Consider the following 71316-nt stretch of genomic DNA (forward strand, 5'->3'; position numbering starts at 1 on the left):
AGTTTTCCAAAGTTGCTGGTGTATTGAGTGCAACACTTTCACAGCAACATCTTTTAGGATTTGAAATAGCTCAGCTGGAATTCCATCATCTCCACTAGCTTTGTTTGTTTTGATGCTTCCTAAGGCCCATTGACTTTATACTCCAGGGTGTCTGGCTCTAGGTGAGTAATCACACCATCGCTGCCCATCTTGGTGTCTCAGCTCTGGCTGACTTCTGACCCCTGCCCACTCCTCCTTCCCCCTTCCCTCATGTTCTCTGAAGCCTCAGGTGCGGGTGGCGGCCATGGTAGCTGCTTCCTACCTGGATGACCTGGATGGGGCAGGGGCCCAGGAGATGGTGCAGCTGCTGGGAGGGCAAGGGAGGTTGAGAAAGGGGCATCACAGAACCCATGCTGCCTTCCAGGCTCACGTGTCTCAGGCAGAGGCCGCTGGAGCAAGCGCAGGTGAAAGTGAGATGACCTTGCCCCTTTAAAGCCCTAATGTTGCCTCCACTGCCCTCAGCTCTACATGGTTTTTTGGTATGTAACCTCCCCCTTCCATAGGCCTGCTCTTCCCGCCATCTGTCATTGTGTCTTGTGCGGGATGAATTTCTGTCTGAGGACGACTGGGACAAAGTCACAGTTATTCTTTACCCATAGGGAAAGTCAAGTGGCCAGTCCATTGGCTACCTACCAACTGTGTATATGGCATTTTGTTAAATTTTCTTGCTTTATGACCTGATAAAACAGCATATAACTCAGCAAATTGGCTACTTTAAACGTCCCCAGTATTTTTCATCATTTTAATAGTGACCATATTATATGCCACTGCTTTTCAACAGCAAATGAACTCTATATATTTAAGTGATCCATCAGTATCACCATGCACACTGTTTTTCTTGTGCTGTTAAAGAGACAAAGGGCTTTCCCCAATTACAGGTGACTCAGTTACCTCAGGGCAATTATCCTCTTTCTCAAGGCCTTTGGTAGGAATTTTAAATTTTCTTCATGTAAGGCAGCAAACCCATGTGTCCCAGGTTTGGCTAGATCCTGAATATATCATATGGTTTCCATTTTATTATGCTGGACTCCTGGGCTTGTTCAGTCCTGTGGCTTTAGGGGGAAACTTTGTATGCATCTCATGATTGTTACCTGTCTCAGTGTTACAATGTGATCTATAGTCAACTGTTTCATATCAAAGTCCAGTAACAAGCCAATAACTGTTTCCCAAAGGCAGCGTGAATTCTCTGTGTGACTGTGCTCAGTTGTGCCCAACTCTTTACTACCCTTTGGATTGTAGCCTTCTAGGCTCTGTGCATGGGATTTTTTCAGGCAAGAATATGGGAGTGGGTTGCCATTTTCTCCTCAAGGGAATCTTCCCTACCTAGGAATCGGAACTCAGGTCTCATATATCTTCTATGTTGAAGGCAGACTTTTTTACTGCTGGTTGTAGTTCAGTCAGTCAGTCATGTTCAACTTTTGGCAACCCTATAGACTGCAGCATGCCAGGCTTCCCTGTCCTTCACCATCTCCTGAAGTTTGTTTAAACTCATGTCTATTGTGTCGTTGATGCCACCCAACAATCTCATCCTCTGTCATCCCCTTCTCCTCCTGCCTTCAATCTTTCCCAACATCAGGGTTTTCCCAGTGAGTCAGCTCTTTGCATCAGGGGGACATTGTATTGGAGCTTTAGCCTCAGCATCAGTCCTTCCAATGAATATTCAGGGTCAATTTCCTTTAGGATTGACTGATTTGATCTCCTTGCTGTCTGAGGACTCTCAAGAGCCTTCTCCAACACCACAGTTCAAGAGTATCAGTTGTTCAGTGCTCAGCCTTCTGCATAGTTAAACTCTCACATCCATACATGACTCCCGGAAAAACTGTAGCTTTGACTATATGGACCTTTGTCAGCTAAGTGATGTCTCTGTTTTTTAATATGTTGTCTAGGTCCATTATAGCTTTTTTCCCAAGGAGCAAATGTCTTTTAATTTCATGACTACAGTCACCATCTGCAGTGATTTTGGAGCCCAAGAAAATAAAGTCTTTCACTGCTTCCATTTCTCCCCCCCATCTATTTGCCATGAAATGATGGGACTGGATGCTATCATTTTAGTTTTTTGAAAGTTGAGTTTAAGCCAGCTTTTTCACTCTCTTCTTTCTCCCTCATCAGGAGGCTTTTTAGTTCCTCTTCACTTTCTGCCATAAGGGTGTCATCTGGATATCTGATGACACTTATTGATATTTCTCCCAGCAATCTTGATTCCAGCTTGAACTTCATCCAGCCAGCATTTCACATGATGTATTCTGCATATAAGTGAAATAAGCAGGGTGACAATATACAGCGTTAACGTACTCCTTTCTCAGTTTGGAACCAGTCTGCTTTTCCATGTGCAGTTCTAACTGTTTTTTCTTGACCTGCATACAGATTTTTCAAGAGGCAGGTAAGGTGGTCTGATATTCCCATCACTTTAAGAATTTTCCACAGTTGTGTTCCTCACAGGCAAAGGCTTTAGCATAATCAGTGAAGCAGAAGTAGATGTTTTTCTGGAATTCCCTTGATTTCTCAAGAATTTAGTGGATGTTGGCAATTTGATCTCTGGTTCCTCTGCCTTTCTAAATCCAGCTTGTACATCTGGAAGTTCTCTGTTCACGTACTTTTGAAGGCTAGCTTGAAGGATTTTGAGCATTACCTTGATAAGCCTGTGAAGAGTGCAATTGTGTGGTTGATTGAGCATTCTTTGGCATTGCCCTTCTTTGGAATTGGAATGAAAACTGACCTTTTCTGGTCCTGTGGCCACTGTTGAGTTTTCCAAAGTTGCTGGCGTATTGACTGCAGCACTTTAACAGCATCATCTTTTAGGATGTGTGCCACTGAGTCACCATAATAGTAAATTCTCCCGTCCTCTGGAAAGGAAGCCCAAAGACACTCTTTCCCTTGCAGTTATTGCTGTAAGCTCCAATTAGCATACAATTCACTTACAGACAAATGTAATTCAGTGTCACCAGGTGGTAGTGGCCATAAATCTAAAGCAAGCTGTATTGCACTATTAGCAACATTGAAAGTCTATTCTTGATTGTCAGCCCAGTGAAATTCATACTTTTTTTCTAATTACTTTGCACAATGGACTTAATATTTGGCTCAAGTGTGTAATATGTTCTTGCCAGAAACCAAATAGCCCTAAAAAATTTTGAGCCTCCCTTTTCTTTCTGGGATTTTAAAATTCCACTATCTTTTGTTTAACCTTAGGTAGAATCTTTCTATGTCCTTTAGCCCATTGTATACCCAAATACTTTACAATTTGGACAGGTCCCTGATTTTTGGAGGGATTAATCTCCCATCACAATCATCCCAGTATCTCCCCTCAACTTCCACTTTGGCTATTGACAGATGGACTTTCTTTTTGTTTACCTTACTGAGGCACTTGTGATATTTAGCTTGCGCAAACTTTGCAGTGGCTTTTTCAGGTATCAGCTGGAAAGTGGAGACTTGGTTAGCTAAAATATAATTTCGCTATTGTAACACAAAAAATCATCTTTGCAACTTGCTTAATTCTTTTTCCAGTTTTCACTTCTCTTCAAGTGATTATGATTTGGGTTCATGCATCGTGTGGGAGGCAGAGTGGAGAATCCAGCCTCTGCAAACCAATGAGGTTCACTCTTGTTCTTTCTCAGTTGGCAGGATCTAACAAATATTCAATAAATTCTAAAGGTTCAGCCTGCATTAATTCGAGGTCCCAGTTCTCAGACAATTCAGTGGATCTACCCCATGCAGTAGTTAACAAGCATTAAAGCAAGACTTCCCATCTGGAAATAACAACTTAATTAGTCTTAACCTATTTCTGTTTAAAGAGTGGCATTTGGTTTCATGAATCCTGATCACAGCACTAATTGCTGATTTCCCGAAAGTTTTCTTCCATTTTAGGTTGATAGAATCTAGTAACAAAAGAAATCAATTGTTACACACAAATAAACAGTTTTAACTTGTTATAAATTATTTGACTTGTTTTGATATACAATTTTCAAAAGAAAAGAAATAGAAACAATAGAGAGACCTGAATAGCGCTTGGAGGGCCCAAATGACAGCAATCTGGGGTCCCAATTGGTAAAGGGTCCAAGCAATGTGTCCACCCCATGAGTGAGATTTCAAATTGCAGTTTTGGGGGTTCCAGCTTATAATTTCAGCCCGCAAACTGATATTATCATCAGGTGGTGTGGAATAATGCAACTCTGGTTTTCCTTCAACTTTTACAACGCTGTTTCACCTTGTGAGTCAAGGTTTTCCAGACCCTGAGAGGCTGGCCAGGCCTCCAGGGGCCCAGGAAATACCAGGAAATTGCTTCTCTTATCTAAGGTGCTACTTGACATACTGGTAGTAATTTGTGTACCTGCAAGTAGGCATGTAATCCAGGCCTGATTCAGGCAAAGTTAGATTTGTCAGAGGCAGCTCCTCTACTTCTGAAACCTAAACAAGACTACCTCCCCAATTTAACTTCCCTAACAGCATCACATTTCTTCCAGTATTGAAAGTGTGCAATTATAATAGTGCTCTAGCCTAGATCTTTGATGCAGGTTGACATCATAGAGGCCCCTGATCTGTACCATCTGTCCCACTACCTAAAGCCACTCAAATGTCGGTAGACTGCTCTTGAAGTCTTCACTTTAATTTTTGAGTCTTTTCCTCCTAGTCATCTCCTCTCCAATGGAGGACAACAATGCACATCTTGTGTCTAGGGAGACCACATGAGATAAGGAATGTCTAGCATGGCCCCCACCATCTACTTTCATCATATTATTAGCTGTGTTTTCTCTCCAAGTTGGAAAGAGTCTCCCCATGCTTAGATAGGTTGTATGGTTCAGTTTGGCTTTCAGCCAAGCCCCAAAGAGATGATTACAGTAGAATTCTCTGTATTATGAGAATTTTCCAAGTCTACTCCCTACAGATGCTGATGGAGGCAAAGATTTTATCAAGAGGACATATTTCTTATCAGACCATAGTGGCTTAAAAGAGAATATTAGAGCAGATTAGAGCATATATAACTAGGTAATCTTCAGCACCACTGCAAGCTCAGAACTTGATCTTCCCTCAGTGCTTGGACCCAGGAAAGAACCATGAAGTGGTGGTGGCCCTCTCAGACTGCATAGTCATGTAAGTAAGGGGCTGTCAATTGGCATCATTTCTCCTTCTGGGACTTTTCTTGTCGTCCTTTTATTCTTTCACCCAGCAGGGTTAGAAGGAAATGTAACCATTTCTTGATAGTCTTAAAGTTCAACTCTCCCTTATTGATAAGTCCTTTCCCATGGGCACTGTGGGGCCCAAGGGTCTTGGGGTAGGCCTGAAGGTTTGCATATCTCTTGGGGTTCCAGTTACATCATGACTTCTGTGAAAATGGAACTTCTTGGAATTATTCAGTGCACGACATGTGCAACTGTGTGTTGTGTCCAGTGAAATAGCATTTCTTTTGTTTTTGGTTTTAGGTCTTCTCTCTGCTCTCTCTTCACAGCTGTCTGTATGTATCTGTGTTTTCACTTCTGCATCTCTCTCTTTCAACCCTCCACATTTTGGATGTCTCTGTGCATGCAGAATGCTCAGAGGTTTTTTCCTTTTTAAAAAGTTATTCCTTGCTTCTCTACTGTCAAACTTTCTTAATTCATTCCACATCTCCTGGCTTCCTGTCTGAGCACTCTCTTCAGCTTGACCCTGGGAGAAAGATCAGGAATACTACTTCTGGGCTGTTTTACATCTAACAAGCATCGCGACCACAGCCAAGTCACAAACTCCCTGCATTTGAGATTCCTCCCTCGTAAAAAGAGGATAATGATCCTGCTTCTACCTCCTTGCCTGTTTCTTTCTGTTTTTTTTTTTTTTAAGTATTTTTGGTCATTAATTTATTTAGATTTTTCTCTCAAAGAGCAAATCAGTGGTAAATCAATAGTCTAGAATTTCAATTTCAGGTACCTTTCTTCACTTTTTATTAAAAATTGTGAGATATTTGGTTACTGAGTGAAGAGGGTTCTTGTTTCACTCTGTTTTTCTCCATTTATTTCAAATCTTGGCTAAAACTGTTCTTAAGAGTTACCCTAAGATCTAGGGTGGGTTACATTCCCCTCTTCCGTGTTTTCATATCACTTATAATACTGTGCAGTTTTTAAGGGATCTTGATACCATGCCAGGCGTTGCTTATTTAGATCCAACAGAGATAAAATATTTCTTAACTGAAGAAATTGATGCTTAGATAATTTGTGATTCTTGAAAATTCTATGGATATATTTAGCCACATATTTTCATCTAAGTCATTTTCTTTTTTTTAAAATTTAAATTTATTTATTTCAGTTGGAGGCTAATTACGATATTGTATTTGTTTTGCCATACATCAGCATGAATCCACCATGGGTGTACACATGTTCCCCATCCTGAACCCACCTCCCACCTCCCTCCCCATACCATCCCTCTGGGTCATCCCAGTGCACCAGCCCCAAGCATCCTGTATCCTGCATCAAACCTGGACTGGCGATTAGTTTCTTATATGACATTATACATGTTTCAATGCCTTTCTCCCAAATCATCCCACCCTCTCCCTCTCCCACAGAGTCCAAAAGACTGTTCTATACATCTGTGTCTCTTTTGCTGTCTCACATACAGGGTTATCATTACCATATTTCTAGATTCCATATATATGCATTAGTATTCTGTATTGGTATTTTTCTTTCTGGCTTACTTCACTCTGTATAATAGGCTGCAGTTTCATCCACCTCATTAGAACTGATTCACATGTATTCTTTTTAATGGCTGAGTAGTACTCCATTGTGTATATGTACCACAACTTTCTTATCCATTCATCTGCTGATGGGCATCTAGGTTGCTTTCATGTCCTGGCTATCATAAACAGTGCTGTGATGAACACTGGGGTACACGTGTCTCTTTCATTTCTGGTTTCCTCGGTGTGTATGCCCAGCAGTGGGATTGCTGGGTCATAAAACAGTTTTATTTCCAGGTTTTTAAGGAATCTCCACACTGTTCTCCATAGTGGCTGTACTAGTTTGCATTCCCACCAACAGTGTAAGAGGGTTCCCTTTTCTCCATACCCTCTCCAGCATTTATTGCTTGTAGACTTTTGTTTTAAATTAATTAACATTTTTTATTTTACTTTACAATACTGTATTGGTTTTGCCATACATTGACATGAATCCACCACGGGTGTACATGAGTTTCCAATCCTGAACCCCCCTCCCACCTCTCTTCCCATATCATCTTTCTGGGTCATCCCTGTGCACCAGCCCCCAGAATCCTGTATCCTGGATTGAACCCACACTGGAGAATCATTTCTTACATGATAGTATACATGCTTCAGTGCCATTCTCCCAAATCATCCCACCCTCTCCCTCATGCACAGAGTCCAACAGTCTGTTCTATACATCTGTGTCTCTTTTGCTGTCTCGCATAAAAGGTTATCATTACCATCTTTCTAGATTCCATATATATGTGTTAGTATACTGTATTGGTGTTTTTCTTTCTGGCTTACTTCACTCTGTATAATCGGCTCCAGTTGGATTGCAGCCATTCTGACTGGCATGAAATGGTACCTCATTGTGGTTTTGATTTGCATTTCTCTGATCATGAGTGATGTTGAGCATCTTTTCATGTGTTTGTTAGCCATCTGTATATCTTCTTTGGAGAAATGTCTATTTAGTTCTTTGGCCCATTTTTTGATTGGGTCATTTATTTTCCTGGAATTGAGCTGCAGGAGTTGCTTGTATATTTTTGAGATTAGTTGTTTGTCAGTTGCTTCTTTTGCTATTATTTTCTCCCATGCTGAAAGCAGTCTTTTCACCTTGCTTATAATTTCCTTTGTTGTGCAGAAGCTTTTAATTTTAATTAGGTCCCATTTGTTTATTTTTGCTTTTATTTCCAGTATTCTGGGAGGTGGGTTATGGAGGATTCTGCTGTGATTTATGTCGGAGAGTGTTTTGCCTATGTTCTCCTCTAGAAGTTTTATAGTTTCTGGTCTTAAGTTTAGATTTTTAATCATTTTGAGTTTATTTTTGTGAATGATGTTAGAAAGTGTTCTAGTTTCATTCTTTTACAAGTTGTTGACCATTTTTTCCCAGCACCACTAGTTACAGAGATTGTCTTTAATCTATTGTATATTCTTGCCTCCTTTGTCAAAGATAAGGTGTCCATAGGTGTGTGGATTTATCTCTGGGCTTTCTATTTTGTTCCATTGATCTATATTTCCGTCTTTCTGTCAGTACCATACTGTCTTAATGACTGTGGCTTTGTAGTGGAGCCTGAAGTCAGGCAAGTTGATGCCACCAGTTCCATTCTTCTTTCTCAAGATTGCGTTGGCTATTCGAGGTTGTTTGTATTTCCATACAAATTGTGAAATTATTTGTTCTAGCTCTGTGAAAAATACCATTGGTAGCTTGATAGGGATTGCATTGAATGTATAGTTTGCTTTGGGTAGTATACTCATTTTCACTATATTGATTCTTCCGATCCATGAAGATGGTATATTTCTCCATCTATTAGTGTCCTCTTTGATTTCTTTCATCAGCATTTTCTAGTTTTCTATATATAGGTCTTTAGTTTCTTTAGGTAGATATATTCCTAAGTATTTTATTATTTTTGTTGCAATGGTGAATGGAATTGTTTCCTTAATTTTTCTTTCTATTTTCTCATTATTAGTGTATAGGAATGCAAGGGATTTCTGTGTGTTGATTTTATATTCTGCAACTTTACTATATTCATTGATTAGCTCTAGTAATCTTTTGGTGGAGTCTTTAGGGTTTTATATGTATAGGAGCATGTCATCTGCAAACAGTGAGAGTTTCACTTCTTCTTTTCCAATCTGGATTCCTTTTATTTCTTTTTCTGCTCTGATTGCTGTGGCCACAACTCCCAAAACTATGTTGAATAGTAGTGGTGAAAGTGGGCACCCTTGTCTTGTCCCTGACTTTAGGGGAAATGCTTTCAATTTTTCACCATTGAGGATAATGTTTGCTGTGGGTTTGTCATATATAGCTTTTATTATGTTGAGATATATTCCTTCTATTCCTGCTTTCTGGAGAGTTTTGATCATACATGGATGTCGAATTTTTTCAAAGGCCTTCTCTGCATCTATTGAGATAATCATATGGCTTTCATTTTTCAATTTGTTAATGTGGTGTATTACACTGATTGATTTGCAGATATTGAAGAATCCTTGCATCCCTGGGATAAAGCCCACTTCGTCATGGTGTATGGTCTTTTTAATGTGTTGTTGGATTCTGATTCCTAGAATTTTGTTAAGAATTTTGCATCTATGTCCATCAGTGATATTGGCCTGCAGTTTTCTTTTTTTGTGGGATCTTTGTCAGGTGTTGGTATTAGGGTGATGGTGGCCTCATGGAATGAGTTTGGAAGTTTCCCTTCCTCTGCAATTTTCTGGAAGAGTTTGAGTAGGATAGGTGTTAGCTCTTCTCTAAATTTTTGGTAGAATTCAGCTGTGAAGCCATCTGGTCCTAAGCTTTTGTTTGCTGGAAGATTTATGATTACAGTTTCAATTTCTGTGCTTGTGATGGGTCTGTTAAGATTTTCTATTTCTTCCTGTTTCAGTTTTGGAAAGTTGTACTTTTCTAAGAACTTGTCCATTTCTTCCACGTTGTCCATTTTATTGGCATATAAATGCTGATAGTAGTCTCTTATGATCCTTTGTATTTCTGTGCTGTCTGTTGTGATTTTTCCATTTTCAATTCTAATTTTATTGATTTGATTTTTCTCTCTTTGTTTCTTGATGAGTCTGACTAATGGTTTTTCAATTTTATTTATCCTTTCAAAGAACCAGCTTTTGGCTTTGTTGATTTTTGCTATGGTTTCTTTTGTTTCTTTTGCATTTATTTCTGCCCTAATTTTTAAGATTTCTTTCCTTCTACTAACTCTGTGGTTCTTCATTTCTTCATTTTCTAGTTGCTTTAGGTGTACAGTTAGGTTATTTATTTGACTTTTTTCTTGTTTCTTGAGGTATGCCTGTATTGCTATGAACTTTCCCCTTCAGTTCAGTCACTCAGTTGTGTCCGACTCTTTGCTCTTCTCAGCACGCCAGGCCTCCCTGTCCATCACCAACTCCCAGAGTTCACTCAAACTCATGTCCATTGAGTCGGTGATGCCATCCAGCCATCTCATCCTTTGTCATCCCCTTCTCCTCCTGCCCCTAATCCCTCTCAGCATCAGAGTCTTTTCCAGTGAGTCAACTCTTTGCATGAGGTGGCCAAAGTACTGGAGTTTCAGCTTTAGCATCATTCCCTCCAAAGAAATCCCAGGATTGATCTCCTTCAGAATGGACTGGTTGGATCTCCTTGCAGTCCAAGGAACTCTCAAGAGTCTTTTCCAACACCACAGTTCAAAATCATCAATTCTTCAGGGCTCAGCTTTCTTCACAGTCCAACTCTCACATCCATACATGACCACAGGAAAAACCATAGCCTTGACTAGACAGACCTTAGTTGGCAAAGTAATATCTCTGCTTTTCAATATGCTATCTAGGTTGATCATAACTTTTCTTCCAAGGAGTAAGTGTCTTTTAATTTCATGGCTGCAGTCACCATCTGCAGTGATTTTGGAGCCCAGAAAATAAACTCTGACACTGTTTCCACTGTTTCCCCATCTATTTCCCATGAAGTGATAGGACAAGATGCTATGATCTTCGTTTTCTGAATGTTGAGCTTTAAGCCAACTTTTTCACTCTCCTCTTTCACTTTCATCAAGAGGCTTTTAGTTCCTCTTCACTTTCTGCCATAAGAGTGGTACCATCTGCATATCTGAGGTTATTGATATTTCTCCCAGCAATCTTGATTCCAGCTTGTGTTTCTTCCAGCCCAGCATTTCTCATGATGTACTCTGCATAGAAGTTAAATAGGCAGGGTGACAATATACAGCCTTGACGTACTCCTTTTCCTATTTGGAACCAGTCTGTTGTTCCATGTCCAGTTCTAACTGTTGCTTCCTGACCTGCATATACGTTTCTCAAGAGGGAGGTCAGGTAGTCTGGTATTCCCATCTCTTTCAGAATTTTCCACAGTTTATTGTGATCCACACAGTCAAAGGCTTTCGCATAGTCAATAAAGCAGAAATAGATGTCTTTCTGGAACTCTCTTGCTTTTTCGATGATCCAACAGATGGTGGCAATTTGATCTCTGGTTCCTCTGCCTTTTCTAAAACCAGCTTGAACATCTAGAAGTTCATGGTTCATGTACTGCTGAAGCCTCTCTTGGAGAATTTTGAGTATTACTTTACTAGCGTGTGAGATTAGTGCAATTGTGCAGTAGTTTGAGCATTCTTTGGCACTGCCTTTCTTTGGGATTGGAATGAAAACTGACCTTTTCCAGTCCTGTGGCCACTGCAGAATTTTCCAAATTTGCTGGCATATTGAGTGCAGCACTTTCACAGCATCATCTTTCAGGATTTGAAATAGCCCAACTGGAATTCCATCACCTCCACTAGCTTTGTTCATAGTGATGCTTCCTAAGGCCCACTTGACTTCACATTCCAGGATGTCTGGCTCTAGGTGAGTGATCACACCATCATAATTATCTCGGTCGTGAAGATCTTTTTTGTATAGTTCTTGTGTGTATTCTTGCCACCTCTTCTTAATATCTTCTGCTTCTGTTAGGTCCATACCATTTCTGTCCTTTATCAAGCCCATCTTTGCATGAAATCTTCCCTTGGTGTCTCTGATTTTCTTGAAGAGATCTCTAGTCTTTCCCATTCTGTTGTTTACCTCTATTTCTTTGCATTGATCGCTGAGGAAGGTTTTCTTATCCCTTCTTTCCTTCTACTAACCCTGGGGTTCTTCATTTCTTCCTTTTCTAGTTGCTTTAGGTGTAGAGTTAGGTTATTTATTTGACTTTTTTCTTGTTTCTTGAGGTATGCCTGTATTGCTATGAACTTTCCTCTTAGCACTGCTTTTACAGTGTCCCACAGGTTTTGGGTTGTCGTGTTTTCATTTTCATTCATTTCTATGCATATTTTGATTTCTCTTGATTTCTTCTGTGATTTGTTGATTATTCAGCAGCATGTTGTTCAGCCTCCATATGTTGGAATTTTTAATAGTTTTTTTTTTCTCTCCTGTAATTGAGATCTAATCTTACTGCATTGTAGTCAGAAAAGATGCTTGGAATGATTTCAGTTTTTTTGAATTTACCAAGGCTAGATTTATGGGCCAGGATATGATCTATCCTGGAGAAAGTTCCATGTGTGCTTGAGAAAAAGATGAAATTCATTGTTTTGAGGTGAAATGTGCTATAGATATCAGTTAGGTCTAACTGGTCTGTTGTATTATTTAAAGTTTGTGTTTCCTTGTTACTTTTCTGTTTAGTTGATCTATCCATAGCTGTGAGTGGGGCATTAAAGTTTCCCACTATTATTGTGTTATTGTTAATTTCCCCTTTCATACTTGTTAGCATTTGTCTTACATATTGTGGTGCTCCTATGTTGGGTGAATATATATTTATAATTGTTATATCTTCTTCTTGGACTGATCCTTTGACCATCATGTTGTGTCCTTCGTTGTCTCTTTTCACAGCCTTTGTTTTAAAGTCTATTTTATCTGATATGAGTATTGCTTCTCTGCTTTCTTTGGTCTCTATTTGCATGGAATATCTTTTCCCAGCCCTTCCCTTTCAGTTTGTATGTGTCCCCTGTTGTGAGGTGGGTCTTTTGAAGACAACATATATAGGGGTCTTGTTTTAGTATCCATTCATCCAGTCTTTGTCTTTTGGTTGGGGTATTCAACCCATTTATGTTTAAGGTAATTATTGATAAGTATGATCCCATTGCTATTTACTTTATTGTTTTGGGTTCAAGTTTATACACCCTTTTTGTGTTTCCTGTCTAGAGAATATCCTTTAACATTTATTGGAGAGCTGGTTTGGTGGTGCTGAATTCTCTCAGCTGTTGCCTGTCTGCAAAGCTTTTGATTTTTCCTTCACATTTGAATGAGATCCTTGCTGGGTACTGTAATCTGGGCTGTAGGTTATTTTCTGTCATCACTTTCTTTCATGTCTTGCCATGGGCCTGAAGAGTTTCTATTGAAAGATCAGTTGTTATTTGTTGTTTTTCCCTTGCTGCTTTTAATATTTGTTCTTTGTGTTTGATCTTTGTTAATTTGATTAATATGTGTCTTGGGATGTTTCTCCTTGGGTTTATCCTGTTTGGGCTCTCTGGGTTTCTTGGACTTGGGTGATTATTTCCTTCCCAATTTTAGGGAATTTTTCAACTATTATCTCCTCAAGTATTTTCTCATGGTCTTTCTTTTTGTTTTCTTCTTCTGGGACTCCTATGATTTGAATGTTGGAACGTTTAATATTGTCCTGGAGGTCTCTGAGATTGTCCTCATTTCTTTTAATTCGTTTTTCTTTTTTCCTCTCTGATTCATTTATTTCTACCATTCTGTCTTCTACTTCACCAATTCTATCTTCTGCCTCCGTTATTCTACTATTTGTGGCCTCCAGAGTGTTTTTGATCTCATTTATTGCATTATTCATTATATATTGACTCTTTTTTATTTCTTCTGTATCCTTGTTAAACCTTGGTTGCATCTTCTCAGTCCTTGTCTCCAGGTTATTTATCTGTGATTCCATTTTGTTTTCAAGATTTTGGATCATTTTCACTATCATTATTCAGAATTCTTTATTGTGTAGATTCCCTATTGCTTCCTCTTTTGTTTGGTTTGGTGGGCATTTATCCTGTTCCTTTACCTGCTGGATATTCCTCTGTCTCTTCATCTTGTTTATATTGCTGAGTTTGGGGTGGCCTTTCTGTATTCTGGCAGTTTGTGGAGTTCTCCTTATTGTGGAGTTTCCTCACTGTGGGTGGGGTTGTTCATGTGGCTTGTCAAGGTTTCTTGGTTAGGGAAGCTTGTGTCAGTGTTCTGGTGGGTGGAGCCGGATTTCTTCTCTCTGGAGTGCAATGAAGTGTGCAGTAATGAGTTATGAGATGTCAACGGTTTTGGAGTAACCTTGGGCAGCCTGTATATTGAAGCTCATGGCTGTATTCCTGTGTTGCTGGAGAATTTGCATGGTATGTCTTGCTCTGGAACTTGTTGGCCCTTGGGTGGTGCTTGGTTTCAGTGTAGGTATGGAGGTATTTGATGAGCTCCTGTCGATTAACGTTCCCTGGAGTCAGGAATTCTCTGGTGTTCTCAGGATTAGGACTTAAGCCTCCTGCTTCTGGTTTTCAGTCTTACTTTTACAGTAGTCTCAAGACTTTTCCTTCTATACAGCACCATTGATAAAATATCTAGGTTAAAGATGAAAAGTTTCTCCACAGTGAGGGACACCCAGACAGGTTCACAGAGTTACATGGAGAAGAGAAGAGGGAGGAGGGAGTTAGAGGTGACCCGAATGAGATGAGCTGGGATCAAAAGAGGAGAGATCAGGGTAGCCAGTAATCCCCTCCTTATGTGTGCTCCACAGCCTGGACTGCTCAAAGATGTTCACGGAGTTATACAGAGAAAAGAAGAGAAGAGGGAGGAAAGAGACAGAGGTGGCCAGGAGGATAAAAAGGGGGAATCAAAAAGAGAGAAACATATCCAGCCAGTAATCAGTTCCCTAAGTGTTCTCCACCATCCGGAACACACTGGTGATTCACAGAGTTCGGTAGAAAAGAGAAGGGAGAGGGAGGAGTGAGAGGCGACCTGGTGGAGATAAAGGAGAGTCCAAAGAGGGAGAGAGCAGTCAAGTCAGTAATCTCGCTCCCAAGTAAAAATGGGTACTGAAGATTGGGTTCTTAAAGGTACAAAATTGATAACAAATACCAAAAAGCAAAGATTAAAAATCTAGAGTAGAGATTGGATTTTCAAAAATACAATACTAAAGAAAAGAAGAAGGAAAAAACAAAACAAGACAAAGTCACAAAAATTATATATATAAAAATATATATATGAAGTTTGCTTTAAAACAATAGGTTCTTTTTTTTTTTGTTTTTGCAAAGTAATAGTAAGTTATAAAAATGAAAATTAAATGAGTAATAGTAATTTAAAAATTAAAAAAAAAGAATGATCGTAAAAATAGTAAAAATATATCTAGGACTTTCTCTGGTGTTGTTGTGGGCAGTGTGGGGTCAGTTCATTTTCAGATAGTTCCTTGGTCTGGCTTATATTTCTCAAGATCGAAATGCCCCTTCCTATGTAGTTGGTGTTAACTACAGGGTTTTATTCTATTGCACCTGTCACTTCCAAGGTGGTTCCCTCTGTTTTTAGCTTCTTCTGTTCGCTGGTCTCTTCAGTGTCTGATTTCTGCCCTAACACAAGGGGGGTGGTGGTGGACACTTTTTTTTAGGCTCACTTGTTCAGTCGTGCTGTGGGGAGGGAGGGACACTGCAAACAAATGACACTAGCGTGTGCTCGTAGTGTCTCAGCCACAGTGGGCCTGCCCTCGCTCATGGCGGGTGTGCCTTCCCTGCCCACACTGCTCAGGCTGTAGGTTGCTCTGCCAGGAACCGTCTGAGGCTGGCCCTGGGCTGCATGCACCTCCCAGGTCTAAGCTGCTCAGCTTCAGGCACTCGGGTAGGGCTCAGAGGCGCAGACTTGGCTGGACCTGCATTTTGTGCCCTTCCCAGATCTGAGCAGCTCAGGTGATGAGGTGTTTGGTGAGCATGGTCACTGTGACTGATCGCCTCCCCTGTCCCCGCCACTCGGTTTTCTGAGTATACAGTCGGGACACCTTCTCAGGCGGATGTTGACCATCCAGAACCCCAAGAAGTCTTAGTTAGCAATGAAGCCTGCTTGCAGTTTGGTATATAATGTCTCTCTGGGGCTGTGATTGCCCCCTTCCGGCTCTAGCTGCCTGTCCCAGAGGGGGATGGTCTGCAGCCGGCTAGTTCTGTTCAGTCCTTTGTTCTGTATGCGGGCCTGGCAGTGTCCTAGGTTAGGACTTTTCACGTGGTAGCTATCCCACAGTCTGGTTTGCTAGCCCAAGTTAGTTAGCTCAGATTGCCCTCGGGGCATTCAGGCCCTGTCCTTACTCTAAGCATTGCAGCCCGTGCTTCCCTGCCCCACCCCCACTTGCCAGTGGCAGGTGCAGGCATCTGCACTGCTTCTCCGCTGGGGGAGTTACCGTTGGGCATGTAATCTGTGGGTTTTAATTATTTATTTATTTTTCCTCCCGGTTATGTTGCCCTCTGTGGTTCCAAGGATCGCCGTAGACTCGGCAGTGAAAGTGTTTCCTGGTGTTTGGAAACTTCTCTCTTTTTAAGACTCCCTTCATGGGATGGAGCTCCATCCCTACCTCTTTTGTCTCTTTTTTGGTCTTTTATATTTTTTCCTACCTCCTTTAGAAGACAATGGGCTGCTTTTCTGGGTGCCTGATGTCCTCTGCCGGCTTTCAGAAGTTGTTTTGTGGACTTTATTCAGCGTTTAAATGTTCTTTTGATGAATTTGTGGGGGAGAAAGTGGTCTCCCCATCCTATTCCTCCACCATCTTAGCACCGCCCCTGCTGAGTTTCTTTGAGAAAGATATGGTGGGATGCCCACAGCCATTACCATTACCATATTTGAGACTTCTTTTATATCAAGTATGTTGTATTCATCACTTCACTAAATATCTAAAATATTTTATATGGGGGGTGGGGGTTATTACATTCCATCTTTTTTCTATGGAAGAAACTGAGATTGCAAATGGCTTATCTAAGATGACCTCAACAGAACCTATATTTAAATCTAGGTCTTTACCATGGTATTTACATGGTCTCATGATAAGATGACACTTACAAAAATGCTTTAAAAAATACAGTGCCATTCCAATGCCAGGGATTACAGTCATACCATAACATGAACAGCTGATCGTTGCCGCTTCCTTGTTTCCTTTTCCCAATGCTTGGTGAAAGAATCCCTCTAACAAAGATGAAGACCATATGAGAAACCCTCAGGGAAAAGTTGCTGAAAAATTTCTCCGAGGAACAAACACACTTACATCCTGTCCCAGAATACTGCTGATGACCAGAAACCCTCTTCTCAACCCCTGAGGAACTACATGGATGTGAGAGTGTTGAGAGGATGGTGTTCTTCCCTAGAACTGCGATTCTTCTGGACTTTTAGGGTGGATTGTTGGAGCTGGGGCTCCTTCAGGAGGCAGAAACACTGGGGAACAAGGATTCCACTCCCAGAGGAGGAGACACTCTCATCCTCACCTCTTGGTCTGTGATGACTGGGCCCAGCACTGACCAGGTGGCAGGTAAACATCCATATCTGTGCCAAAGATGTATCACTAGTTTGAGAGAAACTGTAATTTCTGAACTAAGAGAACCCCTCAGTTATAGATGAAGGGTGAGGAATGCCTGATTAAAAAATAAAGCCAACTACAAATCCAGTTTGAAAACCAGGCAGATGAAGTTCAGACTCTGCAGATCCAAGAATGATACCAGTAAAAGTTGCCAAGCCCCTATTGCGTGTGATGCCATAAAAGTCTAACACTATATTTACTGTTTATTGATTTGAAAGAAGATCTTGACTCTTCTTCAAGAATGAACAGGTCAGCCAGAGCAATAGTCAAAGAGTAAATACTTGTCAAGTGGAAGGGCCACCTGTGTGGTTTTGATAGGAGTCTTGAGTTTAGGGGATGTAGCCTGGAGTAATCTAGGCATGCCACCTGGGGAAGGAGGTGCTCAGTCTGCTCCTGGAAGAAGAGCCTGGAGAGCTACTCAAATGAAGGCACCAGGACTTCCCTGGTGGTCCAGGGGTGAAGATTCTACACTTCCAATAAAGGAAGGCAGGGTTCCATTCTTAGTCAGAAAAGTAAAATCCCATATGCCAGGCAGCCCAGAAAAAAATAAAAAAATTAAATCAGGCACCAGTCTGAGCAGTGACTGTGAGGTGGGACAGTTGGAAAGTGATTTCAGGGGACATGGGACACACAGAGGGAGGCAATACTCTGGGAATCAGGGGTCAACATGGCAGTCAGATCTGTCCTAACCTCTCTCCCATGCCCCTGTAGTTGGCCTACATCAGCAACATCAACATTGGAACACCCCCTCAGGAGTTCCGGGTCATATTCAACACAGGCTCATCTGACTTGTGGGTACCCTGCATCTACTGCCTAAGTCTTGAGTGATAAGAGTGCCAGCCCCCTTGACCACCTTTTATTTCCCCTCCCATACCCTTTTTCATCCTTGGCACCTGGCTGACAGTGTTCTTTTGTGTCTGCAGATGAACGCAGTAGCTTTGACCCTCACTTGTCCACTGCCTTTATACGCATGGGTCAGCCCTTCAGTGTCAACTACAGTACTTGGTTGATCAAGAAATTTCTTGGCTATGGCATTGCTCAGGTAATGTAGAAACCAGAGGCTGAGTCAGGGCTGGCCATGGAGTGACAACTGCTTACTAAACAGATGCTGGACCAGTTGGCAGAGCCCATCGCTCTCAAAATTCCCTAGTGATTAGCCATCTGCCCGTCAGGGCCCCCTGGGGAGACAGAGTCCCTGCTGACACACGAACCCCCAGAACAGCTAATCCAGAGAGTGGCTGGGAGTGTGGACTTGCTGCTCCTTTGTCTGTGAGCAGCTCCAGGTTCATTTTGCTAGGACAGGGATGGGGGAAAGGGCACCCACTTTTACAGTTTCAGAAAGCTCCAGGCTCTTTCATGACAATAGCTTGTTTAATTCAGCGACAAATCCATGCAGTATGTACAATGATTAGCTCCGTAATAGCTAATCATAGCTCCACAGACAATGAAACTGAGGTGCAGAGAGCAAGGGCCTTGCCAAGGTCACATATCTGGTAAGTGGACCTAGGCTGGCCAATCAGGGCTCCAAGTAGGTGTAGGTTATTTGGGGAGAGAATAAAACTGATATGGAGTCCTTGAGGGGCAGCCAAGGGCTTCAGGTATCCAGGCAGGGAAAGCAGGGGGTACAGATGTGGGAGGGGCCTGACAAATGTGTTATCACTTGTGGACCTTTAAGAATCTAATACAAACCATGGCCTGCCATCCCAAAGTGCCTTAGTATTTTCCGTCCCCCTCACTCTTTCTTTTTCTCTCTTTCTTTCTCAAACACACTCCCTGCCCACCCCTGCACCACACACACCCCAAAGCATGTTTCTCAGACAGAACTTTCTTAAGAACCCTGCCAGTGACATTGTAGGAGTCTGTCTTCCTGGGCAGATGCAGAATTCGCAGTGCATTGCCTTGATGTCAGTCCATTTCTGTCAATAGATCATGGTGATGCCAAAGAGAAGACTACTCTGCTCATTGTACATTTTGTCCTCAGGTGGGAGCCATTTGGTCCTGTCCTGATTCTCGGTTGCTGCACCCATACAGAAGGCATGAGGCCAATCTGACTCACTCAGATGGTGTTTGTCAGAGAGCAGGTGTTGTTAAAATACATAGTCCCACACAAATGGAACCCAAATTCCAATCCCAGCTTGGTCTAACTATCTGAGGTCAATGCAGGGCACGGCTAGGCCTCAGTTATTCTCTGCAGTGGTAATGACAGCTGCACCCCAGCCCAGTCCCAGCCCCACTTCCTAAACCTTTATGGGGGAACACTCTACTCTCCCACAGATCGAGTACCTTGTTGGTGTGACCCAGCCACTCAGCCCAAGCTATGAAGAGTACCGGTTCAAAAATGTACCCTTTGATGGCATCCTGGGCTTGGGCTACCCAAACCTCTCTGTTGGAGGGACTACTCCCACCTTTGACAACCTGAAGAAACAAGGAGTCATTTCTCAGCCTGTCTTTGCCTTCTGCTTTAGCAGGAAAGTCTGAGCTGGACCAGCCCTCGCTCCAAATCAGCTGTATGAAGCTTTCAGTTCCATGAAAAATTATAAACCACCTGATCCAGAAGTTTCCTTTATTCTAGCCCAGGGTAACTGTGGCACCAGGGCCCCACTCAACACTGCCACTGGTTTTTTATAAGTAAAGTTTTATTGGAACCATGCTCATGGGCTCCAAGGGATTGGCTTGGTCAGGAAGGAGGAAAGAAGATGGAAAGCAATAGAAGGTGTCAGGTAACAGGTTGGAGGAAAAAGCAACAGGATTTGCTGATAGATTTGATATGGAAGAAAGGACAAGGATGTCGGGAATATTTCCTTCCTCTCTGACATTTCACCAGGAGACCAGGACCAGCTAAACAATTTGCAGGAGCCAGTGAAAAATGAAACTGCTGGACATTTTGTTCAACAAGCATTGAAAATTTCAAGACAGGGATGGTAGAGGCATGGGGCCCTGTTGAGTATGGGCCCCATGGATAGCATAGACACAGGCCCATGAAGCCAAACCTGGGTGAGCTTGAATCCATGCCCATAATGCCCTTGGGCCAGGACTTTTTGGAAAAATGATAGTCTAGACAAAGGGGAAGCCAGACCCCTCCAGCATGGTGACCTCTGAGGGTATCTCTAAGTACTCAGGTCACTGGAAAGAACCAGATATTCTCACACAGCTGGGTGGTCAGAGTCTGGCCAGGCTGCCTGGTTTCAAACCTCTTCTCTGCCACTAATTAGCTGGCGAGTGACCTGGGTCATGTACTGAATCCTCCAGTTCCTCAATTTCCACATCTGTAAAATGGGGAGAGTAGTAGTGCCTTTGATGGGTGAATAAGCACAGCTCTCAGACATTGCCTGGCATTATTCTCCTCCAACAAACCCCCTCTTCCTTCTCTTGTCAGCTGGGGGGAGAATGGCAGCCTGGTGATGTTTGGCAGGGTGAACCACACCTACCACAAAGGGGACCCTAACTGGGTACCAGTATTTTGAACCCACTGCTGGCAGATCGCCGTGGGCCAGTAAGCTGCTCCCTCTGAGGGCCACCCCAAGTGATTCTCCCACCAGGGCACATGGACACATGCAGATACACACAAATGCATGCCTAGATACCCAGTCACACACACAGACACATACTCTACCCACAAGACACAGGTAAAAAGACAAACACACACTCACACAAATACCCACACAAACAAACACACAGACACAGACAGAGACTGGCAGACGCTCAGACACACATAAAAAGACACATACAAACACAAGCAGTCAGACCCATAAACACACAGATACACACACCACCCATGGGTTCATAATCACCCGGGGCTTCCTGAGGAGGTCTCTGACCAGGGTCCTGAGAGGTCTGTGCAGCTAGGGGAGGGTTGCCCCACTGAGTGTGAGGTGGGAGCACACACACTAACCTCTAGTGTGAGGTTAGAGGACCCTACAGTGTGGTGAACAGAGTTTCAGGGAGAATTCCACCAGCCTGAACAGTTATGATAAGATGACCAGCTGTCCAGGGCTACCGGGGAAGAAGGCGGTTCTCGGTACACAGAAGAGCCAGTTCAAACACAGAGAAAGTCCTGAACAAACTAGTAAAACTGGTTTCTTGGTTTCCTTAAGGAGAAGCTACCCAGCAATGGAGAGAGGGTAGCTGCAGTCTTGAGATCTGAAGACAGCTCATACAAAGAGATATTTGCCCTACCCACAGCCACCTACCTATAAGGGGACACAGTGGATCAGGAGCTGTGACAGAGAGAATCAAGAAGCTGGAATCCAGGAGTTGCCTGAGAACAGGGGCAATATTTGATGGGATTCTGTGTGATACCCTCAGAAAAAAAAGCTTACCTCTCCTTAGGAGTCCCCTGGGCTAGCTTGGGCATCCCCTGGGCGGGGCCTCAGGATCCGAGCTGCGTGAGAGGGCAGTGCTGGGAGACACCCTCTCCCGGGGCAGCCTGTGTCTCCCCCACCACCACTCTGAGCATCTACTGCCCCAGGGAACCTCCATCTTCACTGTGTGTGCTGACCCATTATTGGTCAGACACCAGATGCAGGTATCTAGATGTTCTCCATACATTTTTTCACTGATGGATTCATTTATTCACAAACATACATTGTGCATCTGCTGTGTGCTGGACACTTCAGGAAGACAGTGAGGATGCAACTTGCCCTCACATCTAGTAAGGCAGACATACATGAGACAACTCAGACACCCAGTGAATTACCACATTAGTACATGCTAGACGTGAGAAAGATTCTATAGTGAGCAAGAGAGAAGGAGCCTGATCTAGTCTGGGGGGGACGACTTCCCTGAAAATGTAACAATTAAACTGAGACCTGAAAGTTGAGGGGAAATTAGCTAGACAAAGAGGGTGGGAGTCTTCCTTGAAGGGCATCCAGCATGTGCCCAGGCCCTGAGGCAGGAAAGAGCCTGGTGCATTCAAGAATTGAAAACAAGTCAAGGAAGGTGACTTGAACAGAGCCAAGAGAAAGCTGAAGGGCTGTTCAACAGGCAGTCAGGGAGGGGACAGTCATGGGGAGATTTCAGGGTGATCCTTGTGCCCGTTCTGTCCATTTTCTCTCAGCATCTCCATGCATGTGATAGTTACTGCTTGTAAACACGGCTGCCAGGCCCTTGTGGACACCGGGACCTTGTCTCTGTGTGGCCTGAGAAGTATGGTCACCAACATCCACAGTCTCATCGGAGCCAATCTCTTGCAGGATGACAAGGTGTAGGGTCACTCTGGAGCTCTCTTCACAAGGATCACCCGGGCCAACCTTTTCCCCTCTTTCTCTAATGTCTTTGGTTCCATGTAAAGCCATCATGACTCTGCTTCCTCTCACCTTCACCATCAATGGCATTGACTACCTTGTACCCACTCAAGCCTACATTCAGAAGGTGAAGGGCCAACCCTGAGGGCTGTTTTTCAAATCTAGGACTTGCAGGAACCCTTGGGCTACTGCTGGGTGGAGGGGTCCCCCGACAGGCCAGGTCACCCTGTTGTAGATGCTGCTGAGCCCCTGTGTCTGGGTCACTGCCTCCCACAAAACCAACCACTTGAGTGTAAAGGACAGTCTGGATACCCATCATCCTGAAATAAATATAAAGACACCAGCCCAATATTGTCCTGGTGAGGGGCACAAGGAGATGTGAGCCCTAAGGGCCTCAGCCCTCAAAAAGCTTCAGTTCATCCAGAGCCCTCAGATGCATGAACATGGAAAGTCAGCTCTATCAATCCCTGAAATACATCAAGTGACAAGCAGGATGGCTGGGGATAGTCCCAGTGTGCTGTGCCACCATAACAACGAGTAGTTTCCCATCCCATCTCAAAAATGTCCAGGTTGTGATGATAAATTAAATGGTTGCCTTAGTCCAGGGCTGCAACTTCCCTTTGCTAAGCCCCAGTTCCCCCTCTGTGCGTTGGGGTTCCGACCCCTCTGTGGGGAGACTGGATGCTAAGATTAATAAAGGGCACACAGTGATTGCACAGCCCTGACACAGGGTGGAGGCTTCATGTCAGCCCCCTATGGGAGCCCAGAGCAGGCTGATGGGCCAAAGAAGGCTTTGAGGAAGAGAGGGAATTGCCATAATTCTAACCCCGCAGACTCATGGCACTATGAGGAGGCCTGCTTGGGTCCAGGCAAATCTACACTGGATTCCATGCAATGGCACCCCCGTGGGCTGTGCGGAGAAGTGCCTGGGGTAGATTAGGGATGATGAGGTGAGGGCTTTAGGCTGAGGGTGGGGACAGGCACCAGGGTAAGTCAGGCAACCTAGCCTCTAGTGGCCAGAGAGTGTGAGGGTAAGTCAGGAAGTATTCTTAGAGGGCTTGGCTGGAAGTCTTAAAGAAAAGTGTAGAGGGAACAGGAAGAAGTGAAGGCGTTCTCTGCAGAGAAAAGAGAGAGCTGAGATCAGAAGGCAAAATACAGCAGAGTGTGAAGGGAAATATAGACCATTATTGTTCATTTCTTTTTAAAAATACATTGAAGTATAGTTGATTTACAAAGTGAAAGTGAAATTCACTCAATTTTGTCCGATTCTTTGTGACCCATGGACTATACAGTCCATGGAATTCTCTAGGTCAGAATACTGGAGTGGGTACCTGTTCCCTTCTTCAGGGGATCTCCCCAACCCAGGGACCGAACCCAGGTCTCCTGCATTGCAGGAGGATTCTTTACCACCTGAGCCACAAGGGAAGCCCAAGAATATTGGAGTAGCCTATGCCTTCTCCAGAAGATCTTCCCAATCCAGGACTCGAACCAGGGTCTCCTGCATTGCAGGTGGATTCTTTTACCAACTGAGTTATCAGGGAGACAACGTTGTGTTAAATTCTGCTGTTCAGCAAAGTGACTCAGTTACACACACACACACACGCACACACACACACACGTGTGTATGTGTTTCATATTTTTTCCATTACAGTTTATCATGGGATATTAAATATAATTTCCTGTATATATAGTAGGACTTTATATATCCTCTCTATATTAGTTTGTATCTGATTACCCCAAATACCCAATCCTTCTCTTCCCCAACTCCATCCGTCATAAGAACCACACATCTTGGCCCTTTCTGTTCTTGCATGGGCCCCCACTTCCCCATCTGTTCTGAGATGCACCCGATTTTTACCAAAGAAGGGAAATTTAAAAAAAAAAAACAACTGAGAAAAAAATAAACTGAGAACCTGTTAACTCTGAATAAGGAGGGAGAGGCAGGTAAGGTTCAGGCTGACTGGAGTGTATTCTGTTTTCCCCAGAGTTGGCAGGACTGTTGCTATAGCAGATTTCAAGTGAACACAGACATCATAGATGAGCTGGACACCTGGGTTCAGGGTGATGTCTTCCTGAGGCTGTATTTCTCAGTTTTTGATCAAGAAAATGACAGGATTGGCCTGGCTCTTACAGTGTAAATGCTGTGTCTGCCTCAGGAATCAATCAGGCCCACACCAAATATACACTCACTCACACCAAGGGAATGCGCACCCAGGGATACTGGTGAACTGTTTGGTTCTCTGCAAAGCCCTGTTCTAGATAAAGAATAAACAATTTCACTCTCAAAGGTACTAGCACAAATGAGTTTCTCTCTTTGGGTCTGGGAGATGCAGCAAAATTGGGAAGGATCTAGGATCAGTCAATCTGAACCGCACTCAGAGAAGCCCAACTCCAACTGGTCTCAAGGAAAGGGGAAACTTATTGGAAGGATACCGGGAATCTGGTACACAGAAATGAGCTGCTGCTGCTGCTAAGTCGCTTCAGTTGTGTCCCAGAGACAGCACCCACAGGGCTCCCCCATCCCTGGGATTCTCCAGGCAAGAATACTGGAGTGGGTTGCCATTTCCTTCTCCAACGCATGAAAGTGAAAAGTGAAAGTGAAGTCGCTCAGTCGTTTCCGACTCTTAGTGACCCCATGGACAGCAGCCCACCAGGCTCCTCCGTCCATTGGGTTTTCCAGGCAAGAGTACTGGAGTGGGGTGCCATTGCCTTCTCCACACAGAAATGAGAGCAGATCTAAAGATCTCAGTGATTGTACCCAAGAAATCAGAAGCTGTCAGCTCATTATTTCTCTCCCTTCTCCTTTTCCTTCAGTCATCTTGGATTCTCTTAGTCTCATGGTTTTCTTCTCTCTTCCCTACAGAAGGATTCTGAAGCTGCCTGCCTCAGGGTTTTATATCTCTAAGGCATCTAACTAGGAAGGAAAAAACCTAAGAAAACATCAGTTTACCAGGGAGGGCTCTGATTGGTCCCACTCAGATCATCTTTCCAGCCCTGGACCAATCATCCTGGCAGGGGCATGGGCTCCTATGATTAACTTTACTGGTCATGTGGCCCTGGCCCCACAGCAAACGTGATTGACAATTTCTTCCAGAACCACATAACAGGAACTAAGGAGAGGCAGCACCAAGGAAGTGTCAGGAGGATGCTCTAGACCATGAAAAGTTTATGACTGCCTGCCCACTCCACCACTTCCTCATTAACACAGCACAGTTTGCAATAGCTAGGACATGGAAGCAACCTAGATGTCCATCGGCAGACAGATGGGTGAGAAAGTTGTGGTACATATACACAATGGAATATTACTCAGCTATTAAAAAGAACACATTTGAATCCATTCTAATGAAGTGGATGAAACTGGAGCGTATTATAGACAGTGAAGTAAGTCCGAAAGAAAAACACCAAATACAGTATATTAATGCATATATATGGAATTTAGAAAGATGGTAATGATGACCCTATATGCGAGACAGCAAAAGAGACACAGATATGAAGAAGAGACTTTGGGACTCCGTGGGAGAAGGCAAGGGTGGAATGATTTGAGAGAACAGTATTGAAATATGTATATCTCCATATGTGAAATAGATGACCAGTCCAAGTTCAATGCATGAAGCAGGACACTCAAAGCCGGTGTACTGCGACAACCCAGAGGGATAGGATGGGATGGGGAGGGAGGTGGGAGCAGGGTTCGGGATGCGGGACACATATACACCCATGGCTGATTCATGTCAATGTATGGCAAATACCACCACAATACTGTAAAGTAATTAGCCTCCAATTAAATAAATTAGTTTAAAAAATACATATTCTATACTTCCTATCTTAGAGGATCTTTGGCAGTGGCCTTCTGCTACAGGTGCTTCTGGGTAAGGCCACTGAAGCTGTGTTGGTTCTGTTTTGTCCCCACATCTCAGTCACCAATACTGCCCTAACATCTGCAGTGTAGTTTGCAGCCCCACTTCCCAACTGTTGGGCCCCTGCGGGTCCCCGATTCTCCCCCTCCAACAGGCCCCATTACAGACCTTCCCTTGGCATCCAATGCTGCATGTAACAGGGGACCCAGGGTGCAAAGAGCCTTCAGCCTTTCTGAGCTTCCTCCTGGGGCAGAGCTACAAACCAGTTGGTTCCAGCTGCCATGGTTTGGCACTTTGGGAGTGGAAGCATCACTTCTTCCCTACTGGAGACTCTATGCAGAGGCCTAGGATGAGATATCGGGAGAAGGCAATGGCACCCCACTCCAGTACTCTTGCCTGGAAAATCCCATGGATGGAGGAGCCTGGTAGGCTGCAATCCATGGGGTCGCTAAGAGTTGGGCACGACTGAGCCACTTCACTTTCACTTTTCACTTTCATGCATTGGAGAAGGAAATGGCAACCCACTCCAGTATTCTTGCCTGGAGAATCCCAGGGATGGGGGACCCTGGTGGGCTGCCATCTATGGGGTCGTACAGAGTCGGACACGACTGAAGCGACTAAACAACAGCAGCAGCAGCAGGATGAGATATTAGGGGTCAGAGTCAGAGGGAGACCCAGACAAGAGCCAATACAGGGAAGAATAAGTAAGGTGGAAAACACACCCCAACACCATGCGTACTATGGGCCTTTGCTCAGGCAAGATAATCTTCAGGGAAAGCCATGTCTCCCTTCATTTCTTGCTCAACTTTCCATTCAGTGCAAATTTACTGAGCACCTACTATGTGCCAGGTGCTATGATGGACCCCAGGAATAGAGGGCTGGTTTAGGAACCCACCACCAAGTCATGAAGGCAGGTGAAGAAACAACCCACAAAGGAGAGGGCCAGAGAGAAAAAAACAGCAGGGTGTGAGTGGCAGTCCAGATGAGTGACGGGCTTCCTCTTCAGGGAGCCAGAGAAAGGCTGGCGAATAGTGGGAAGTCTTGCCACCCCACCCTGAAATACATCCCTAAACCCCACAGTGATCACGTGTGTGCAGATTGGCCATATGTCCGTGGTTACATGTGCTTGGCCCTTTGAGATGGCACTTGATTATAATCAGCTTGAAAGGAGTGAATGAGTACTGGCTGTGGAGCTGATAAGGTGGGGAAAGATGAGAACAGAATCATTTTTTTTTTTTAACAGTAAATATGAAGTGACCTAAATGGAGACTCAAATGAACAGTTTATCAAACTCATCTTCCAGGTGGTCTTCCTGGAACCATAAATGTTCCTGTTGGTGAGAAACCACCAATAAGAGTAAGAATAGCTTTGGTTAATTACATATGCTATCTCACTGCCTACCCATGGTCCCTGGCAAAGCAGGACCCCCACTGTAGTGGTGAAAGAAGTCTCTTCTGATCTTCTGGCTCCAGCACTGATGACAGGTACATAGTAGGTCCTCATGAAATACATGGTGAATAAATGAATAGATGAATGAGGAGATGATTCCACTAGAATACACAGCTGCGTCCATGTCAGGAGACACAAGCTGTCAGAAGGATCTGCAAACATGAATAAGCAAAGGCGTAGTCCTCAGAGTCTCTTACAAAAGGGAAAATCTGGGACATCCCAAGGCCCACTCAACTTAAAGTGTCCATAGACAGGTCAACATGCAACCAAGTGCCTTAAAAATGCATTTAATGTTATCAGAAATCCTTCCAGTAGGACATGGAGAGAAAAGAATAGAATACAAAACAGCATGATCCCAGGCATGCAGAGCACATGGAAGACAGTGCAGTGTCTTTGCCGGGCATGTACACCCTGGAGCAGTTCTGCCTGGGTTCAGTCAAAGGACAGGAGTCAGAAAGTCGGGGGCAGGTGACAGCAAGGCCACCATGGGAGCCACTGCAGATAAGAGACAGGGTGGGGAGGGCTAGGGCGGGGGGAGACAGCGGTACAGCATCCACACACAGGTAGGGAGACAAGAACTCCTTTCAGGAGGGTCGGTGATACCTCCCACTCTAAGGAGATCAGACTACATGGAAAGTAGGAAAGGGGTAGCTGCTAATCTGTGTTCCCTCCTCCCGGAGGAGAAAACGTATCACTCTTTCCTCACTTGGGATTCAGTGGAAGATAACGAGGCCCACAGGCAACTATACTACCCGCAGTGGGTGGAGGCCAGACCAGTGCCTTTGGTCACCACTCCCCAAGGGGAGGCTGCAGAATGTTCCAGTGGGGAGGAGATGCTGGTGAGGGTTCAGCTCAGGGCAGCCCTCCAGATCTGACCTCCATGGTGGAAAAAGCAAGGTATTGACAGCTCTTGCTCAACGAGGATCTATCCTGGGACTGTTCTGCCGAAAAACAAATACTTTCTACTGATATCAGATCCTGTAAAAAGTGAAGGCAAAACCTATACAGTATTGCAAAGTAAAATAAAGTAAAAATAAAAATAAAAATAAATAAAAAGGTTTAAAAAAAAGTGAACCCAGGGGGAAAAGCAAAAGTAAAGACTGAAAGCAAAAGGCAGTATGTTCTAAGCATGAGGCTGCTCAGATCAGAGTAAGGTGTGTAGCCCTAGAGTTGGCTGGTGGAGCCTCTCCTGCCTTGCTTCTGCATAAACAATTAGTGCCAGCTCTCCGTGCTGGGAGCAGAGCAGAAACACAGAATTTGGGGACTGAGGTCCTGGGTTTGCACTGTGGATCCTAAGGTCTTTAGCTGTGTGACCTTGATTATGTCCCTTAACCTCTGTTTCCTCATCTGGAAAATGGATACCATGATGATAATCCCACCTTGGGGATCATGTGTGTGACTGGGATGAGCAAGCAGCCATGAGAGGTATTTGCAAGCTTCTGAACCTGAATAAATCTTAATTATTCTACCTCCTGGTGGCAATCTGATGATTAGAGGTGAATTCTGACTTCCCCAGCACTCAATATTGAGTGAAGAAAATGACTGCTCTTTCTGAACCATAACAGAGAACTCTGACTGAGCCAATGCTTCTGTTTTCCTGGCTCCAATTACTCGCCTCCTCAGCTTTACCAGCCAACCTTTCCTTGCCAGCTCCTTCGAGCCTGAAAACACACTATGAAGAGAGTTGTAAAGGCCTTTGGTTTCTTCTCAGTTTTCCACATTTTCCTAGGGTAGCAAGAAGCTGTTACCATGACAACTTGCACAGTTCAATCTCTGCTTGTTATATGGAACTGGCCCCATTCTGCCCCTCATTTCGAAAACACCCGCAGTTGCCTTAGAAACCTTTTCATTAAGACTGCTACTTAATGGGGATATGTGTGCTGAGCTGATGTAATTTTTAAACAGAGCACAGCCAAAGCACAGTCCTTAGCATGTTGGCCATAGCTGTGAACCATTACCCGCCGCCACCACCATCCCCTTCACCACATATCCGGACAATGGTTACCAGGGGACTATTAGTGGTCCTGTTCAGCCATTGGTTGAAGCCACACTGGGCCCTTTCCACAAGCATCCCACTGTCAGTGAGCCCATTCAGTAAAAGGTCTAGGGAATGGTGGTTCTCAGTCAGAGAGTGAGGTAGTAGGGGGATCCTGGCTTGCTCTCCGGGGACCTCCAGGTCACCTGCCCTCAAGCCAGCAGGTAATTTGGGGGGGCCAGAGAACAGGCTGGGAGCTGTGTCTTGCAGGGCTCCAGAGCCCTCACCAAGGACACCCACAGGGTTTGGCCCAGGCCTTGAGGCAGTGGAGAACCTGTCCCCCGTCACCGCCTCTGGGAATTAATGGCAGTGGCAGTCTGTACAGAGAGCAGTCAGTGGGACCTGGTCCCTGTCATTTGGGCCACCCGAAGAGCCTGAGGCCCAAGTGGGTCTGGGATACTGACCTAGAGGGGGCCGCCAACTGAGATTTGCCTCTTCAGCCATGATCTTGATCTCAGAGCGGGATCATTGTGCTTTGAGACCTTGCCCTTTCTTGTTAGAATAGAGAATAACATTTGCTTGGTGGGGATTTACAGGAACAATGGGAACATCATTACCTGACCATGACCTAACCTCAAGAACGAAGGATCTAACACCAAGATTTTGCAACAACTAACCATGCCCCTCCATCACTTTTCCCAGAAAAGGGGTTTGTTGATAGATTTCAGGGAGCTGGGAGTGTTTCAGACATTAGCCCCCCATCTTCTTGCTGGGCCCTGTAATAACCCTCTGCCAGCTACATCTGACCTTACAAACCTCTGGGTCTTGCAGATACAGGGTCCTATGCAACAATGTGGCCACAGTTAAAGAGAAACCAGGGCAGAGCCTCCTCAAATGTACTCATGACTCAGGCAGGAATCTACAGAAGCCATCACCACACAGGTGAGAGTGGGCAGAGCTGTATTAGCACTGAAGTGAACTCTGGACTCTTTCCCTCATAGTGCAGAGTGTCTACCAGGAGCTAGGCTCTCCAGCAGCTGCCCACCTGGTTTTAACTGACTGACCCTCTTGGGCTCTCTTCCGCATTCCCAGTAATCTCCAGAGAACATAGTCAGTCAGAGCTCTTACACCCTGCTGAAAACTGGGAGGGGAGTTAAGAGGAGAATGGATACATGTATATGTATGAGAGTCCCTTAGCTGTCTGCCTGAGGCTATCACACATGGTTAATTGGCTACGCTTATGCGCTAAGTTGCTCAGTCCAGTCTGACTCTTTGTGAGACCATGGACTGTAGTCCACCAGGCTCCTCTGACTGAGCAAGAACAATGGAGTGGGTTGCCATACCCTCCCCCAGGGGATCTTCCCAACCCAGTGACTGAACCCAGGTCTCCCACATTGCAGGGAGATTCTTTACCATCTAAGCCATCAGGGAAGCCCAAGAATACTGGAGTGGGTAGTCTATCCCTTCTCTAGGAAAACTTCCTGACCCAGGAATTGAACCAGGGTCTCCTGCATTGCAGGTGAATTCTTTACCAGCTGAGCTACTGTACTCTAATACAAAATAAAACTAAAAAAACAAACAAAAAAAGAAACATGATGAAACGTGATATTCAGAGTACAAGTTATTCAAATTTTGATGTCTCTGCGTATATTCTTAGGGATAGGACTGCCAGGCTTAAAGAGATGGGAATACCAGACCACCTGACCTGCCTCCTGAGAAATCTGCATGCAGGTCAAGATGCAACAGTTAGAATTGGACATGGAACAACAGACTGGTTCCAAATCATGAAAGGAGTACATCAAGGCTGTATATTGTCACCTTGCTTATTTAATTTACATGCAGAGTATATTATGTGAAATGTCGGAATGGATGGAGTGCAAGCTGAAATCAAGATTGCTGGGAGAAATATCAATAACCTCAGATATGCAGATGACACCACCTTTATGGCAGAAAGCAAAGAAGAGCTAAAGATCCTCTTGATGAAAGTGAAAGAGGAGAGTGAAAAAGTTGGCTTAAAACTCAACATTCAGAAAACAAAGATCATGGCATCCAGTCCCATCACTTCATGACAAATAGATGGGGAAAAAATGGAAACAGTGACAGACTTTATTTGGGGGTGCTCCAAAATCATGGCAGATGATGACTGCAGCCATGAAATTAAAAGACGCTTGCTTCTTGGAAGAAAAGTTATGAGCAAACTAGATAGCATATTAAAAAACAGAGACATTACTTTGCCAACAAAGGTCCGTCTAGCCAAAGCTATGGTTTTTCCAGTAATCATGTATGGACGTGAGAGTTGGACTCTAAAGGAAGCTGAGCGGCGAAGACTTGATGTTTTTTTTTTTTTTAATTTTATTTTTTTACTTTACAGTACTGTATTGGTTTTGCCATACATTGACATGAATCCACCACAGGTGTACATGAGTTCCCCACCCTGAACCCCCCTCCCACCACCCTCCCATATCATCTCTCTGGGTCATCCCAGTGCACCAGCCCCAAGCATCCTGTATCCTGTATCGAACCTAGACTAGTGATTCATTTCTTACATGATAGTATACATGTTTCAATGCCATTCTCCCAAATCATCCCACCCTCTCCCTCTCCCACAGAGTCCAAAAGTCTGTTCTTTACATCTGTGTCTCTTTTGCTGTCTCGTATATAGGTGGTTTTGAATTGTGATGTTGGAGGAGACTCTTGAGAGTCCCTTGGACTGCAAGGAGATCCAACCAGTCCATCCTAAAGGAAACCAGTCCTGAATATTCATTGGAAGGACTGATGCTGAAGCTGAAACTTCAATACTCTGGCCACCTGATGCGAAGAACTGACTCATTTGAAAAGACCCTGATGCTGGAAAGATTGAAGGCGGGAGGAGAAGGAGCTGACAGAGGATGAGCTGGTTGGATAGCATCACTGACTCGATTGACATGAACTTGAGTAAACTCCGGGTGTTGGTGATAGACAGGGCAGCCTGGTGTGCTGCAGTCCATGGGGTCGCAAAGAGTCAGACACAACTGAGTGACTGAACTGAACTGATCTGAGGACTGCCAGATCATGTGGCGGCTCTATTTTTAACTTTAAAAGTCACTTCCACATTGGTCCTTATAATGGCTGTTACCAGTTACATATCACCAGTAGCAAATGGCGGTCCTTTTTTTTTTTAATCCAGCTTCAGCATTTCTTGAATGTAGACTTTTTGATAACAGTCTTTTTAGCTCATCACACAAATGTTACTATCATGATTCCAAATATTGTTTTGGATATTGAAAGACAATACCACAAACTTTTTGATATCTTCAAAAGTGTTTCATATTTGTTTTTTGAAAGTGAACTTTAATTATGAGAAATGCTTAAAAATAATTTGAAATCTGTTTTAGTAATGATGGGAATAAGCAAACTGATAAGTAAACTTTTGTTTCAAAATAGTTGTGACTGTGGAGTAGCGGTAAAGAATCCATCTGCCAATGTAGGAGACTCAAGGGACGCACCATGTCCGTTCCCTGGGTCAGGAAGATCCTCTGGAGTAGGAAATGGCAACCCACTTCAGTATTTTTTCCTGGAAAAGTCTACGGACAAAGGAGCCTGGTGGGCTAGAGGACTTGGGGTCACAAAAGTTGGGCATGACTGAGCACACATACACACTAACACATATACACACTTGGAAAATGGTAATTCTATCCTTAATTTTTTGAGGAATAGTCATACTGTTTTCCATAGCAACTGTATGCTTCACATTTGTACCAGTAATATAAATAAGGGCTCAAATTCCTCCACATCTTTGCCAATGATTCACAATTTTTTTTTAACAATAGTTATTCTAGTGGATAGGAAGTGCTGTCTCAGTTTTGATTCACATTTCCCTAATGACTATTGATGTTGAGTGTCCTCATGTGCTTATTGGTGATTGGTGTATCTTCTTTAAAGAGATGTCTGCTCAAGTCCTTTGCCCATTTTAATTGGGTTATCTTTTCACTGTTGAGTTATAGGAGTTCTTCAAGTATTCTGTATATCAATTCATTAGCACTAATTTTTAAAAGTTGGATTGACTATACAAATATGAGACAGAATGGATTTCAGAGCAAAGTATCTTACTAGGGATTAAAAAGGTCATTTTATGATGTGCTGTGCTTAGTCACTCAGTCGTGTCCAACTCTTTGCAACTCTATGGTTCCTCTGTCCTTGGGGATTCTCCAGGCAAGAATACTGGAGTGGGTAGCCATTCCCTTCTCCAGGGGATCTTCCCAACCCAGGGATTGCACTCAGGTCTCCCGCATTGCAGGTGGATTCTTTCCTGACTGAGGCACCAGGGGAGTCCCACTTTATGACAAAGAGGTCAATTCATCAAAACACAACACCTGGAAATGTTGTATGGAACAGTAAATTTGAACAATTCAAGTCATTCAAAGTGCATTCTCTATTTACAATGAAATTAAATTGCAATTCAACGTTTACTGGACAGAAAGGAATAAAGTAGTAGCATAATGCTGATTTTTGGTATTTTACTACCTGTAATTCTGCTTAAGAGGGAGCAGATAAAATAGCAGTACTTATGTGTCTTCGTTGCTAGACATACCCGACCTGGGTTATTTGTTTGATTTTCATGGTTCAGCATCCCCTCACTGCTCCTATCTGGCCATCCTTAGCCAAAGGGTCTGCATTTATCAGTCCCAGATAAATCACTCCAAACAAGAAGTGTAAGTGCTGCTGCTGCTAAGTCGCTGTGTCAGACTCTGTGTGACCCCATAGATGGCAGCCCACCATGTAAGTGCTAAGTGTCCATTTTAAGTGCTAAGTCTTTAACATAAACCAGTAAAACTTTGTTTCTTAATAATTTCTACTCCTTACTCTTCAGCTTCCCCTGGCTCCAGTTCTACTCTTTTAAATATCACTTGCACCTATGTTCCCAGAAATACAGTCCTCAATTATACCCAACGTCATTCCTATTCAGAGTGGCCCTGATACATGCATGGAGAGAGAAAGAGAAGAGAGTTCCTCACTCTCTTTACAGGTACATTCACTCCACATACATAGGCTGAATACCTGTACAGCAAGTTGGCTACATACAAACCTTGGCAGGTATGTTCTCCAGGCAAGGCCCAAGCAAGGTCAGAAGGCAGTCAGAGGCCTGCTCCCATACTTCTGAAATCTGAGCAAAACTACCTCCATTTTATTTTCCCTAACAATTGACTTTAGGTTTGCTTAGACTGAAGAGCATAAGAATAAGGACAAAGAACACAAGCAGCTTTATGAATTCTATAAGTCAAATAACAATTCCAGATAGTCAATAGAAATAAAGTGATCAAAGAAACAAGTAACGGTTAAGCAATGGAAAAAATAACTTTTGAGCAATACAGGATTAAGTAAAGAAAAAGTCCCATCATGAATGAGAATTATGATTCTGTAAATCAAATATATCCATTAACTTATTGGCAGCAATAGTAGTAACCATAGAATGTTCTATCAAGATATGATTACATTTATCAATGAAATTTTGTTAACTCTTTGAAAATAAAAGTGTTAGTAGCTCAGTTGTGTCCAACTGTTGGTATCTCCATGGACTATAGCCTGTCAGGCTCCTCTGATCTGAGGTGGACCAATCAGAGCTCTCCACTCTTCCCCAGGAGCATACTGGATACTTTCTGACTTGGAGGGCTCATCTTATGGTATCATATCTTTTTGCCTTTTCATACTGTTCGCTGGGTTCTTGCATAAAGAGTACTGGAATGGTTTTGTAATTTCTTCCTTCAGTGGACAACAGTTTGTCAGAACTCTTCACTGTGACCCATATGGGTGACCTCGGCCAGCATGACTCATAGTGTCTTTGAATTATGCAAGCCCTGCCCCCATGACAACGCTGTGATCCATGAAGGGGAAGCAGTGACAGATTTTATTTTATGGGGCTCCAAAGTTGCTGTGGACTGTGACTGTTCAGTTCAGTTCAGTTGCTTAGTCATGTCTAACTCTTTGCGACCCCATGAATCGCAGCACGCCAGGCCTCCCTGTCCATCACCAACTCCCAGAGTTCACTCAGACTCATGTCCATCGAGTCCGTGATGCCATCCAGCCATCTCATCCTCTGTCGTCCCCTTCTCCTCCTGCCCCCAATCCCTCCCAGCATCAGAGTCTTTTCCAATGAGTCAACTTTTTGCATGAGGTGGCCAAAGCATTGGAGTTTTAGCTTTAGCGTCATTCCTTCCAAAGAACACCCAGGGCTGATCTCCTTCAGAATGGACTGGTTGGATGTCCTTGCAGTCCAAGGGACTCTCAAGAGTCTTCTCCAACACCACAGTTCAAAACCATCAATTCTTTGGCGCTCTGCCTTCTTCACAGTCCAACTCTCACATCCATACATGACCACAGGAAAAACCATAGCCTTGACTACACGGACCTTAGTTGGCAAAGTAATGTCTCTGCTTTGGAATATACTGCCTAGGTTGGTCATAACTTTTCTTCCAAGGAGTAAGCATCTTTTAATTTCATGGCTGCAATCACCATCTGCAGTGATTTTGGAGCCCAGAAAAATGAAGTCTGACACTGTTTCCACTGTTTCCCCATCTATTTCCCATAAAGTGATGGGACCGGATGCCATGATCTTCATTTTCTGAATGTTGAGCTTTAAGCCAACTTTTTCACTCTCCTCTTTCACTTTCATCAAGAGGCTTTTGAGTTCCTCTTCACTTTCTGCCATAAGGGTGGTGTCATCTGCATATCTGAGGTTATTGATATTTCTCCCGGCAATCTTGATTCCAGCTTGTGTTTCTTCCAGTCCAGCGTTTCTCATGATGTACTCTGCATAGAAGTTAAATAAGCAGGGTGACAATATACAGCCTTGACGGACTCCTTTTCCTATTTGGAGCCAGTCTGTTGTTCCATGTCCAGTTCTAACTGTTGCTTCCTGACCTGCATACGTATTTCTCAAGAGGCAGGTTAGGTGGTCTGGTATTCCCATCTATTTCAGAATTTTCCACAGTTTATTGTGATCCACACAGTCAAAGGCTTTGGCATAGTCAATAAAGCAGAAATAGATGTTTTTCTGGAACTCTCTTTTTACATGATCCAGCAGACGCTGGCAATTTGATCTCTGGTTCCTCTGCCTTTTCTAAAACCAGCTTGAACATCAGGGATTTCATGGTTCACGTATTGCTGAAGGCTTGGAGAATTTTGAGCATTACTTTACTAGCATGTGAGATGCGTGCAATTGTGTGGTAGTTTGAGCATTCTTTGGCATTGCTTTTCTTTGGGATTGGAATGAAAACTGACCTTTTCCAGTCCTGTGGCCACTGCTGAGTTTTCCAAACTTGCTGGTATATTGAGTGCAGCACTTTCACAGCATCATCTTTCAGGATTTGAAATAGCTCCACTGGAATTCCATCACCTCCGCTAGCTTTGGTTGTAGTGATGCTTTCTAAGGCCTACTTGACTTCAAATTCCAGGATGTCTGGCTCTAGATTTGTGATCACATCATCATGATTATCTGGGTCATGAAGATCTTTTTTGTACAGTTCTTCTGTATATTCTTGCCACCTCTTCTTAATATTTTCTGCTTCTGTTAGGTCCATACCATTTCTGTCCTTTATCGAGCCCATCTTTGCATGAAATCTTCCCTTGGTGTCTCTGATTTTCTTGAAGAGATCTCTAGTCTTTCCCATTCTGTTCTTTTCCTCTATTTCTTTACATTGATCGCTGAAGAAGACTGTAGCCATGAAATTAAAAGACGCATGTTCCTTGAAAGGAAAGCTGTGACAAAATTGTGTCTGTGTGCTAAGTCACTTCAGTCATTTTTGACCCTTTGTGACCCTATGGATTGTAACCTGCCAGGCTCCTCTGTCCATGGAGATTTTCCAGACAAGACTGGGTACTGGAGTGGATTGCCATCCCTCCTCCAGGGGATATTCCCCACCCAGGGATCGAACCTGCTTCTCTTATTTCTCCTGCATTGGCAGACAGATTTTTTTTTTTTTTTTACCACTAGCACCACCTGGGAAGCCCTGACAAACTTAGGCAGCATATTAAAAAGCAGACATCGCTTTAAAGACAAAGGTCCCTATAAGCAAGGCTATCGTCTTTCCACTAGTCAGATATTTTTTTGAGAGTTTGACCTTAAATAAGGCAGAGTGCCAAAGAATTGATGCTTTCAAACTGTGGTACTGGAGAAGACTCTTGAGGGTCCCTTAGATAGCAAGGAAATCAAACCAGTCAATCCTAAATAAAATCAATCCTGAATGCTCATTGGAAGGACTGATGCTGAGCTGAAGCTCCAATACTTTGGCCATCTGGTGTGAACAGCTGATTAATTGGAAAAGACCCTGATGCTGGGAAAGACTGAAGGCAGGAGGAGAAAAGGGCAACAGAGGATGTGATGGCTGGATGGCATCACTGATGTGATGGACATGAACTTGGGCAAACTCCAAGAGATGGTGAAGGACAGGGAAGCCTGGCGTGCTGTAGTCCATGGAGTCACAAAGACTTGAACACAGCTTGGCAACTGAACAATAATGACAACACATGTTGATCATTTGTATTGGAAGGGAACCACTGAAGTTACCAAAATCTAGGCTCTCTGTGCATCAGTGCCAAAAAGAAATAGAGACACGTTGCTGGGAGAAATATCAACAACCTCAGATATAATGATGATACAACCTTTATGGCAGAAAGTGAAGAGGAACTAAAGAGCCTCTTAATGAGGGTAAAAGAGGAGTGTGAAAAAGCTGACTTAAAACTCTAAGATCATGGCATCCAGTCCCATTACTTCATGGCAAATAGATGGGGAAAGTGGAAGCAGTGACAGATTTTATTTTCTTGTGCTCTAAAATCACTGTGGACAATGACTGCAGCCACAAAATTAAAAGGTGCTTGCTTCTTGGAAGAAAAGCTATGATAAACATAGGTGATGTATTAAAAAGCAGAGACATCATTTCGCCAACAAAGGTCTGTATAGTCAAAGCTATGATTTTTTTCTAGTAGTTGTGTACAGATGTGAGAGTTGGACCATAAAGAAGGCTGAGTGCCAAGGATTGATGTTTACTTTTTGTGGTGCTAGAGAAACTCTTGGGAGTCCCTTGGACTGCCAAGGAGATCGAGTCGGTGAATCCTAAAGGAAATCAAAGCTGAATATTCATTGGAAGGACTGATGCTGAAGCTGAAGCTCCAATATTTTGGCCACCTGATGTGAAGAGCCAACTCATTGGAAAAGACCCTGATGCTGGGAAGATGAAGGCAGGAGGAGAAGGGGACAACAGAAGATGAGATGGTTGGATGGCATCACTGACTCACGGGATGTGAGTTTGAGCAAACAAAGGGAGATAGTGAAGGATGGGAAAGCCTGGAGTTCTGCAGACCGTGGGGTCAAAAAAGAGTTGGACATCACTTAGCAACTGAACAACAACAAAGAGGCAAAGAGATTTCCCAAATTACAGGTGACTCAGTTATCTACGGACCAATTATCCTCTTGCTGGAGGCCTTTAAGGAGAATTTCAATTTTTTTCACCTAATTCTGCAACCCCATGTTTCTCAGGTTTGGAACAGTCCTTAATATACTATTTTCATTTTCTTAGGCTGGACTCCTCAACATATTTAATCCTGTGGGTTTTCAGTGAACTTTGTACCTACTGCATGATTGGCACTTGGAGTCTCAATATTACAGTAATATCTACAGTCATTTGTTTCCATATCAATCAAAGCCCCAATGACAAGTCAATAACTGTTTTTCAAATATAGTGTAGTTTCTCCTGGCCTCTAGAAATCTACTTTTGAAGCCCACAGCCATTCTTTTGCCTTTCTATTTTTGCTGTTAGCTCCAATTAGTATACAGTTCACTTATAGACAAATGCAATTCAGTGTCATTGGGTGGTACTGGCCATAAGTCTAAAGCGTGCTGTATTGTACATTTAGTGGCATCAGAATCCTGTTACCACTCATCAGCCCATTGAACTTTATAGTTTGTTTTCTACTTTGTAGACTGGAACTCAATATTTGGTTCACATGTAAATTATGCTGTCACCAGAAACCAAACAGCCCTATAAATTTTTGATCCTCCCTCTTCATTGGGGAGTTTTAAGCCCAAAACTCATTATCTTTTGTGTAGCCTTAGGTAAAATCTCTCTATGTCCTTTAGCCCATTATAGTCCCCAAATTGAAACTCTAGGCAGGTCTCTGAATTTTGGAGGGATTATTATGGTTACAGTGTACCTCTGCTTTAGCTATTGACAGGCGAACTTTACCTTAGAGAGTCACTTTACATATTCAGCTTGTGCAAACTTTACTATGGCTATTTCAGCTACAAATTGGAAAGTGGAGACTTGGCCAGGCTATTTCAGGTACTAATCGGAAAGTGGAGACTTGGCCAGCTAAAATATGATTTTGACATTGTAACACACACAATAGTTCTTGCAAAATGCTTAATTCTTTCTCCAGTTTTGATCTCTCTTCAATGAATCTTAATTTGGCTTCATGAACCTTATGGGACCAGCACTGCTTATTCTCATCCTTTCTCAATTGGAATGACCTACAAAAGCTCAGTGACTTCTAAAGTTTTGGCCAGCTTTAATTTAGAGTCCCAGTTCTCACACAATCCAGGATATGCCCCATTCAGTAGCTAATAAGAAGTAAGGCAAATCTTCCCATCCAGATAAAAGCTTGATTAAAGAGTGACATTTTTCATGAATTGGCTCATAGGGGCAAATGATGTTTTGCTGAAAGTTTTATTTCATTTTGGGTTCAAAGAATCTGATAACACAATCAACAACTCCTTACAAAGAATTTCAATTTCTAAAGATAATTATTTAACTTAATTTCAATATACAGTCCTTAAAGAAAAGAAATAGAAACAATAGAGAGAAGTAACAGCTTGTACATCACCAACTTGGGCTGACAACCTGTCCAGAACTGAAGAGCCCTGGAAAGTTCCAGAAGGCAATCTGGAATCCCAGTTGGGAAAGAGTCCTAGGTGGTCCTTGGACATCACGAATGGGACTACAGATTGCAGTTTTGGGGCCCTCTGCTTATAATCCCAGGCTGAAAGCTGAAATCATCATCAATTTCCCTGTAAAAGTGCAGCTCTAGTTTGGCTTTAATTTTTTACAAAGCTTTTTTCTTTCACCTTGTGAATTACAAGATTCTCCAGACCCTGGGGGCTAGCCAGATCTCAAGGGGCTCAGGAAATTCCAAGACTCACTCCCTCTTCTTATCTAAGGTGCTAGTTGACATCACTGATAACAGTTGGTGTGCTTGGAGCAGGCATGTAATCCAGGCCGAGTCCAGGAAAGGTCAGAACTTGATCAGAGGCCTGCTCTCCTACTTCTGAAGTCTGAAGAAGACTGCCTTAATTTTCATTTCCCTAATAGCATCACAGCTTCCCAAGTGGCGCTAGTGGTAAAGAACTCCTGCCACTGCAGGAGCCATGGGTTTGATCCCTGGGTTGGGAAGGTCCTCTGGAGTAGATAATGGCAACCCACTCCAGTGTTCTTGCCTGGAGAATCCCATGGACAGAGGAGTCTGGCAGGCTACGGCCCATGGGAGTGCAAAGAGTCAGACACAAAGAGCATCACATTTCTTCCAGTATTGAAACTGCTGTTTTGTAATACTGCTATAGAACTTCCAACATCTGCTGGATCATCGAAAAAGCAAGAGAGTTCCAGAAAAACATCTATTTGTGCTTTATTGACTATGAAAAGCCTTTGACTGTGTGGACCACAATAAACTGTGGAAAATTCTGGAAGAGATGGGAATACCAGACCACCTGGTATTCTTGAGAAACCTGTATGCAGGTCAGGAAGCAACGGTTAGAAGTGGACTTGGAACAACAGACTGGTTCCAAATAGGAAAAGGAGTACGTCAAGGCTGTATATTGTCACCCTGCTCATTTAACTTCTATGCAGAGTACATCATGAGAAACGCTGGGCTGGAAGAAACACAAGCTGGAATCAAGATTGCCAGAAGAAATATCAATAACCTCAGGTATGCAGGTGACACCACCCTTACGGCAGAAAGTGAAGAGGAACACAAAAGCCTCTTGATGAAAGTGAAAGAGGAGAGTTAACAGTCGGCTTAAAGCTCAACATTCAGAAAACTAACATCATGGCATCTGCTCCCATCACTTCATGGGAAATAGATGGGGAAACAGTGGAAATAGTGTCAGACTTCATTTTTCTGGGCTCCAAAATCACTGCAGATGGTGATTGCAGCCATGAAATTAAAACACACTTACTCCTTGGAAGGAAAGTTATGATCAACCTAGATAACATATTGAAAAGCAGAGATATTACTTTGCCAACAAAGGTCTGTCTAGTCAAGGCTATGGTTTTTCCAGGGGTCATGTATGGATGTGAGAGTTGGACTGTGAAGAAAGCTGAGCACCAAAGAATTGATGGTTTTGAACTGTGGTGTTGGAGAAGACTCTTGAGAGTCCCTTGGACTGCAAGGAGATCCAACCAGTCCATCCTAAAGGAGATCAGTCCTGGGTGTTCATTGGAAGGACTGATGCTAAAGCTGTAACTCCAATACTTTGGCCACTTCATGCGAAGAGTTGACTCATTGAAAAAGAGTCTGATGCTGGGAGGGATTGGGGGCAGGAGGAGAAGGGGGCGATAGAGGATGAGATGGCTGGATGGCATCACTGACTCGATGGACATGGGTTTAAGAGAACTCCGGGAGTTGGGAGTTGGTGATGGACAGGGAGGCCTGGCGTGCTGCGATTCATGGGGTCGCAAAGAGTCGGACATGACTGAGTGACTGAACTGAACTGATAGAACTTCGATGCGGTTTGGTGTCAATGGTGTCTCTGATCTGTGCCATCTGTCCCACTACCTAAAGCCACTCATATGTCACCGCACTGTGTGTGTTGTGCAAGTCATTTCAGTCGTGTCCGACTCTGCCATTTGACCTCTTTTCCTCCTAGCAGTCTCCTCTCCAACTGAGGACAGCAATGCACATCTCATGCAGTGGCCAGGAAGACCCCACGAGATCACAAATGTCTAACATGGCCCTTAACATTTACCTTTATCACTATTAGCAGTGTTTCACCTACAAGTTGGAACGAGTCTCCCCACTCTTAGATTGTGCAGTTCAGTTTGTTTTTTCATCCAAGAATGAAGGAAGAGATTACAGTGGAATTTTTTTTATTATGAGAGTTTTCCAAGTCCACTCCTCACAGACACCAATGGAGGCAAAGATTTTATCTAGAGGTTCATATTTCTCATCAGACTCAAGGTGGCTTAAAGGAGAACATTAGAGCAGGTTAGAGCATATATAGCTAGGTAATCTTCACCGCCAGTGCATGCTCAGAACTCAATCTGTCCTGAGCACTTCAGTCAAGGACAGAAGCATGAAGTGGCTTGGACTCCTCGGGCTGGTAGCTCTCTCAGAGTGCATGGTCATGTAAGTGTGGGGACTATAAGTGACATCGTCCTTTTTCTTTTGTTTTTTTTTTCATTCTCTTCCTCTTATTCTTCCGCCTGTCAGGGTTAGAAGGGAATGTAATCACTCCCTGACAGTCTAAGGTCAACTCTCACTTGTTGATAAGTACCTTGCCACAGACTCTGTGAGGCCCTAGGCTCTCCAGGCAAACCTGTAGGATCGCACAGCTCTTGGGGTCCAGCCACATCATGTCCTGTGTAAAACTGCATTCCTTGAAGTTGTTCAGTGCACAACCTGTGCAACTGTAGATGTGGTCTGAAGAAAGAGCATTTCTGCTGTATGTGGTTCTAGGTCTCCTCTCTGGTCTCTCTTCATTTCTGTGTGAATGTGTCTATGTCTTCAACTCTCTCTCTCTATTTTATCTATCTCTTCGGATGTCTCTGTGCGTGCAGAACTCTCTTAGATTTTTTCCTTTTTAAAAACATTCTTCTTGGCTTCTCTTAACCTCCTTACTTTATTCCCCATCTCCTGGCCTCCTCTCTTCTGCTTGAGCCCAGAAGAAAGATCAGTAGTACTATTTCTGTGCTCTTTTAGCTCTAACAAGCAGTGTGACCTCAGCCAAGTCTCCAACTCCCTGCATTTCAAATTCGTCCCCTGTTTAAAGAGGATGATGAATCCCTTCTACCTCCCTCCCCGAGCTTCCTTGAGAAGGGTACAGTGGGATGACCACAGCAATGGTAATGGCTGCCATTGCTGAGACTTCCTGTATATCAGGTGCATTACATCCATCATCTCGCTTAATATCCAAGCCGTTCTATGTGGGGGGTGGTGGTGGTGGTGGGGATTTTTTTTTATTGCACCTTTTTACCAACGGTGAAATTGAGTTTTCAATGGTCATATGCCTTACCCAAGATTACGCAACAGAACCTGTGTTCAGACCTAGGTCTTTGCCGTGGTCATTGCACGGCATCCTCATAATAAGGTGACACTCATAAAAATGCTTGGAAGATGCACAGTGCCATTCCAGCGTCAGGTATGACAGTCTCTATAACACAGACAGCTGATGGCGGCCCCTTCTTTGTTTTCTTTTCCTCATGGCTGGTGAAAGAATCCCTATTATGAAAATGAAGACCATGCGAGAAACTCTAAGGGAAAGAAGTTTGCTGACAAATTTCTCTGAGGAACACCCTTACAGCCTGTCCCAGAATGCCACTAATGACCAAAACATAATTTATCATCCTCTGAGGAACCATAAGGATGTGAGTGTGTTGGAAGGATGGTGCTCCACAGCGCCCCCTGGTGCTCTGGCTTTGCACTGGGGTTCAAATGGAGATGCCAGTGGGGTGGTTGGGGCTGGGGCTCCTGCAGGAGGCAGAAACACGGGGGAACAGGGACCCATTCCCAGAGGAGAAGGCAGTCTCATCCTCAACTCTTGGTCTGTGGTGATTGGGCCCAGCAATGACCAGGGGGCAGACAAACATCCATTTCTGTGCCAAAGGTGTATCATTAGTTTGAGGGAGATTGTTCTTTCTGAGCTAAGTGAGCCACTCAGTTACAGATGAAGGGTAAACCATGCCGATCAAAAGATAAAGGCAACTGCAAATCAGTTGTGAAATCCCGGGCAGACGTATGTCAGCATCCACAGATGCATGGATACCAGTAAAAAAGTTAATGAGCCCCTATGGCATGTGAGCCCATATGAATCTAACACTATAGTGTTGCTTGATTTGAAAAAAAGTCTGATATCTTCTTCATGAATGCACAGGCCATCCCGAGAGACAGGCAGGGAGTAAATAGCTGTCAAATAAATAGGCCACCTGCCTGTTGTTGAGAGGTCATGGTCCGAGTTTAGAAGAAGTGGCCTGGGGTGATCGAGGAGGGCCATCTGTAAGAGAAGGGGCTCAGTCTGGAAGAGGAGACTGGAAAGCTTCTCAAATGAAGAGGCCACGACTTCCCTCTGGGTCCAGTGGTTAAGAATCTGTGCTTCTATTGAAGGAATGGCGGGTACCATCCTTAGTCAAGACAGTAAGATCCAGCATGCCATGCAGCCCTAACAGAAAGAAAAGGAATCAAATCAGGCAGTCATCTGAGCAGAGGCTGTGTGGAGTGGTTGGAGAGTGATTTCAGGAGACATGGGACACCTCAAGGGTGGCAGCAGTCTGCGAATCAAGGGTGGCCAGTGCAGCCAAGTCTGCCCTAATCACCCCACCTTGGCCTCTGTAGTTTTCCTACGTCGGCAACATCAACATTGGAACACCCCCTCAGGAGTTCCAGGTCCTCTTTGACACTGGCTCATCTGGCTTGTGGGTGCCCTCCATATACTGCCAGAGTCCCAGCTGCTGTGAGTACCTGCTCCCCTCCCCACCTCGCCCATCTTGTATTTCCCCTCCAACTCCCTTCTCCATCCTTGGCATCTGGGGGACACTCATCTCTTGTGTCTGCAGATAAACATAACAGCTTCGTTCCTTGTAACTCCTCCACCTTCAAGGCCACAAACAAGATCTTCAATACCAACTACAGCTCTGTGTCGATAAAGGGATATCTTGTCTATGACACCGTTCGGGTAATGTGGAAACAGAAGCTAAGTTGGGGCTGCCCTGGGAGCAACCACTGCTTACAAAACAGATGCCAGACCAGCTGGCAGTCCCCTAGTGACTGGATGTCTGCCCCTCAGGACCCTGTCCCTGGGTAGATAGCACCTCAGCTGACACACAAACTCCCAGAATAGCTAATCCAGACAGTGGCTCGGGGCAGGGACTTACAGCTCCTTTGCCCGTGAGCAGCTCAAGATTCGTTTCACTAGGAGCAGGGAGAGGGAGGAGAAAACACCACATTTATATTCTCAGACTATGCTGGCACCTTCATGGTAATAACTCATGCGACCCTGCAGCAATCACACACAGCAGGTACTATGATTAGCTTCATGACACAGGTGAAGGAACTGAGGTGCAGAGAGCAAGGGCCTTGCCAGGGTCACACATCTAGTAAGTGGTGGAGCTGGGCTAGCCAATCAGGACTCAAGCAGGTGTGGGAATTTGGGAAGAGGATAAAACTGATTCAGGGTCCCTGGTGGCAGCATAGAGCTTCAGGTATCCAGACAAGGAAAGCAGGGGGCCAAACACGTGGGAGGGGACTGATAAATAGGTTCTCACTCTAGGGGAATTTTGACAGTGTAATAAAAACAATGGCCTGACTTCCCCAAAGTGCTTGAATATTTCTGCACCCACCCCACCCTGTCTCTTTCTCTCTCTTTTCCTCTGTATTTCCCAAACAAACACATGCACACACAAACACATCCCCAAATGCATGTTTCCCAGGCAGAATTTTCTGGAGGTCCTTGCAAGTGACATTAAATAATGGGGCTTCTGTCTCTTTGGGCAGACATAGAATTCACAAGCATTGCCTTGAATTCAGTTCATTTCTGTCATCACATCATAGTGATGCCAAAGAGAAGGCTATCCCACTCATTTTGTCCTCAGGGGGCACCATTGGGTCCTGTCCTGACTCTTGGTTGCCCCACCTGTACAGAAGGCATGACGGCCAATTTGACTCACTCAGATGGAGCAGGAGGAGCAGGTGTTGTTAAAACCCACAGCCCCGCAAAAATGGAACACGAATTCCTGTCCCACTTGGTCTAACCAACTTAGATCAGTCCAGAGTACAGGCAAGCCTCAGTTCTTCTCTGCAGTGCTACTGACATCTACCCCCCAGCCCAGTCCCAGCCCCACTTCCCAATCCTTTATGTGGGAACACTCTCCTCTCTACAGATTGGGAACCTCGTTAGTGTGGCCCAGCCATTTGGCCTAAGCCTGAAGGAGTTTGGGTTTGAAGATGTACCCTTTGATGGCATCCTGGGACTAGGTTACCCCCGACCCACTGTCACAGGGGCCTCCCCGATCTTCGACAACCTGATGAAACAAGGAGTCTTTTCTGAGCCTGTCTTTGCCTTCCACTTGAGCAGGTAAGTCTGAGGTGGGTCAGACCTCTCTAATTCAGCGGTAAGATGGTTTCAGTTGCATTAAAAATTATAGACCATATATCTGGAAGTTTCCTGAGAGATAGTCTAGCCCAGGGTAACTATGGCCCCAGGGCCTTACCTGGCCCCACCACTGGTATTTGTAAATAAAATTTTATTGATCAAAACCATGATCATGGGCTCATGGGCAGGGACTTGGTCCAGTGGGTGGGGGAAGAGGGAGAACAATGGAAGGTGTCAGGAAACAGGTTGGAGGAAAAAGCAATAGGATTTGCTGATGGATTAGATATGCAAGGGCTTCCCTGGTGACTCAGATATTAAAGAATGTGCCTGCAATGCAGGGGACTCAGGTTTGATCCCCAGATCAGGAAGCTCCCCTGGAGAAGGGAATGGCTAGCTACTCCAGGATTTTTGATTGGAGAATTCCAAGGACAGAGGAGCCTGGTGGGCTATTGTCCATGGGGTTGCAAAGAGTCAGCCACGACTGTGTGACTGACAGACACATACAAACACGTTTGATATGGAAAAAAGGAGAGGGGTGGCATGAATGTTTCCTTCCATACTAACACTTCCCCAGGAGCCCAGGACCAGCTACACAGTCTGTGGGAGCCAGTGCAAAGTAAAAATGTGGGACCCTTTGTTTAAAAAGTATTTGGATTTCAAGACAGGGAGGGCCCCATCAACAGCACAGGTCACAGGCTCGTGAAGCCATCCCTGGATGAGACTGAACCCTCACCCTCATTGTCCTTAAGCCTGGGCTGTTTTTGAAAAATGACAGGCTAGACAAGGAGGAAGCCAGACTCCTCCAGCACAGTATCCTCTGAGGGTATTTCTCAGCACTTATGTTGCCATACAGGACCAAGTCCTCCTCAGAAAGTTGTGGTCAAAGCACAGCCTGGCTGCCTACCTTTGGACTTCTGTGACACTCATTAGCTGTGACCAGCCCAGGTCCACTACTCAATCCCTCTGAGCCTCGATTTCTGCGTCTCTAAAATGGATTCTGTAGTAGTGCCTCTGATGGGTGGATAAGCAAAACCCTCAGATAGCGTGTGGTGTTACTCTCCTCTAGCAAGACCCTCTCTTCCTTCTCTCCACAGTCAGAAGGAGAATGGCAGCGTGGTGATGTTTGGAGGGGTGAACCGTGACTACTATAAGGGAGAACTCAACTGGGTACCAGTGTCCCAAGTGGGCAACTGGCATATAAAGGTGGACAGGTAAGCCTCTCCCTCTGAGAGCCACCCCAAGTGAGGCTCCCACATGTGCACGTGGACACATACAGACACACACAAATGCACCCCAGCTACACAGTCACATACACAGACACAGACTCCACCCCAAAAGACGCACATAGAAACACACACAGCATCAGACTTATAAACTCACAAAGGCACACAAATACCAATACAAACACAGACACATAGAGAAACAGTGATATGCAGACATAGACACACACACACCCAAGACACAAATAGACACGTGCAGACATACAAGCACACAGATACACACACCTCCCATGGATTGATAATCACCCCAGGCCTCCTGATCTGGCCTCTGATCAGGAGAATGGGGTCCAGAGAGGCCTGTGCAGCTGGGGGAACATGTTTGAGGACCCTAAAGTGTAGTGAAAAGAGGATCAGGGAGAATTTCACCAGCCTGAACATGGTTGTGATAAGATGACCAAATGACCAGGGCTACCTGGGACTGAGAAAGTTCTCAGTACACAGTACTGCCAGTTTAAAAGCAGGGAAAGCCCTTAATAAACTGGTAAAATTGGTCTTCTTAAGGAGAAGCTACCCAGCAATGGAGAGAGGTTGGCTGCAATCTTGAGATTTGAAAGCTAATCAAACAGAGAGATACCTTCCTAGCCATAACTACCTGCTTTTCTTCCAAGGCACACAGTGGGGCAGGGGCTGTGACAGAAGGAATCAGGAAGCTGGGATTCAGGAGTGGCCTGAAAACAAGGGACAATAATTGATGGGAATCTGTGTGATACCCTCAGATAAAAGTTTTCCTGTGTTTCAGTGGCCCTCTGGGCTAGCTCAGGCATTGCTTGGCTGAGGGCCTCAGTGTCTGAGCCAGATGAAGGGGCAGGGTGCAGGAAGGCAACCTTTCCCAGGGCAGCCTGGGTCTCCCTCCCACTAACTCTCTGAGCACCTGTTGCCTCAGGGAATCTCCATATTCACTCTTATTATTGGTCAGACACCAGACAAAGGTATCTGGATGTTCCTCATTCATTTTTTTTTTCATGGATTCATTCATTCATTCATTCACAAGCATACACTTGCATCCCTTGTGTGCTGGGGACTTGGGGGAGGCACCAAGGACACAACTTGCCCTCCCATCTAGTGAGGCAGATGCACCCGAAATGACTTACACACAGTGAATTACCACCTCGGCACCTGCTAGACATGGGGAAGAGTCTACAGAGACTGAGCAAGACAGGAGCCTGATCTGGGTTAGGGGGAAGACTTCATTGACAAAGTGACATTTGGAAACTAAAAGATGAGAAGAAATCATCTAGATGAAGGAGATAGGTGGTCTTCTAGGAAGGGTGATCAGCACATGCCAAGGCCCTGAGATGAAAGAGCTGGTTCATTCAATAACTAAAGGGAAGTCAAAGAGGATGAAATGACCAGAGCAAAGGAAAACAGAGTCAGGGCAAGGGCTGAAAGGCTGTTCAGGAGACAGTCACACAGTCATGTTCAGGGGGCAGTCGTGGGGGAGATTCCAGAGTGATGCTGGTGCCTCTTTTATCTCATTGTCTCTCAGCATCTCCATGAACGGGACAGTGGTTGCTTGTAAACGTGGCTGCCAGGCTCTCTTGGATACGGGGACTGCCTTTCTGCGTGGCCCAAGAGGACCGGTCAGCAAAATCCAGAAATTCATCCATGCCAGGCCCATCGGTCGTGAGGTGAAGGGTCACTCCACGGGGTCACTCTCAGGCTCTCCACACAAAGATCAGCAGAGCCAACCTCTCTCCCTCTTTCTGTTACAGCACGTAGTTTCCTGCCAATCCGTCGGGACACTGCCTCCTGTTGTCTTCACTATTAATGGGATAGACTATCCAGTACCCGCCGAAGCTTACACCCAAGTGAGGGGATAACCCTGGGGGCTGGTTCTCAAATCTGGGACTTGCAGGAACCCTTAAGCTGCTGCTGGGAGGAGGGCGCCCTCTGCAGGCTCATCCACATCATTGCAGATGTGGCTGAGCCCATGTGGCTGGCCCAGTGCCTCCCACAAAACCAACCACTTGAGAGTAAAGGACAGTCTGGGACAGTCATCTTCCCGAAAGAAGTGTGGAGTCACTACCCTATGCCCGGCACGGTGGGAGTCACAAGGAGAGGGGAACACTAAGGGCCTTTGCCTTAAACAGCTTTAGTTCAACCAGAGCCCTCAGATGCACGAACATGGAAAGTCAGCTCTAGCAGTCTGTGAAATAGCCAAGTGACAAGGAGGGTTGGCTGGGGACAGACCCAGTGTTCTCTCCCACTCTAGTGATTAACAGTCTTCGTTCCCTTCTTGGAAGTGTCCAGGTTGGGATCATAAATTACATGGTTACCTAGTTCTTGGCTGCAACTTCCCCTTGCTAAGCCCCAGTGCCCCATCTGTGAGTTGGGCTACCTGACTCCTCATGCATGTGCTAATATGAGTAAAGGGTGCACAGAGACTGCACAACTCTTGCACACAGTTGAGGTTTAATGTCAGTTCTCTATGGGAGTTCAGAGCAGGCTAATGGGCTCAAAGAAGCTTTTGAGGAAGACAGGGAATTTCATTAATTCTAAAACCCTAGACTCATGGAGACCTGAGGAACACTTCTTGGTCAATGCAAATCTAAACTGGATTTCATGCAAATGGCACCCCTGGGGGCTGGGCAAAGGGGTTCTGGGGGCAGATTAGGGGTGATGAGGGCTACAGACTTAGGGGCACCAGGGAAAATCACCAACCCAGCCTGGAGTGACCAGGGAGAGTGAGAGTGGGTCAAGGAAGGCTTTGCAGAGGGCTCGAGCACAGTTTTAAGGAAAAGGGTTGTGGGGAAGAAGAAGAAACAGCATTTTCTGCAGAGAAAAGATGGAGCAAGGAACAGCAAGGAATTAAGGGCCATTCTTGTTCTCTTTTTAAAAATTTTATTTAAGTATAATTGATTTACAATGATCTATTTATTCCTGCCATAAAGCAAAGAGACTCAATTATATATGTGTATACATATATATATTTTTCATATTATTTTCCATTACTATTTATCATGGGATGTTGAACATGGTTCCCTGTATTATACAGTATGACTTTGTTGTTTATCCATCCCCTATATGTTTGCATCTTATAATCCCTGCTTGTCTGCCCCTTTTCCTCCCTAATGGCAACCACATGTCTTAGCCCTTCTAGTTGTTGGAATAGCCCCTCATTCCACCACTGCTGAGAGAGTCACTTGATTCTTACCAAAGGGAGGAAGTAAAACCAGGAAACTTGCAACTTTGGATATTGATGAGGGAGGCAGGTAAGGGCTCAGGCTGACTGCTATGTATTTTTGTTTCCCCAGAGTTTGTCGGGCTACTGCTTCAGCAACTTTCTCGTGCGCCCACCGCGTGTGAACGAGTCGGAGACCTGGGTCCTGGGTGAGGTCTTCCTGAGGCTGTATTTCTCGGTTTTCGATCGAGGAAACAACAGGATCGGCCTGGCTCCCGCAGTGTAAATGCTGGGCTACAGGACTCAGTCAGGCCCACTCCACACACACACTCATGTGAGGGCCCGCTGGGTGGGGCCAGGGATGCTGGTGAACTGTGTTTGTTGCTCTGCAAAGCCCTATTCTCTATAAAGAATGAAAGATTTCATCTCATGGTGGTCACATGAATGCGTGCCTCTCTTTGGGTCAGGGAGGTGCATCACATTTGGGAAGGATCTAGAATCAAGCCTGAAGCACAAGTGAGAGAAGCCCAACTCCAGCTGGCTTGAAGAAAAGGGGAGACTTATTGGAAGGATACTGGGGATCTGGACACACGAACCAGAGCAGAGCCAAAGATCTCTGTGACTGCACTGATTTCTCTTCTGAGAAATCAGAAGCCATTGGCTCACTCTTTGCCTCCTCTGCTCCTTCCCTTTACACATCTTTGATTCTTTAAGCCTGAAAGCCTTCTTCCCTCACGCTTCTACACTTAGTGAAGGACTCTGAAGTTGCCTGTCTCAAGGTTTTATATCCCTAAAGTATATAGCCCAGAAGGAAAGAAGCTCAGAATACATCACTTTACCAGGAAGGGATATAAAGGACTGGTCTACCTCAGATCATAAGTTTATCCCTGGACCAACCATCCTGATGGGAGCAGGTGGTACTATGATTAGCTTTACTGAAGCGAGTGACCCTGCTACCCAGCAAACATGATTGACAGCTTCCCCCAGAACCAGGTGACTGGAGTTGGGGTGGGGCACCATCAAAGAAATGTCAGGCAGATGTTCTAGACCATGCAAGTGTTTATGACTGCCCAAACAACTCCATCTGCTCCTCATTTAGAAGAATGTCTGTTATTATTGTTCAGTTGCTAAGTAGTATCTGACTCTTTGTGACTTCACGGAGTATAGCATGCCAGGCCTCCCGGTCCCTCCTTGTCTCCTCGAGTTTGCCCAAGTTAATGTCCATCAAATTGATGATGTCCTCCTACCATCTCATCTTCTGCTGCCCTCTTCTCCTTTGGCTTTCAATCTTTCCCAGTGTCAGGGTCTTTTCCAATGAGTTGGCTCTTCACATCAGGTGGCCAAAGTATGGGAGCTTCAGATTCAGTATCCATTATTCCAGTGAATATTCATAGCTGATTTCTCTTAGAATTGATTGGTTTGATCTCCTTGCTATCCAAAGAACTCTCAAGAGTCTTCTCCAGTACCACAATTCAAACGCGTCAATTCTTCAGCACTCAGCCTTCTTTATGATCCAGCTCTCAGGTCCATACATGACTACTGGAAAGACCACATCTTTGACTATATGGACTTTTGTTGGCAAAGTGATGTCTTTACTTTTTAATAAGCTGTCTAGGTTTCTCATAGCCTTCCTTCCAAGGAGCAAGTGTCTTTCAATTTCATGGCTGTACTCACTGTCACAGTGATTTTGGAGCCCAAGAAAATAAAGTCTGATATTGCCTCTACTTTTCCCCTTCTGTTTGTCATGAAGTAATGGAACTGGATGTGTTGATCTTAGTGTTTTTTCACTTGATCTTAACCAAAAGGCTGAGAAGCAATGATCTTAGTTTTTTTAATGTTGAGTTTTAAACCAGCTTTTTCATGTCCCGCCTTCACTCTCATCAAGAGCTCTTTGGTTCCTCTCTGCTTTCTGCCATTAGAGTGGTATCATCTGCATATCTGAGGTTGTTGATATTTCTCCTGGCAAACTTGATTCCAGCTTGTAACTCATCCAGCCTGGCATTTTACATGATGTGCTCTGCATATAAGTTAAATAAGCAAGGAGACAATATAAAGCCTTGTCACATGCCTTTCCCAGTTTTAAACCAGTCAGTTGTTCGTGTAAGGTTCTAACTACTGCTTCTTGACCTGCTTGCAGGTTTCTCAGGAGACAGATAAGATGGTCTGGTATTCCTATCTCTTTTAAGAATTTTCCACAGTTTGTTGTGATCCACACAGTCAAAGGCTTTCATGTAGTCAGTGTAACAGAACTAGATGCTTTCCTGGAATTCCCTTGCTTTATCTATGATCCACCAGATGTTGGCAATTTGATCTCTGGTTCCTCTGACTTTTCTAAACCCAGTTTGTTCATCTGGAGGTTCTCAATCCAAGCACTGCTGAAGCCTCACTTGAAGGATTTTGAGCATAACTTTACTAGCATGAGAAGTGAGTGCAATTATCAGGTAGTTTGAACATTCTCTAGCCCTTCTGCCCTTCTTTGGAATTGGGATGAAAACTGACCTCTTCCAGTCCTGTGGCCACAGAAGGATGGTAAGGGGTGACAAAAATAGATTCTATTCTTCCCTTCTCAGAAGACCTTTGGCAGTGGCCTTCTTCTCCAGGGGGGATGTGGGTGAGGCTCCTCAAGATGACATATTTCCCTTCTGTACCCCCAACCCCAGTCACCAACTCACTGGCACCCCCACTGTTGTGTCCTTTCCAGTCCCACTTCCCAGGTGACAGGCCCATTTGGACCCCTGAGAGCCACCCGCCTCCTCCAGGGCTCAGCATTGCCCCTTCCCTTGACCTCTAGTACTGTTGGGGAGGATGCTAAAGCATGTAATCAGGGACCTAGGGTACACAAAACCTTCTTCCTTTCTAAGCTGCCTCTAGGGGCAGAGCCACAAATCCTTTGGTTGGAGCTGTCATGGTTTGGCACTTTGGGAGTGGAAGCATCAGTTCTCTCCATCTGGAGACTCTAGGCAGAGACCCAGGCTGGGGATAGCAGGGGTCAGAGCTGGAGAGAGACCCAGATGAGAGAAGAAAATGGAAGGAAGAAATAAGGTGGAAAACACAATGTTTAGTATGGGCAAGAGAAGCATCAGCAAAAGGAATGTCTCCCTCTCTTCCTCATCATTTCCTTCAGTACAAATTTACTAAGTACATGCTGTGACCAGATGTTGTGGTGGATCCCAGGGATAGAGAGCTGGGTTAGAAATCCAGCACCAAGTCATGGAGACAGATAAGCAGTTCTCGAAGGGGAGGGCAGATGGAGAAAACAACAGAGATGTGGGTAGGAGGCCAGAGGAGCGAAGATCTTCCTTTGCAGAGAGACAGGGAAAGGCTGGATAACAGTAGTAAGGGGGTCATGGACGTCAATCTTGCCATCCCAGCCTGAAACCCACCCTTAAACCCTGTAATTACCATCTGCGTGCAGTTCAGCCATATGTCCACCCTTTCGTGTGCCTGTCTCCATTGGGATGGCACTGGACTATAATTGGCTTGAGAGGAGTGAAAGGGGACTGGTTACAGAGCTGATAAAGGGAGGAAAATAGAGAATGGAATTCATTGTTTATCCGTTTAATGGAAAATATCATGAACTGGACTTAATGGAGATTTATTTATTTAATGCAACTTGTAAGTTATAAAAATATGATAACACATTTACAGGAGATTTGGAAAATGCAGAGCAAAAACAGAACATTCCACTATACATCACAATTTTTTGTTTTAAGTAGATAGGCCTTACAAATAGCTGTGAAAAGAAGAGAAGCAAAAGCAAAGAAGAAAAAGAAAGAGATACCCATTTGAATGCAGAGTTTCACAGAACAGCAAGGAGAGATAAGAAAGTCCCCCTCAGTGATCAATGCAAAGAAATAGAGGAAAACAATAGAATGGGAAAGACTAGAGATCTCTTCAGGAAAATTAGATACCAAGGGAACATTTCATGTAAAGATGGGCTCAATACAGGACAGAAATGGTATGGTCCTAACAGAAACAGAGGATATTAAGAAGAGGTAGCAAGAATACACAGAAGAAATATACAAAAAAGATCTTCATGATTCAGATAATCATGATGGTATGATCACTCACCCAGAGACATCTTGGAAAGTGAAGTCAAGTGGGCCTTAGGAAGCATCACTATGAACAAAGCTAGTGTAGGTGATGGCATTACAGTTGAGCTATTTCCAACCCTAAAAGATGATGCTGTGAAAGTGCTGCACTCAATATGCCAGCAAATTTTGAAAACTCAGCAGTGGCCACAGGACTGGAAAAGGTCAGTTTTCATTCCAATCCCAAAGAAAGGTAATGCCAAAGAATGCTCAGACTCTCACACAATTGCACTCATCTCACACACTAGCAAAGTAATGATCAAAATTCTCCAAGCCAGGCTTCAACACTATGTGAACCATGAACTTTCAGATGTTCAAGCTGGATTTAGAAAAGGCAGAGGAACCAGAGATCAAATTGCCAACATCTGTTGGACCATCGAAAAAGCAAGAGAGTTCCAGAAAAACATCTATTTTTACTTCATTGATTATGCCAAAGCCTTTGACTGTGGGATCACCACAAAATGTGGAAAATTCTGAAAGAGATGGGAATACAGACCACCTGACCTGCCTCTTGAGAAACCTATATGCAGGTCAGGAAGCAATGGTTAGAAGTGGACATGGAACAACAGACTGGTTCCAAATAGGAAAAGGAGTACGTCAAGGCTGTATATTGTCACCCTGCTTATTTAACTTCTATGCAGAGTACATCATGAGAAATGCTGGGCTGGAAGCAGCACAAGCTGGAATCAAGATTGCTGGCAGAAATGTCAATAACCTCAGATATGCAGATGACACCACCCTTATGGCAGAAAGTGAAGAGGAACTAAAGAGCCTCTTGATGAAAGTGAAAGAGGAGAGTGAAACAGTTGGCTTAAAGCTCAACATTCTGAAAACTAACATCATGGCATCTGGTCCTATCACTTCATGGGAAATAGATGAGAAACAGTGGAAACAGTGTCAGACTTTATTTTGGGGGGCTCCCAAATCACTGCAGATGGTGATTGCAGCCATGAAATTAAAAGACACTTGCTACATGGAAGACAAATTATGACCAACCTAGACAGCATATTAAAAGGCAGAGACATTACTTTGGCAAGAAAGTCATTTAGTCAAGGCTTTGGTTTTTCCAGTAGTCATGTATGAATGTGAGAGTTAGACTATAAAGAAAGCTGAGCACCAAAGAATTGATACTTTTGAACTGTGGTGTTGGAGAAGACTCTTGAGAGTCCGTTGGACTGCATGGAGATCCAACCAGTCAATCCTAAAGGAAATAAGTCTTGAATATTCATTGGAAGGACTGATGTTGAAGCTGAAGCTCCAACACTTTGGCCACCTGATGTGAAGAACTGACTCATTTGAAAAGACCCTGATGCTGGGAAAGATTGAGGGCAGGAGACGGGGACAAAAGAGGATGAGATGGTTGGATGGCATCACCAACCACCGACTCAATGGAAATGAGTTTGAGTAAACTCCAGGAGTTGGTGATGGACAGGGAGGACTGGTGTGCTGCAGTCTATGGGGCTGCAAAAATTTGGACACAGCTGAGTGACTGAACTGAACTGAAGTAGACAGATTAAGATTTTTAGTTGGAGTTTCAATATCAAACTCTCAGAAATTTATTGCATGAATATACAGAGAAGTAGGAGAATATAGTAGACCTGAGAAGCATCATGAACCAGTTTGACATAATTAAGATGTATACAATTTTCACAAAATGGTAAGACACAAATTCTATTCAAGTTCCCATAGAGTATTAACTAGCAGACACTGGAACATATCCAGAGACAATAGACCAGCTGCTGAAATTTAATGGTCTAAAGGTACCAAAAACATATAGTCTGTTCTCTTATTACTGTGGAATTATGTTAGAGATCAATATCAAAAAATATTTGAGAATAACCCACATATTCTCAAGTGCAGTGTGACATTTACCAAGAGAGATCTTTGACTTAGCCACTGAAAGCCTCAATAAAGTTAGAAGATTGAATAAACCCAGAGGGTGATTGCAGAGAAGAAAACATTTAAATGAGAAATTAATATCAAAAATACTTTTAAAACCCCACATATTGGGAAATTAAACAACCACTTTTAAATCAGAGCCATAACAAGGAAAATTAGAAAATATATGTAATAGAATAAAAATGAAAAGAGAATTTAGCAGAATTTGTTGCATGCACCTGAAGCTACTCAATGCAATTAAATATAATGTGGAATCTTGAATAAGAGATGGGAACAAATAATGGACACTAGCATAAAATTTGGAGAAGGTGATGGCACCCCACTCCAGTACTCTTGCCTGGAAAATCCCATGGACGGAGGAGCCTGGTAGGCTGCAGTCCATGGGGTCTCGAAGAGTCAGACACGACTGAGTGACTTCCCTTTCAGTTTTCACTTTCATGCATTAGAGAAGGAAATGGCAACCCACTCCAGTGTTCTTGCTTGGAGAATCCCAGGGAAGGGGGGTGCCTGGTGGGCTGCCGTCTATGGGGTCACACAGAGTCGGACACGGCTGAAGTGACTTAGCAGCAGCAGCAGTAGCAGCATAAAATTTTGTGATTTGAACAAAATCCAAACTTCAGTTAATAATACTGCATCACATTAACTTCCTGCCTTTTTTTTTAAACAACATAATATTTCTTTATATTCGCAGAATTGGATTAGAAGAAACTTCTTTTCTTTCCTTCTTTCTTTTCTCTTTCACTCATTCTTTCCTTCCTTCCACTGCTTTGATGTCTTCTCTGATCTTTCACCCTCACAGAACTCTCAAACCCAGATGCCAACACAGGCCAGGCAGACGTGTCAGAGACCCTGTTCCCTGAAAGCTCCATCCCAACTCGGGCACCTAGTACAGGTAGGAGGGCAGGCCCAGTGCAACCAGACCTGCCTGGTCTCCAAAGGAGGCTAGAAACCCACATTGCTGTGACATCTCCCCATTTTTAAATTTCAGTAACCAGTTCAAAGTTGTAGCAACCATGGGCTGAGCTGTGGTTTGTCACCTGACATCAACAACTGATGTCCCTCCATGAGAAACATTTGCGGGGAGGGCAGAGTCTATGGGAGGAAGGGAGGAGGGGTTGGGGAGATTGACATTTCTCAGGTGTCCTGGAGCCCACCTTTTGTCACAGAGCCCTGTAATGGGGCTGACAAACCTGGAGAAGTACCAGTTGGAAACAAGGAGGCAGTTTCCTGGTTTTGATCTTGGGCCTTGCTAAGGCCCACACCATGGGGTGGGGATGCAGAGTCTCTGGGCACTGGCCCCGGCTGCTTGCATTCTTACCCTCAACATCTTTTCACTTCTTTCTATCTAGATGAAATCCAGCTCACATAACTTGAACACAGGGAATTCCATCTGGTGAAAGATAGTGAGGCCCAGAGGCAATTAAATTACCTCCAGGGGATGGAGGTCAGAGTGGCACCCCTGGTCACCACTCCCCATGCAGGAGGCTGCAAAGTGTCCTGGTGGGAAGGGATACTGGTGGATGGCTCAGGACAGTCATTCAGATCTGAGGTCAGTGGGGGGCAGGGTTGGGGAAGAATGAAATCCTGCTCAATGAGGATCTACCCTGGGACTGTCAAACTCAACTACAAATAGAAAAAAGCAAGGGAATTCCTGAAAGACATCTGCTACATTGACTATGCTAAATTCTTTGACTGTGTGGATTACCACAAACTGTGGAAAATTCTTCAAGAGATGGGAATAGCAGACCACCTTATCTGACTTCTGAGAAACCTCTATGCAGGTCAGGAAGGAAAAACTTACATCAAACAACTGACTGGTTCAAAATTGGGAAAGGAGTACATCAAGGCTGTATGATGTCACCCTGCTTATTTAACTTATATGAGAGTACATCATGAAAAATGCCAGGTTTGATGAAGCACAAGCTGGAATCAAGATTGCCAGGAGAAATATCAATAACCTCAGATATGCAAATGACACCACCTTTATGGCAGAAAGTGAAGAGGAACTAAAGAGCCTCTTGATGAAAGTGAAAAAGCTGACTTAAAACTCAACATTCAAAAAACCAAGATCATGGCATCTGGTCCCATCACTTCATGGCAAATAGACAGGGAAGCAATGGAAACAGAGACAGATTTTAATTTTTTGGGCTCCAAAATCATTGCAGATGGTACAGCCATGAAATTAAAAGACGCTTGCTCCTTGGAAGAAAAGCTATGACAAACCTACACAGCATATTAAAAACCAAAGACATGACATTGCCAACAAAGGTCCATCTAGTCAAAGCTCTAGTTTTTCCAGTAGTCGTGTATGAATCTGAGAGTTGGACCATAAAGAAGCCTGAGCAACGAAGAATTGATGCTTTTGAACTGTGGTGTTGGAGAAGATTCTTGAGAGTCCCTTGCACTGCAAGGAGATCCAACCAGTCAATCCTAAAGGAAATCAACCCTGAATATTCATTGGAGGGACTAATGCTGAGGCTAAAGCTTTAACACTTTGGCTACCTGATGCGAAGAGCCAATGCATTGGAAAAGACCCTGCAGCTGGGAAAGATTGAAGGCAGGAGGAGAAGGGGATGACATGATGAGGATGAGATGATTGGATGGCATCACCAACTCAGTAGGCATGAGTTTGAGCAAGCTATGGGAGATGGGGAGAGGCCGGAAAGCCTGGCATGCTGCAGTCTATGGGGTTGCAAAGAGTCAGACTTGACTGAACGACTGAGCAACAACAAAGCAGTATCCAGAGCACTGGAAAATGTCACTTTTCATTCCCATCCCAAAGAAAGGCCAATGCCAAGAATGTTCAGACTACCTAACAATTGTGCTCATTTCGCATGCTAGTAAGGTTATGCTCAAGTCCTTCAAGGTAGGCTTCAGCAGTATGTGAACTGAGAATTTACATATATACAAGCCAGATTTAGAAAAGGCAGAGAAACCAGAGATCATAGAGAAAGGGAATTCCAGAAAAACATCTGCTTCATCAATTGTGTGAATGCCTTTAACTGTGTGGATTACAACAAACTTCAGAAAATTCTTAATGTGATGGGAATACCAGTTGACCTTCCCCATCTCCTGAGAAATCTGTATGCAGGTCAAGAAGCAACAGTTAGACATTTACATTGAACAACTGACTGATTCAAAGTTGGGAAAAGAGTGCATAAAGGCTGTGTATTATCACCCTGCTTATTTAACTTATATGCAGAGTACGTCATGTTAAATTGCTGGGCTGGATGAATCACAAGCTGGAATCAAGATTGCCAGGAGAAATATCAGTAACCTTAGATATGCAGATGATACTACTCTAATTGCAGAAAGTAAAGAGAAACTGAAGAGCCTCTTGATGAAGATGAAAGAAGAGAGTGAAAAAGCTGACTTAAATCTCAACATTCAAAAAATTGAGGATCATGGCATCTGGTCCCATCACTTCATGGCAAATGGAGAGAAGGATAAAAAGTGGAAGCACTGACAGATTTTATTTTCTTGGGCTCCAAAATCACTGCAGATGTTGATTGAAGCCATGAAATTAAAAGACACTTGCTCTTTGGAAGGAAAGCTATGACAAACCTAGACAGAGTATTAAAAGGCAAAGACATCACTTTGCTGACAAAGATCCATATAGTTAAAGCTATGATTTTTCCAGTAGTCATGTTCAGATGTGAGCGTTGGACCATAAAGAAGGCTGAGTGCCAGAGAATTAAGGCTTTTTTTTTTTTTTTTTTTAGAATTAATGCTTTTGAACTGTGGTGCTGGAGAAGACTCTAGAGAGTCCTTTGGATAGCAAGGAGATCAAACCAGTCAGTCCTAAAGGAAATCAAACCTGCATATTCATTGGAAGGACTGATGCTGACACTGAAGCTCCAAGACTTAGGCCACCGGATGTGAAGAGCTGACTCACGGGAAAAGACCCTGATGCTTGGAAAGATTGAAGGCCAAAGGAGAAGAAGGTGGCAGAGGATGAGAAGTTTAGATAGCATCACCATCTCAACAGGCAAGAATTTGAGCAAACTCAGGAGATAATGAAGGGCAAGTAACCCTGGCATGTTGCAGGTCATGGAAAGGCAAAGAATCGGACACAATTTAGTGACTGAACAGCGCCAGCATCATGGCGGTAGTCGTGCTGACACCAAGCATGTCTTCTGACCTGGATGCGGTTGTGTCATCTAGTGGAAGCATCTACTAACTCATTTATTTTTTAGTCAAAATATATTTCTTGAGGGCCTACTAGATGTCTGACACCAGTGCTGGAGCCAGAAGATCCAAGGAGACTTCTTTCACTTGTGCAGTGCAGGGGGTGGGAGTCACACCTTGCAAGGGATCTTGGGGAGACAGTGAGATAGATAGCATATGTAATGAACTCAAGCTGTTATTCCTACTTTTATTGTTAATTTCTCATCTAGAGAATCATTCCTTATGGTTCTCTGAAGAACACTTGGACAATGAGTTTCGCAAACTGTTCACTTGCATCACCTTTAAGCCCAGTTACCGATATTTACTGTTAAAGCAAAATAACTGATTCTGTTCTCACATTTCTCCCCTTTATCAGCTCTGCTGTTGGTCCTCTTTCACTCCCCTCAAGGTGATCATAATCCAGTGCCATCCCAAAGGGACGAGGCACAGGTAACTCTAAACATGTGGCCGTTCTGCACACAGATGGAAACTGCAAGGTTTAGGGGTGTGATTCAGGGTGGGGTGACAAACTTGAAGTCAATGCCTTTCACCTCGCCCTATGCCAGCCTTTCCCTGCCTCCCTGAAGAGGAAGCCCCTCACTCCTCTTGGCTTCCCAGCCACGCCTCTGCTGTTTTCTCCATCTGGCCCTCCCCATTGCAGGTTGTCTCTTTATCTGTCTCCACGACTTTGTGGTGGGTTTGTCACCCATCCCTCTATCCCTGGGGTCAACTACAGCACCTGGTGCAAAATGCATGCCTGCGTGTTTATTTGTGTCTGACTTTCTGACCCTTGGACTATGGCCCACCAGGTTCCTCTGTCCATGGGGTTTTCTAGGCAAGAATACTGGCACAGGTTGCCATTTCCTTCTCCAGGGGATCTTTCTGACCCAGGGATCTAACCTGCATATCCTATGTCTCCTGCATTGCAGGCAGATTCTTTACTGGCTGAGCCCTCAGGAAAGCCCATAGTCGCTCCTCTGTAATTATTTGTACTGAATAAAAAAATGAAGAAAGGCAGGGGGACAGTTCTTTCACTGATGTCTCTCTTGCTTGAGTAAAGACCCCTACTATGCATTGTCTTGGGGTATGTTTTCTACTTTATCTATTCTTTTCATTTTCTTCCATTACCTGAGTCTCCCTGCATCTCTCACCCCTACTGTCCTGAGCTTAGGTCTCTACCTAGGGTCTCCAGGTAGAAAGAAGTGATACTTCTATACCCAAGGTGCCAGTCCATGGCAGCTCACAACCAAATAGTTTGTAACTCTGGCCCTGGAGGAAGCTCAGAGAGGCTGAACACTCTGTGCACCCTGGTCCACCATTCCATGAGTGACACCTTTTCCCTACAGCACTGGAGGCCAAGGAAGGGATGTGCTGGACCCTGGAGGAGGGGGATGGCTCAGGGATCCACAGGGGCTGTCACATGGGAAATGGGACTGGAAAGGTCACAGCAGGTATGGGTGGCAGAGAGCTGGTAACTGAGGTGGGGGGACAAAGGAGAGTCATCTCAGTGTGAGGGGCCTCACCCAGAACCCCCTGGAGCAGAACCCCACTGCCAATGTTCATCTAAGATGTGATGAATAGAATATTTTCATTACCCCTCATAATCCCTCTGAATGAGGAGGCAGTGGAGTTGGCATCATCATAAACTCTTCCCTGATCTAGACCATCCCCCAACCACTATCCTCAGGGCTGCCTCCTGCCAGCTCCAGTTATTAAGTTCTGGAGGAAACTGTCAATCATGTTTGCTGCTGGGTCAGGGCCAGATGACCATGTAAAGCCACTCATAGGACCCTATGACCCTGCCATGATGGTTGATCCAGGGTTGGACATGTGATCTTAGGTGGGCCATTCAGAGCACTCCCTTGACCCTGATGTCTCTGAGCTTCTTTCCTTATGAGCTAAGATGCCTTGGGAATATAAAAACCCTGGGGCAGGTAGCTTTGGACTCCCTCACTAGGTGTAGAAGCCTTAAGGAAGAAGGTTATTAGGCTAAGACCATCAAAGAAGAGAGAGGGGAAAGAGCGAGGGTCAGAAAGAGAGAACTGATGACTTCTGATTTCTTGGGTCCAGTCACTGAGATCTCTCTATCTGCTCTGGTTCCTATGTACAGGACCTCCAGTGTTCTTCTGAAAAGTCTCCCCTTTCCTTGAAACCAGCTGGAGTTGAGTTCCTCTCACTTGTGGTTCAGACTTGGTTCTAGAGCCTCCCTGATTATGACGCACCTGCCAGACCCCAAAAGAGGCACCCATTTGTTTTAGCTCCATTAAGAGTGAAACATTTTATTCTTTACTTAGAATAGAGTTTGCAGAGCACCAAACACAGTTCACCAGCATCACTGGGCAGGAGTGCCCTAGAGTGAGTGAGTGTGTGTTAGGAGCAGCCTGATTGATTGCTGAACCAATCCAAGCATTTACACTGCCGGAGCCAGGCCAATTCTGTCATTTCTTCGATCAAAAACTGAGAAGTACTGTCTCAGGAAGACGTCACCCAGGATCCAGGTCTCTGGAGAGCTAGTTTCTGTGCCCCCATGAAAGATGCTAAGGCAGAAGTTTTGAGCCTTGGGGAGTTAGAGAGACACACCCGTCAGCCTGTGTACTTACCTGTGACTCCCTTCTCAATATCCAGAACTGGCATACTTCTTGGTTTTATTTCCCTCTTTTGGTAAGCATCAGGTGATTTTCTCAGCAGTTGGGGATATGAGGGTTCATCCAAAACGAAAAAGGGCCATGACATGTGGTTGCAATATGGCAGGAGTGTGGGGAGGGGAGGATAGGATTGGGAGTTTGGAATGATCAGATGCAAAGTAATATACAGAGGAATGATAAGCAACAAAGTCCTACTTCTAGAGCAAGGAACTATATTCAATATTTATTGACTAATGAAAAAGAATATATATATTTGTATATGTACAGCTAAATCACTTAGCTGTGCAGCAGAACTTAAGGCAACGCTGAAGATCAGCTATACTGCAATACATTTTTAAAGAAAAGAACAAGAGTGCCTCCTAGTTCTCCTCACACTCTCTGTTTCTTTCCTTCTGACTCCTGCTCCTTGTTTTCTCTGCAGAGAATGCCTGTTCTTCTCCTGCATCCCCCAAACCGGTTCTTTTTAACTTTTAATTTTGTTTTGGAGTATAGTTGATTAACAATATTCTGAGTTTCAGGTGGACAGTAAAGGGACTCAGTCATACATATACATGTCCTTGTCCCAGAGACACCCCTCCCATCCAGGCTGCCACCTTATATTGAGCAGTGTTCCCTGTGCTGTACAGTAGCTCACTGTTGGTTATGCATGTTAAATACATTCAAATCAGTGCTCACAACACGTTCTTTAAGCCTTCGCTCAGGCCCTCTGAGAAGCCTGTTTGGACCCACACTCAGCCTTTGGCCACTCCAGGCTTGGCTGGGTGACTTATTCTGGTCTCCATCCCCACCGGTCAGTCCATAGCCCTCAACACCCCTAATAAGTCCCCAGGGTCCCTTTGCAGAGCACCTCGGGGTGCCATTTGCATGGAACCCAGGGTGGATTTGCCTAGACCCAAGCAGGCCTCCCTATGGCGCCATGAGTCAGGGGTTTTAGAATTACTGTAATTCCCTCTCTTTGTCAAAGCCTTCTTTGAGCCCAACAGCCTGCTCTGAACTCCCACAGGGACCTGACGTGAAGCCTCCACCCTGTGTCAGGGCTGAGCAGTGACTGTGCACCCTTTAATCACCTTAGCATCCAACCTCCCCACAGAGGGGTCGGGTAGCCTGACTCACAGAGGGGGAATTGGGACTTAGCAAGGGGAAGTTGCAGTCAAGGCCCATGGTAGCCATGTAATTTATTGTAACCAGGACAGTTTCAAGAAGGAAAGGGAGACTGTTAATCATTATGGTGGGAGCACACACAGGGACTGCCACCAGCCAACTCCCCCTTGTCGCATGTCCTATTTTAGGGATCCCTAGAACTGACTTTCTGAGTTCCTGCATCTGAGGGCTCCAGTTGAACTGAAGACCTATGAGGGCAGAGGCCCTTAGTGTTTCCCCTCTCCTTGTGACTCCCACCATGCCAGCATGGAGTGGTGTCTCCACATTTATTTCAGGAGGATGGATGTCCCAGACTGTCCTCTGCTCTCAAGCGGTTGATTTTGTGGGAGGTGCTGGCCCAGCCATAGGGGTTCAGCACCATCTGCAAGTTGTGGCTTGGCCTGCAGAGGGTGCCCTCCTCCCAGCAGTAGCCCAAGGGTTCCTGCAAACCCCAATTTAGAGATGCAACCCTCAGGGATGGCCCCTCACCTTGATGATGTAGGCTTGAGGGGGGCACTGGATAGTCGATGCCACTGATGTTGAAGATGACGGGAGGCAGGGTCTTGACAGCATCACATGAAACTGCGTACTCCTAGAGAGAAGGAGACTGGTTGGCCCAGAGAATCCTTATTATGTGGGGAGACTGGGAGTGACCCTGTGGCATGACCCTTCACCTCAGAATCCTCAAGCCTAGCGTTCAAGAGCTTGTTGATGTTGGTGACTAGGTCTGTTGAGCTGTAGATCAGTGATGTCCCAGTGTCCACAAAGGCCTGACATCCATGAGAACAAGCAACAATACTCCCGTTCATGCTGATGCTAAGAGACAGTAGGACAAAGCGGGCCTCAGGGTCATGTGGAAGGCTCCCTCCCTGAGGGAACTGGGAGCTCCCTCCCTCATAGCTGCCCCCTCCCTGACTGTCTCTAGAACAGTGAGTCATCTCTTGCCCTGACTTTCCTTTTGCCCTGATCACAGCACCTTCCTTGACATCCTTGAGCAGTACTTGAATACACTTTTTGTACCTTGGCTCTTCAATACCTTGCACCATGCTGGGCTTCCTTGCTAGAAGAGCCCCCTCCCCTCTGACTGGCTAGTTTCTCCTCATCTTCCAGATTCCAGCTTAACTGTCATGGTTTCAGGGATATCTTTCCCCTGGTGTATATCAGTCTCCTGTCTTGGTCACTCTCTGTAGACCCTTCCTCAGGTCTAGCATGTACCAAAGTGACAGTTCACTCTGTGTGTGTGTCATTTCTTGTACATTTGCCTTCTTAGATGTGAGGGCGAGTTTTATTCTCATTGCCTCCCTAAATAGCTTGGCACACAGTGGATGCACAATGCTTGTCTGTTGAATGAGTGAATGAAGGCTGTGAAAATAATGAAGACCGTCCAGAGAGGTATATCTGATGTCTGACCAACAATGGGACAAACACACTGTGAAGGTGGAGGTTCCCGTGGCAGCAGATTCTCATAGGGGTGGGGGAGACCACCTGCCCTGGGAGAAGGTATCTCTGAACAGCACCTACTCATTGGGCTCAGACACCGAGACCCTGACCAGGCAATACCTGACTAGACACAGAACCTCAACGGACAGGTAAGCTTTTATCTGAGGGTCAAACACAGAATCTCATCAATTATTGCCTCTTCTTCTCAAGCCACTCCTGGATCTCACCTTCCCGATTCTCTCAGTTATAGCCCCTGCCCCACTGTGAGCCCAGGGATGTGGGGTGTCTCTTTTTATGAGTTGCTTTTGGGTCCCAAGACTGTGCCCAACCTCTCTCCACTGCTGGCTAGCTTCTCCCTAAGGAGACCAGTTTTCCCCATTTCTTCAGGACTTTCCCTGTTTTTAAACTGACATTTATCTTGCTGAGAACTTCCTTGGCCCCTTGTAGCCCTGGACAGTGGGTCATGTTATCAGGCTGAGGAAATTCTCCCTGATCCTCTTTTCACCACACTGTAAAGTCCTATAACCGTGCTCCCCACCTCACACTCAGGGGTGCAGTCCTCCCGCAGCTGCACAGGCCTCTCTGGACCCTGTGATGGACCCTGTTCAGAGCCCTGGTCAGGAGGCCTGGGGTGATTGCGAACCGGTGGGTGGTTTGTGTATTTATGTGTTTCTGTGTTTCTGTGTGTATTCATATGTGGCTGTGTGTGTGTACTTGTGTGTCTCTGGCTGGCTATGCATGTTTATATGTGCCTGCTTGTATGTTTACATGAGTGCTTTGTGTCTGTCTGTGTCATAGTGGTTGGCGTGTATGTCTGTTGACTGTGTCTGGGAGTGGAGTTGGGTGTCTGCCTGTGTCTGTGTCCAGCTGTGGGAGCATCACTTGTGGTGACCCTTAGAGGCAGAGGCTTACTGGTTCATGCTTATCAGCCAGTGGCGAGGTTGGGACACTGGTACCCAGTTGAGCTCTCCCTTGTAGAAGCGGCGGTCCACCCCACCAAACATCACCACACTGCCCTCCGGCTTGGATCTGTAGAGAGAGGTGAGGGGGAGATCCTTGGAGGAGATGCTGTCTGAGAGCTGCGCTTGTCTACTCATCAAGGCCCTAATAAGGTCCCCATCCACAGATGCAGAAATCGAGGCTAGGAGCAGTTGAGAACCAGACTGAGGTCGGTTGCTGGCTAATGAGTGGCACAAAGAAGGTTAGAAGCCTGGCCACCTGGCAAGGCTCTATCCATTTAGTCTTCTGAAGAGGCCCTGGATCTCCTGTGACTTGAGTGCTCAGAGATACCCTCACAGGTCAGTGTGCTGAAGGGTTTTGGCTTCCACCTTGTCCAGCCTGTATTTTTTCAGAAAAGCCAAGGCCTGAAGCACTAGGGTGTGATTTCAAGTCACCCAAGGTTGGCTTCACTGGCCCATGACTTGTGCTGTCCACTGGGCCCCACACTCAGCAGGGCCCCCACCTCTGCTCTCTCTGTCTTGAAATTCCCAATACTTGTTGAAAAAGGAGTCTCACACTTTTGTTTTGGGTCCCACCTTTCTTTGTGTAGCTGGTCCTGGGTGCTCAGTGAAATGTTAGTGAGAAGGGAAAGATTTCCACCTTCCCTTTCTTCCCTTCCATGTCAAATTCATCAGCAAATCCTGTTGCCTTTTCTTACAACTCGTATCCTGACACCTTGCATTAGTCTTCGTTTTTGCTCACCCCCTACTCCAAGCCCCAGCTCTTGCGCCCAGGAGCATGGTTGTGTTCTAATAAAACTTTATTATAAAAGCCAGTGGTGAAGCCAGGGGGGGCCTGGGGCCATAGTTATCTTGGGTTAGATTATCTCTCAGGATACTTCTGTATCAATTGTTGCATAATTTTCATGCAACTGAAAGCATCTTACAACTAATTTGGAGAATAATTGTCCAGCTCAGACTTACTTGCTCAAGTAGAAGGCAAAGACAGGCTCAGAAAAGGCACCTTGAGACCACAAGTTGTCAAAGACGGGGATGGCACCTTTGCTGCTGATGGAGGGGAAGGCCAAGCCCAGGACGCCATCAAAGGGTGCACCATCAAACCCGTATTCCACCTCGCTTAGGCCAAACGACTGTTTAAGGCTACCTAAGTTCCCGATCTGTGGGTGAGAAGAGTTCCCACATAAACGTTTGTTAGGTGGGTCTAGGCTTGGGCTGAGGAAGAGATGCCAGTAGCTCTGCTGAGAAGAACTGAGGTCTTTCTATGTCCTCGGTAGACCTCAGATGGTTAGACTGAGCCTGGATGGGAATTTGGGTTCCATTTAGGTGGGACTGTGCATTTTAAAACATCTGCCTCTCTGAAAAACACCTTCTGAATGAATCAAACTGGCCTCATGGCTTCCGACAGGGGGAAACCAAGTCAGGCCAGGATCCAATGCTGTCCCCTTATGGACAAAATGAGTAAAGAGCAGGAGAGCCTTCTCTGGCATCTCTATGAACTGATGAGAGAAATGGGCTGAATTGACGGTAATGTATTTTGGGTTCTGTATCTGCCCAGAAAGACAGAAGTCCATTATACAATGTCGCTGGCAGGGTTCTTATGAAATTACTGTCTGGGAAATACCCTTTTGGGGGTATCTGTGTGTTTGTGTGAGTGTGTATGAGAGAGAGAGAGAGAGAGAGAGAGAGAGTAAGAGAGAGGTGAACTACTCAGGTACTTTGAGGGAGGGAGGCTATAGGTTTTATTAGACTCCCAAAGGCCCCATACACTGAGAACACACTTATCAGGCCCACTTACATCTCAGTCTTCCTTCTTATCCACTCTGAATATCTGAAGTGCTTGATTTCCCCCAGGCTCCCCCGATCCTTTCCCCAAACACCCAGCACCAGCTTCACCAATCCAGCCCAGTTCCACTGCTTACTACATGTGTGACCTCAGCAAGGCCTTTGCTGTCTGCACCTCAGTTTCCTCATCTGTATCATTCGCTAATTAATGCACCTGCTGTGTGGGGTTGCTGCAGGTTTAAGCAAGTTATTACCATGGAAGTGCCCGGCACAGTCTGAGAATATAAAAGTCGCTGCTTTTTTCACCCCTCTTCTGGCTCCCAGCAAAATGAACCCTGAGCTGCTCATGGGCAGAGGAGCTGCAAGTCCACAGCCCAAGCCACTCTCTGGGTTAGCTAATCCATTTGTTTGTGTGTCACTACAGAGACTGTCTCCCTAGGGACAGGATCCTGTGGGTAAGATGGCCAGTATCTATGGGAGGTAGGGTAGGATGGTCCTGCCAGCTGCTCCTATATCTGTTTTGTAAGCAGTGGTCACTCCATAGTCAGTCCTGACTCAGCTTTTGTTTCCACATTACCCGAACGGTGTCAGAGCCAAGAAATCCCTGAATTATCCCAGATCCATAGTAGACGGTGATAGGCTGGCCTGGTTTCTCAAAGGTGGAAGAATTTTGATAATTGAAGGAGATGTGTGTTCCTGCAGACACAAGAGATGAGTGTCAGTCAGATGCCAAGGGTGGAGAACAGAGTGTCAGGGCAAGTAAAAGATGCATGGGATGAAGGGTGTTTGTACTCACTACAGGCTTCATTGACACAGCTGATGGAAGGCACCCACAAGTCAGCTGAGCCTGCATCAAAGATGACCCGGAACTCCTGAGGGGGTGTTCCAATGGTGATGTTACCCATGTAGCAATTCTATGGGGACCAGGAGGGGTGGGTTAGTGCAGATCTGGCTCCCCTTGATTCCCACGCTGCTGCCTCCCTCTGGGTGTCACATGTCTCCTGAGATCACTTTCCAACCGCCATGGAGCCCATAGCCTTTGTTCTCAGAGGTGCCTGATTCTGATAATTTTTTCCTGCATTATGCAGTATGTGGGATATTCACTCTATGACCAGGGATTGAAAAAGTACCTCCTGCATTTGAACCCAGTGAAAGTCATAAGCACTGGGCGTGCAGGGAAGTCCTGGTGCCTTCATCTGAGGCTCTCTCTAGTCTCCTCTTCAAACCCAATCTGAGCACTTACTTCTCCAGGTCCTCCTTGATCAATCCCACCCACTCCCTCTAAACTCAGACCACATCCAATCAACACCACACAAGTGATCCTTTCATTTGACATATATTTACTCTTTGCCTTTCTCTCAGGTGAACCTGCACAACCTTGAAGACAAAATGTGCCCTTTTTTCTAATCTGATAACAATAATCACAGTGTTAGATTCTTATGCCTTACATGGGAAAGGGATTCAGTAACTTTTTACTGCTGTGATTCTTGCATCTGTGGAAGCTGAATTCCTCTGCCTGGGGATTCACACTGGCTTTGCAGTTGGCTTTCTCTTTTGACTGGAGATGGCTCACCCTTCATCTGTAACTGAGTGGCTCACTTAGTTCAGAAGGAACAATCTCCCTCAACCTAATGACACATCTTTGACACAGAAATGGACGTTTACCTTTCTCCTGGTCATTGCTGGGCCCAATCACCACAGACCAGGAGTT

General features: G+C 44.8%; 2 protein-coding genes and 1 long non-coding RNA gene across 4 annotated transcripts in view; 2 read left to right on the plus strand and 1 right to left on the minus strand.

Annotated features, from left to right (window-relative positions):
• The first annotated feature begins 13717 nt into the window (after positions 1–13717).
• On the plus strand, positions 13718–35277 carry LOC121817512 (uncharacterized). 2 transcript variants are annotated; one of them, XR_006057460.2, is made up of 4 exons: positions 13718–14031; positions 16837–17183; positions 18155–18273; positions 30584–35277. It is a non-coding gene; the product is annotated as an uncharacterized LOC121817512 (long non-coding RNA). The 2 variants fall into 2 exon arrangements; XR_009597938.1 differs by having other exon boundaries at positions 32415–35277.
• A 3681-nt stretch (positions 35278–38958) lies between these two features.
• On the plus strand, positions 38959–51912 carry LOC101122394 (pregnancy-associated glycoprotein 2-like). The gene is made up of 10 exons (XM_027959558.3): positions 38959–41704; positions 42057–43123; positions 44211–44361; positions 45326–45443; positions 45547–45665; positions 46870–47063; positions 48176–48292; positions 49848–49989; positions 50074–50169; positions 51616–51912. Exons 2-10 carry the CDS (start codon positions 43023–43025, stop codon positions 51766–51768), a joined length of 1191 nt encoding a protein of 396 aa, XP_027815359.2. The 5' UTR covers positions 38959–41704; positions 42057–43022; the 3' UTR covers positions 51769–51912.
• Positions 51913–63939: 12027 nt separating this feature from the next.
• Positions 63940–71316, minus strand: part of LOC101122824 (pregnancy-associated glycoprotein 2-like) — a 9084-nt gene continuing 1707 nt past the window's right edge. Inside the window, 8 exon segments of the mRNA XM_012101944.4 lie at positions 63940–64196; positions 65914–65937; positions 65939–66013; positions 66099–66240; positions 67777–67893; positions 68787–68980; positions 70183–70301; positions 70402–70519. Coding sequence (XP_011957334.2) covers positions 64050–64196; positions 65914–65937; positions 65939–66013; positions 66099–66240; positions 67777–67893; positions 68787–68980; positions 70183–70301; positions 70402–70519 — 936 coding nt within the window. The 3' untranslated portion in view covers positions 63940–64049.

Source organism: Ovis aries, chromosome 21 (assembly GCF_016772045.2).
Source record: "Ovis aries strain OAR_USU_Benz2616 breed Rambouillet chromosome 21, ARS-UI_Ramb_v3.0, whole genome shotgun sequence".
Lineage (NCBI taxonomy): Eukaryota > Metazoa > Chordata > Mammalia > Artiodactyla > Bovidae > Ovis > Ovis aries.

What these genes read in the sequence shown, in the direction of transcription:
- LOC101122394 (XM_027959558.3), top strand. Translation starts at nt 43,023, where the DNA reads ATGCTCAGAACTCAATCTGTCCTGAGCACTTCAGTCAAGGACAGAAGC. An exon ending in CTCTCAGAGTGCATGGTCAT is followed by an intron (nt 43,124 to 44,210) that starts GTAAGTGTGGGG and finishes GGCTGGTGAAAG; the next exon opens with AATCCCTATTATGAAAATGA. An exon ending in CCGCCGAAGCTTACACCCAA is followed by an intron (nt 50,170 to 51,615) that starts GTGAGGGGATAA and finishes TTGTTTCCCCAG; the next exon opens with AGTTTGTCGGGCTACTGCTT.